Source organism: Aegilops tauschii, chromosome 3 (genome assembly GCF_002575655.3).
Source record: "Aegilops tauschii subsp. strangulata cultivar AL8/78 chromosome 3, Aet v6.0, whole genome shotgun sequence".
NCBI classification, from domain to species: domain Eukaryota; kingdom Viridiplantae; phylum Streptophyta; class Magnoliopsida; order Poales; family Poaceae; genus Aegilops; species Aegilops tauschii.
The window spans coordinates 135,262,095-135,334,183 of record NC_053037.3 but is presented as its reverse complement, the minus strand read 5'-3'; the positions used below and the strand labels follow the sequence as shown (position 1 = coordinate 135,334,183).

The following is a 72,089-nucleotide window of genomic DNA, read 5'->3' as shown; positions in this document are numbered from 1 at the left end:
GCGTGTCCATCCATGATGGATTTGAAATCCGTCATGTATATCGCGTCATAATTTGACAATCTACCTTCCATGACGGTTCTTGGTCGTCATAGATTTGCCTCAGGCCCGCCCAAGCCCAAACTAGCTTAAATAGTCTGGAGTTCAAATAAGTTTAAAGAACATTAAAGTGCCCGTGTAACAGATGAGTTCTCGTCCGAACCCCTGATACTCCGAAAGAGATTGTCAAGTTTGTACACGAAGTGCGTCCAGTTTTCGCCGTGACCCTCTCTACTCTTTTGCACATGCTATGCGGGTGAAATGATGATACCATGCCAAGTTCCAACATTTTCAGAGTTCATTTTGTAGTGATTTTCAATTTAACGGTCATTTAGCTCTCTAAACAAATCGGTAAATGACTAAAAACAGCAAATGATGTCAGAACGTGTTGGAAATTGATGACGTCGCTTTGAATGTTGCATACTGAACGCAAAAATAGCATGGAGTTCAAATAAGTTTAAAAAACATTGAAGTTCCCGTGTAACAGATGAGTTCTCGTCCGAAGCCTTGTTTATTATATCTAAGCATCTTTCCTGAAGACTCTGAGATTGAGAGAGATTGGTTGATATGGAGGTGGCTTGCAGAAGGTTTTATCCAGTGTGACAAAGAAAAAAGCAGGCTATTTGAGATCGGAGAGAGCTACTTCAATGAGCTCATGAATAGGAGCTTGATCCAGCCAGCGTAAACCAATGATGAAGGAGTGGTAAAAATTTGCCATATACATGATATGGTGCTTGACCTTATATCACTACAAGAAATCTGTTAATACGTGACAGTCCTAAGCCGACCTAGATCAGCCAAAAGCTGTCATGTGTGCCCATCCATGGTGGATTTGAAATCCGTCATGTATATCGCGTCATAATTTGACAATCTACCTTCCATGACGGTTCTTGGCCGTCATGGATTTGCCTCAGGCCCAGCCAAGCCCAAACTAGCTTAAATAGTCTGGAGTTCAAATAAGTTTAAAAAACATTAAAGTGCCCGTGTAACAGATGAGTTCTCGTCCGAAACCGTGATACTCTGAAAGAGATTGTCCAGTTTGTACACGAAGTGCGTCCAGTTTTCACCATGACCCTCTCTACTCTTTTGCACATGCTATGCGGGTGAAATGATGATACCATGCCAAGTTCCAACATTTTCAGAGGTCATTTTGTAGTGATTTTCAATTTCGCGGTCATTTAGCTCTCTAAACAAATCGGTAAATGACTGAAAAACAGCAAATGATGTCAGAACATGTTGAAATTGATACGCCGCTTTGAATGTTGCATATTGAACGCAAAAATAGTCTGGAGTTCAAATAAGTTTTAAAAACATTGAAGTGCCTGTGTAACAGATGAGTTCTCGTCCGAAACCCTCATACTCCAAAAGAGATTGTCCAGTTTGTACACGAAGTGCGTCCAGTTTTTGCCGTGACCCTCTCTACTCTTTTGCACATGCTATGCGGGTGAAATGATGATGCCATGCCAAGTTCCAACATTTTCAGAGTTCATTTTTTGGTGATTTTCAATTTCACGGTCATTTGGCTCTCTAAACAAATCGGTAAATGACTGAAAAACAGCAAATGATGTCAGAACGTGTTGGAAATTGATGACGTCGCATTGAATGCTGCATAGTGAACGCAAAAATAGTCTGGAGTTCAAATAAGTTTAAAAAACATTGAAGTGCCTGTGTAACAGATGAGTTCTTGTCCGAAGCCTTGTTTATTATATCTAAGCATCTTTCCTGAAGACTCTGAGATTGAGAGAGATCGGTTGATATGGAGGTGGCTTGCAGAAGGTTTTATCCAGTGTGACAAAGAAAAAAGCAGGCTATTTGAGATCGGAGAGAGCTACTTCAATGAGCTCATGAATAGGAGCTTGATCCAGCCAGCGAAAACCAATGATGAAGGAGTGGTAGTAACTTGCCATATACATGATATGGTGCTTGACCTTATATCACTACAAGAAATCTGTTAATACGTGACAGTCCTAAGCCGTCACAGATCAGCCAAAAACTGTCATGCGTGTCCATCCATGATGGATTTGAAATCCGTCATGTATATCGCGTCATAATTTGACAATCTACCTTCCATGACGGTTCTTGGTCGTCATAGATTTGCCTCAGGCCCGCCCAAGCCCAAACTAGCTTAAATAGTCTGGAGTTCAAATAAGTTTAAAGAACATTAAAGTGCCCGTGTAACAGATGAGTTCTCGTCCGAACCCCTGATACTCCGAAAGAGATTGTCAAGTTTGTACACGAAGTGCGTCCAGTTTTCGCCGTGACCCTCTCTACTCTTTTGCACATGCTATGCGGGTGAAATGATGATACCATGCCAAGTTCCAACATTTTCAGAGTTCATTTTGTAGTGATTTTCAATTTAACGGTCATTTAGCTCTCTAAACAAATCGGTAAATGACTAAAAAACAGCAAATGATGTCAGAACGTGTTGGAAATTGATGACGTCGCTTTGAATGTTGCATACTGAACGCAAAAATAGCATGGAGTTCAAATAAGTTTAAAAAACATTGAAGTTCCCGTGTAACAGATGAGTTCTCGTCCGAAACCCTGATACTCCGAAAGAGATTGTCCAGTTTGTACACGAAGTGCGTCCAGTTTTCGCCGTGACCCTCTCTACTCTTTTGCACATGCTATGCGGGTGAAATGATGATACCATGCCAAGTTCCAACAATTTCAGAGTTCATTTTGTAGTGATTTTCAATTTAACGGTCATTTAGCTCTCTAAACAAATCGGTAAATGACTAAAAAACAGCAAATGATGTCAGAACATGTTGGAAATTGATGACGTCGCTTTGAATGCTGCATATTGAACGCAAAAATAGTCTGGAGTTCAAATAAGTTTAAAAAACATTGAAGTGCCCGTGTAACAGATGAGTTCTCGCCCGAAGCCTTGCTTATTATATCTAAGCATCTTTCCTGAAGACTCTGAGATTGAGAGACATCGGTTGATATGGAGGTGGCTTGCAGAAGGTTTTATCCAGTGTGACAAAGAAAAAAGCAGGCTATTTGAGATCGGAGAGAGCTACTTCAATGAGCTCATGAATAGGACCTTGATCCAGCCAGCGAAAACCAATGATGAAGGATTGGTAGTAACTTGCCATATAGATGGTATGGTGCTTGACCTTATATCACTACAAGAAATCTGTTAATACGTGACAACCCTAAGCCGTCACAGATCAGCCAAAAACTGTCATGCGTGCCCATCCTTGATGGATTTGAAATCCGTCATGTATATCGCGTCATAATTTGACAATCTACCTTCCATGACGGTTCTTGGTCGTCATAGATTTGCCTCAGGCCCGCCCAAGCCCAAACTACCTTAAATACTCTGGAGTTCAAATAAGTTTAAAGAACATTAAAGTGCCCGTGTAACAAATGAGTTCTCGTCCGAAACCCTGATACTCCGAAAGAGATTGTCTAGTTTGTACACGAAGTGCGTCCAGTTTTCGCCGTAACCCTCTCTACTCTTTTGCACATGCTATGCGGGTGAAATGATGATACCATGCCAAGTTCCAACATTTTCAGAGTTCATTTTGTAGTGATTTTCAATTTCACGGTCATTTTGCTCTCTAAACAAATCGGTAAATGACTGAAAAACAGCAAATGATGTCAGAACGTGTTAGAAATTGAATACATCGCTTTGACTGCTGCATACTGAACGCAAAAATAGCAAGGAGTTCAAATAAGTTTAAAAAACATTGAAGTGCCCATGTAACAGATGAGTTCTCGTCCGAAGCCTTGTTTATTATATCTAAGCATCTTTCCTGAAGACTCTGAGATTGAGAGAGATTGGTTGATATGGAGGTGGCTTGCAGAAGGTTTTATCCAGTGTGACAAAGAAAAAAGCAGGCTATTTGAGATCGGAGAGAGCTACTTCAATGAGCTCATGAATAGGAGCTTGATCCAGCCAACGAAAACCAATGATGAAGGAGTGGTAAAAACTTGCCATATACATGATATGGTGCTTGACCTTATATCACTACACGAAATCTGTTAATACGTGACAGTCCTAAGCCGTCATAGATCTGCCAAAAGCTGTCATGCGTGCCCATCCATGGTGGATTTGAAATCCGTCATGTATATCGCGTCATAATTTGACAATCTGCCTTCCATGACGGTTCTTGGCCGTCATGGATTTGCCTCAGGCCTAGCCTGGCCCAAACTAGCTTAAATAGTCTGGAGTTCAAATAAGTTTAAAAAACATTAAAGTGCCCGTGTAACAGATGAGTTCTCGTCCGAAACCGTGATACTCTGAATGAGATTGTCCAGTTTGTACACGAAGTGCGTCCAGTTTTCACCATGACCCTCTCTACTCTTTTGCACATGCTATGCGGGTGAAATGATGATACCATGCCAAGTTCCAACATTTTCAGAGTTCATTTTGTAGTGATTTTCAATTTCACGATCATTTAGCTCTCTAAACAAATCGGTAAATGACTGAAAAACAACAAATGATGTCAGAACATGTTGGAAATTGATGACGTCGCTTTGAATGCTGCATACTGAACGCAAAAATAGACTGGAGTTCAAATAAGTTTAAAAAAATTGAAGTGCCTGTGTAACAGATGAGTTCTCGTCCGAAACCCTCATACTCCGAAAGAGATTGTCCAGTATGTACATGAAGTGCGTCCAGTTTTTGCCGTGACCCTCTCTACTCTTTTGCACATGCTATGCGGGTGAAATGATGATACCATGCCAAGTTCCAACATTTTCAGAGTTCAATTTGTAGTGATTTTTTCACGGTCATTTAGCTCTCTAAACAAATCGGTAAATGACTGAAAAACAGCAAATGATGTCAGAACATGTTGGAAATTGATGACATCGCTTTGAATGCTGCATACTGAATGCAAAAATAGTCTGGAGTTCAAATAAGTTTAAAAAACATTGAAGTGCCTGTGTAACAGATGAGTTCTCGTCCGAAACCCTCATACTCCGAAAGAGATTGTCCAGTTTGTACATGAAGTGCGTCCAGTTTTTGCCGTGACCCTCTCTACTCTTTTGCACATGCTATGCGGGTGAAATGATGATGCCATGCCAAGTTCCAACATTTTCAGAGTTCATTTTGTAGTGATTTTCAATTTCACGGTCATTTGGCTCTCTAAACAAATCGGTAAATGACTGAAAAACAGCAAATGATGTCAGAACGTGTTGGGAACGCAAAAATAGTCTGGAGTTCAAATAAGTTTAAAAAACATTAAGGTGCCTGTGTAACAGATGAGTTCTCGCCCGAAGCCTTGCTTATTATATCTAAGCATCTTTCCTGAAGACTCCGAGATTGAGAGAGATTGGTTGATATGGAGGTGGCTTGCAGAAGGTTTTATCCAGTGTGACAAAGAAAAAAGCAGGCTAATTGAGATCGGAGAGAGCTACTTCAATGAGCTCATGAATAGGAGCTTGATCCAGCCAGCGAAAACCAATGATGAAGGAGTGGTAGTAACTTTCCATATAGATGGTATGGTGCTTGACCTTATATCACTACAAGAAATCTGTTAATACGTGACAGTCCTAAGCCGTCACAGATCAGCCAAAAACTGTCATGCGTGCCCATCCATGATGGATTTGAAATCCGTCATGTATATCGCGTCATAATTTGACAATCTACCTTCCATGACGGTTCTTGGCCGTCATGGATTTGCCTCAGGCCCGGCCAAGCCCAAACTAGCTTAAATAGTCTGGAGTTCAAATAAGTTTAAAAAACATTGAAGTGCCCGTGTAACAGATGAGTTCTTGTCCGAAACCTTGATACTCCGAAAGAGACTGTCCAGTTTGTACAAGAAGTGCGTCCAGTTGTCGTCGTGACCCTCTCTACTCTTTTGCACATGCTATGCGGGTGAAATGATGATACCATGCCAAGTTCCAACATTTTCAGAGTTCATTTTGTAGTGATTTTCAATTTCACGGTCATTTAGCTCTCTAAACAAATCGGTAAATGACTGAAAAACAGCAAATGATGTCAGAACGTGTTGGAAATTGATGACGTCGCTTTGAATGTTGCATACTGAACGCAAAAATAGCATGGAGTTCAAATAAGTTTAAAAAACATTGAAGTGCCCGTGTAACAGATGAGTTCTCGTCCGAAACCCTGATACTCCGAAAGAGATTGTCCAGTTTGTACAAGAAGTGCGTCCAGTTTTCGCCGTGACCCTCTCTACTCTTATGCACATGCTATGCGGGTGAAATGATGATACCATGCCAAGTTCCAACATTTTCAGAGTTCATTGGTAGTGATTTTCAATTTCACGGTCATTTGGCTCTCTAAACAAATCGGTAAATGACTGAAAAACAGCAAATGATGTCAAAACGTGTTGGAAATTGATGACGTCGCTTTGAATGCTGCATACTGAACGCAAAAATAGTCTGGAGTTCAAATAAGTTTAAAAAACATTGAAGTGCCCGTGTAACAGATCAGTTCTCGTCCGAAACCCTGGTACTCCGAAAGAGATTGTTCAGTTTGTACACGAAGTGCGTCCAGTTTTCGCCGTGACCCTCTCTACTCTTTTGCACATGCTATGCGGGTGAAATGATGACCCCATGCCAAGTTCCAACATTTTCAGAGTTCATTTTGTAGTGATTTTCAATTTCACGGTCATTTAGCTCTCTAAACATATCGGTAAATGACTGAAAAACAGCAAATGATGTCAGAACTTGTTGGATATTGATGACGTCGCGTTGAATGCTGCATACTGAATGCAAAAATAGTCTCGAGTTCAAATAAGTTTAAAAAATATTGAAGTGCCCGTGTAACAGATGAGTTCTTGTCCGAAACCCTGATACTTTGAAAGATATTGTCCAGTTTGTACACGAATTGCGTCCAGTTTTCGCCGTGACCCTCTCTACTCTTTTGCACATGCTATGCGGGTGAAATGATGATACCATGCCAAGTTCCAACAATTTCAGAGTTCATTTTGTAGTGATTTTCAATTTCACGGTCATTTAGCTCTCTAAACAAATCGGTAAATGACTAAAAAACAGCAAATGATGTCAGAACGTGTTGGAAATTGATGACGTCGCTTTGAATGCTGCATATTGAACGCAAAAATAGTCTGGAGTTCAAATAAGTTTAAAAAACATTGAAGTGCCCGTGTAACAGATGAGTTCTCGCCCGAAGCCTTGCTTATTATATCTAAGCATCTTTCCTGAAGACTCTGAGATTGAGAGACATCGGTTGATATGGAGGTGGCTTGCAGAAGGTTTTATCCAGTGTGACAAAGAAAAAAGCAGGCTATTTGAGATCGGAGAGAGCTACTTCAATGAGCTCATGAATAGGAGCTTGATCCAGCCAGCGAAAACCAATGATGAAGGAGTGGTAGTAACTTGCCATATAGATGGTATGGTGCTTGACCTTATATCACTACAAGAAATCTGTTAATACGTGACAGTCCTAAGCCATCACAGATCAGCCAAAAACTGTCATGCGTGCCCATCCATGATGGATTTGAAATCCGTCATGTATATCGCGTCATAATTTGACAATCTACCTTCCATGACGGTTCTTGGCCGTCATGGATTTGCCTCAGGCCCGGCCAAGCCCAAACTAGCTTAAATAGTCTGGAGTTCAAATAAGTTTAAAAAACATTGAAGTGCCCGTCTAACAGATGAGTTCTCGTCCGAAACCCTGATACTCCCAAAGAGATTGTCCAGTTTGTACACGAAGTGCGTCCAGTTTTTGCCGTGACCCTCTCTACTCTTTTGCACATGCTATGCGGGTGAAATGATGATACCATGCCAAGTTCCAACATTTTTAGAGTTCATTTTGTAGTGATTTTCAATTTCACGGTCATTTAGCTCTCTAAACAAATCGGTAAATGGCTGAAAAACAGCAAATGATGTAAAACATGTTGGAAATTGATGACGTCGCTTTGAATGCTGCATCCTGAACGCAAAAATAGTCTGGAGTTCAAATAAGTTTAAAAAACATTGAAGTGCCCGTGTAACAGATGAGTTCTCGTCCGAAACCCTCATACTCCGAAATAGATTGTCCAGTTTGTACACGAAGTGCGTCCAGTTTTTGCCCTGACCCTCTCTACTCTTTTGCACATGCTATGCGGGTGAAATGATGATACCATGCCAAGTTCCAACATTTTCATAGTTCATTTTGTAGTGATTTTCAATTTCACGGTCATTTAGCTCTCTAAACAAATCGGTAAATGACTGAAAAACAGCAAATGATGTTAGAACGTGTTGGAAATTGATGACGTCCCTTTGAATGCTGCATACTGAACGCAAAAATAGTCTGGAGTTCAAATAAGTTTAAAAAACATTGAAGTGCCCGTGTAACAGATGAGTTCTCGTCCGAAACCCTGATACTCTGAAAGAGATTGTCCAGTTTGTACACGAATTGCGTCCAGTTTTCGCCGTGACCCTCTCTACTCTTTTGCACATGCTATGCGGGTGAAATGATGATACCATGCCAAGTTCCAACATTTTCAGAGTTCATTTTGTAGTGATTTTCAATTTCACGGTCATTTGGCTCTCTAAACAAATCGGTAAATGACTGAAAAAAGCAAATGATGTCTGAACGTGTTGGAAATTGATGACGTCGCATTGAATGCTGCATATTGAACGCAAAAATAGTCTAAAGTTCAAATAAGTTTAAAAAACATTGAAGTGCCTGTGTAACAGATGAGTTCTTGTCCGAAGGCTTGTTTATTATATCTAAGCATCTTTCCTGAAGACTCTGAGATTGAGAGAGATCGATTGATATGGAGGTGGCTTGCAGAAGGTTTTATCCAGTGTGACAAAGAAAAAAAGCAGGCTATTTGAGATCGGAGAGAGCTAGTTCAATGAGCTCATGAATAGGAGCATGATCCAGCCAGCGAAAACCAATGATGAAGGAGTGGTAGTAACTTGCCATATACATGATATGGTGCTTGACCTTATATCACTACAAGAAATCTGTTAATGCGTGACAGTCCTAAGCCATCACAGATCAGCCAAAAACTGTCATGCGTGCCCATCCATGATGGATTTGAAATCCATCATGTATATCGTGTCATAATTTGACAATCTACCTTCCATGACGGTTCTTGGCCGTCATAGATTTGCCTCAGGCCCGCCCAAGCCCAAACTAGCTTAAATAGTCTGGAGTTCAAATAAGTTTAAAGAACATTAAAGTGCCTGTGTAACAGATGAGTTCTCGTCCGAAACCCTGATACTCCGAAAGAGATTGTCCAGTTTGTACACGAAGTGTGTCCAGTTTTCGCCGTGACCCTCTCTACTCTTTTGCACATGCTATGCGGGTGAAATGATGATACCATGCCAAGTTCCAACATTTTCAGAGTTCATTTGTAGTGATTTTCAATTTCACGGTCATTTGGCTCTCTAAACAAATCGGTAAATGTATGAAAAACAGCAAATGATGTCAAAACGTGTTGGAAATTGATGACGTCGCTTTGAATGCTGCATACTGAACGCAAAAATAGTCTGGAGTTCAAATAAGTTTAAAAAACATTGAAGTGCCCGTGTAACAGATCAGTTCTTGTCCGAAACCCTGATACTCCGAAAGAGATTGTTCAGTTTGTACACGAAGTGCGTCCAGTTTTCGCCGTGACCCTCTCTACTCTTTTGCACATGCTATGCGGGTGAAATGATGACCCCATGCCAAGTTCCAGCATTTTCAGAGTTCATTTTGTAGTGATTTTCAATTTCACGGTCATTTAGCTCTCTAAACATATCGGTAAATGACTGAAAAACAGCAAATGATGTCAGAACTTGTTGGAAATTGATGACGTCGCTTTTGAATGCTGCATACTGAATGCAAAAATAGTCTCCAGTTCAAATAAGTTTAAAAAACATTGAAGTGCCCGTGTAACAGATGAGTTCTCGTCCGAAACCCTGATACTTTGAAAGAGATTGTCCAGTTTGTACACGAATTGCGTCCAGTTTTCGCCGTGACCCTCTCTACTCTTTTGCACATGCTATGCGGGTGAAATGATGATACCATGCCAAGTTCCAAAAATTTTAGAGTTCATTTTGTAGTGATTTTCAATTTCACGGTCATTTAGCTCTCTAAACAAATCGGTAAATGACTAAAAAACAGCAAATGATGTCAGAACGTGTTGGAAATTGATGACGTCGCTTTGAATGCTGCATATTGAACGCAAAAATATTCTGGAGTTCAAATAAGTTTAAAAAACATTGAAGTGCCCGTGTAACAGATGAGTTCTCGCCCGAAGCCTTGCTTATTATATCTAAGCATCTTTCCTGAAGACTCTGAGATTGAGAGAGATCGGTTGATATGGAGGTGGCTTGCAGAAGGTTTTATCCAGTGTGACAAAGAAGAAAGCAGGCTATTTGAGATCGGAGAGAGCTACTTCAATGAGCTCATGAATAGGAGCTTGATCCAGCCAGCGAAAACCAATGATGAAGGAGTGGTAGTAACTTGCCATATAGATCGTATGGTGCTTGACCTTATATCACTACAAGAAATCTGTTAATACATGACAGTCCTAAGCCGTCACAGATCAGCCAAAAACTTTCATGCGTGCCCATCCATGATGGATTTGAAATCCGTCATGTATATCGCGTCATAACTTGACAATCTACCTTCCATGACGGTTCTTGGCCGTCATGGATTTGCCTCAGGTCCGGCCAAGCCCAAACTAGCTTAAATAGTCTGGAGTTCAAATAAGTTTAAAAAACATTGAAGTGCCCGTCTAACAGATGAGTTCTCGTCCGAAACCCTGATACTCCGAAGGAGATTGTCCAGTTTGTACACGAAGTGCATCCAGTTTTCGCCGTGACCCTCTCTACTCTTTTGCACATGCTATGCGGGTGAAATGATGATACCATGCCAAGTTCCAACAATTTCAGAGTTCATTTTGTAGTGATTTTCAATTTAACGGTCATTTAGCTCTCTAAACAAATCGGTAAATGACTAAAAACAGCAAATGATGTCAGAACGTGTTGGAAATTGATGACGTCGCATTGAATGCTGCATATTGAACGCAAAAATATTCTAGAGTTCAAATAAGTTTAGAAAAACATTGAAGTGCCCGTGTAACAGATGAGTTCTCGCCCGAAGCCTTGCTTATTGTATCTAAGCATCTTTCCTGAAGACTCTGAGATAGAGAGAGATCGATTGATATGGAGGTGGCTTGCAGAAGGTTTTATCCACTGTGACAAAGAAAAAAGCAGGCTATTTGAGATCGGAGAGAGCTAGTTCAATGAGCTCATGAATAGGAGCTTGATCCAGCCAGCGAAAACCAATGATGAAGGAGTGGTAGTAACTTGCCATATACATGATATGGTGCTTGACCTTATATCACTACAAGAAATCTGTTAATACGTGACAGTCCTAAGCCGTCACAGATCAGCCAAAAACTGTCATGCGTGCCCATCCATGATGGATTTGAAATCCGTCATGTATATCGCGTCATAATTTGACAATCTACCTTCCATGACGGTTCTTGGCCGGCATAGATTTGCCTCAGGCCCGGCCAAGCCCAAACTAGCTTAAATAGTCTGGAGTTCAAATAAGTTTAAAGAACATTAAAGTGCCCGTGTAACAGATGAGTTCTCGTCCGAAACCCTGATACTCCGAAAAAGATTGTCCAGTTTGTACACGAAGTGTGTCCAGTTTTCGCCGTGACCCTCTCTACTCTTTTGCACATGCTATGCGGGTGAAATGATGATACCATGCCAAGTTCCAACATTTTCAGAGTTCATTTGTAGTGATTTTCAATTTCACGGTCATTTGGCTCTCTAAACAAATCGGTAAATGACTGAAAACCAGCAAATGATGTCAAAACGTGTTGGAAATTGATGACGTCGCTTTGAATGTTGCATACTGAACGCAAAAATAGTCTGGAGTTCAAATAAATTTAAAAAACATTGAAGTGCCCGTGTAACAGATCAGTTCTCGTCCGAAACCCTGATACTCCGAAAGAGATTGTTCAGTTTGTACACGAAGTGCGTCCAGTTTTCGCCGTGACCCTCTCTACTCTTTTGCACATGCTATGCGGGTGAAATGATGACCCCATGCCAAGTTCCAGCATTTTCAGAGTTCATTTTGTAGTGATTTTCAATTTCACGGTCATTTAGCTCTCTAAACATATCGGTAAATGACTGAAAAACAGCAAATGATGTCAGAACTTGTTGGAAATTGATGACGTCGCTTTGAATGCTGCATACTGAATGCAAAAATAGTCTCCAGTTCAAATAAGTTTAAAAAATATTGAAGTGCCCGTGTAACAGATGAGTTCTCGTCCGAAACCCTGATAATTTGAAAGAGATTGTCCAGTTTGTACACGAATTGCGTCCAGTTTTCGCCGTGACCCTCTCTACTCTTTTGCACATGCTATGCGGGTGAAATGATGATACCATGCCAAGTTCCAAAAATTTCAGAGTTCATTTTGTAGTGATTTTCAATTTCACAGTCATTTAGCTCTCTAAACAAATCGGTAAATGACTAAAAAACAGCAAATGATGTCAGAACGTGTTGGAAATTGATGACGTCGCTTTGAATGCTGCATATTGAACGCAAAAATAGTCTGGAGTTCAAATAAGTTTAAAAAACATTGAAGTGCCCGTGTAACAGATGAGTTCTCGCCCGAACCCTTGCTTATTATATCTAAGCATCTTTCCTGAAGACTCTGAGATTGAGAGAGATCGGTTGATATGGAGGTGGCTTGCGGAAGGTTTTATCCAGTGTGACAAAGAAGAAAGCAGGCTATTTGAGATCGGAGAGAGCTACTTCAATGAGCTCATGAATAGGAGCTTGATCCAGCCAGCGAAAACCAATGATGAAGGAGTGGTAGTAACTTGCCATATAGATGGTATGGTGCTTGACCTTATATCACTACAAGAAATCTGTTAATACGTGACAGTCCTAAGCCGTCACAGATCAGCCAAAAACTTTCATGCGTGCCCATCCATGATGGATTTGAAATCCGTCATGTATATCGCGTCATAACTTGACAATCTACCTTCCATGACGGTTCTTGGTCGTCATGGATTTGCCTCAGGCCCGGCCAAGCCCAAACTAGCTTAAATAGTCTGGAGTTCAAATAAGTTTAAAAAACATTGAAGTGCCCGTCTAACAGATAAGTTCTCGTCCGAAACCCTGATACTCCGAAGGAGGATGTCCAGTTTGTACACGAAGTGCGTCCAGTTTTCGCCGTGACCCTCTCTACTCTTTTGCACATGCTATGCGGGTGAAATGATGATACCATGCCAAGTTCCAACAATTTTAGAGTTCATTTTGTAGTGATTTTCAATTTAACGGTCATTTAGCTCTCTAAACAAATCGGTAAATGACTAAAAACAGCAAATGATGTCAGAACGTGTTGGAAATTGATGACGTCGCATTGAATGCTGCATATTGATCGCAAAAATATTCTGGAGTTCAAATAAGTTTAAAAAACATTGAAGTGCCCGTGTAACAGATGAGTTCTTGCCCGAAGCCTTGCTTATTGTATCTAAGCATCTTTCCTGAAGACTCTGAGATTGAGAGAGATTGATTGATATGGAGGTGGCTTGCAGAAGGTTTTATCCAGTGTGACAAAGAAAAAAGCAGGCTATTTGAGATCGGAGAGAGCTAGATCAATGAGCTCATGAATAGGAGCTTGATCCAGCCAGCGAAAACCAATGATGAAGGAGTGGTAGTAACTTGCCATATACATGATATGGTGCTTGACCTTATATCACTACAAGAAATCTGTTAATACGTGACAGTCCTAAGCCATCACAGATCAGCCAAAAACTGTCATGCGTGCCCATCCATGATGGATTTGAAATCCGTCATGTATATCGCGTCATAATTTGACAATCTACCTTCCATGACGGTTCTTGGCCGTCATAGATTTGCCTCAGGCCCGGCCAAGCCCAAACTAGCTTAAATAGTCTGGAGTTCAAATAAGTTTAAAGAACATTAAAGTGCCCGTGTAACAGATGAGTTCTCGTCCGAAACCCTGATACTCCGTAAGAGATTGTCCAGTTTGTACACGAAGTGCGTCCAGTTTTCGCCGTGACCCTCTCTACTCTTTTGCACATGCTATGTGGGTGAAATGATGATACCATGCCAAGTTCCAACATTTTCAGAGTTCATTTGTAGTGATTTTCAATTTCACAGTCATTTGGCTCTCTAAACAAATCGGTAAATGACTGAAAAACAGCAAATGATGTCAAAACGTGTTGGAAATTGATGACGTCGCTTTGAATGCTGCATACTGAACGCAAAAATAGTCTGGAGTTCAAATAAGTTTAAAAAACATTGAAGTGCCCGTGTAACAGATCAGTTCTCGTCCGAAACCCTGATACTCCAAAAGAGATTGTTCAGTTTGTACACGAAGTGCGTCCAGTTTTCGCCGTGACCCTCTCTACTCTTTTGCACATGCTATGCGGGTGAAATGATGACCCCATGCCAAGTTCCAGCATTTTCAGAGTTCATTTTGTAGTGATTTTCAATTTCACGGTCATTTAGCTCTCTAAACATATCGGTAAATGACTGAAAAACAGCAAATGATGTCAGAACTTGTTGGAAATTGATGACGTCGCTTTGAATGCTGCATACTGAATGCAAAAATAGTCTCCAGTTCAAATAAGTTTAAAAAACATTCAAGTGCCTGTGTAACAGATGAGTTCTTGTCTGAAGCCTTGTTTATTATATCTAAGCATCTTTCCTGAAGACTCTGAGATTGAGAGAGATCGGTTGATATGGAGGTGGCTTGCAGAAGGTTTTATCCAGTGTGACAAAGAAAAAAGCAGGCTAATTGAGATCGGAGAGAGCTACTTCAATGAGCTCATGAATAGGAGCTTGATCCAGCCAGCGAAAACCAATGATGAAGGAGTGGTAGTAACTTGCCATATACATGATATGGTGCTTGACCTTATATCACTACAAGAAATCTGTTAATACGTGACAGTCCTAAGCCGTCACAGATCAGCCAAAAACTGTCATGCGTGCCCATCCATGATGGATTTGAAATCCGTCATGTATATCGCGTCATAATTTGACAATCTACCTTCCATGACGGTTCTTGGCCGTCATGGATTTGCCTCAGGCCCGGCCAAGCCCAAACTAGCTTAAATAGTCGGAGTTCAAATAAGTTTAAAAAATATTGAAGTGCCCGTGTAACAGATGAGTTCTTGTCCGAAACACTGATACTCCGAAAGAGACTGTCCAGTTTGTACAAGAAGTGCGTCCAGTTTTCGTCGTGACCCTCTCTACTCTTTTGCACATGCTATGCGGGTGAAATGATGATACCATGCCAAGTTCCAACATTTTCAGAGTTCATTTTGTAGTGATTTTCAATGTCACGGTCATTTAGCTCTCTAAACAAATCGGTAAATGACTGAAAAACAGCAAATGATGTCAGAACGTGTTGGAAATTGAAGACGTCGCTTTGAATGCTGCATACTGAACGCAAAAGTAGCATGGAGTTCAAATAAGTTTAAAAAACATTGAAGTGCCCGTGTAACAGATGAGTTCTCGTCCGAAACCCTGATACTCCGAAAGAGATTGTCCAGTTTGTACACGAAGTGCGTCCAGTTTTCGCCGTGACCCTCTCTACTCTTTTGCACATGCTATGCGGGTGAAATGATGATACCATGCCAAGTTCCAACAATTTCAGAGTTCATTTTGTAGTGATTTTCATTTTAACGGTCATTTAGCTCTCTAAACAAATCGGTAAATGACTAAAAAACAGCAAATGATGTCAGAACGTGTTGGAAATTGATGACGTCGCTTTGAATGCTGCATATTGAACGCAAAAATAGTCTGGAGTTCAAATAAGTTTAAAAAACATTGAAGTGCCCGTGTAACAGATGAGTTCTCGCCCGATGCCTTGTTTATGTCTAAGCATCTTTCCTGAAGACTCTGAGATTGAGAGAGATCGGTTGATATGGAGGTGGCTTGCAGAAGGTTTTATCCAGTGTGACAAAGAAAAAAGCAGGCTATTTGACATCGGAGAGAGCTACTTCAATGAGCTCATGAATAGGAGCTTGATCCAGCCAGCGAAAACCAATGATGAAGGAGTGGTAGTAACTTGCCATATAGATGGTATGGTGCTTGACCTTATATCACTACAAGAAATCTGTTAATACGTGACAGTCCTAAGCCGTCACAGATCAGCCAAAAACTGTCATGCGTGCCCATCCATGATGGATTTGAAATCCGTCATGTATATCGCGTCATAATTTGACAATCAACCTTCCATGACGGTTCTTGGTCGTCATAGATTTGCCTCAGGCCCGCCCAAGCCCAAACTAGCTTAAATAGTCTGGAGTTCAAATAAATTTAAAGAACATTAAAGTGCCCGTGTAACAGATGAGTTCTCGTCCGAAACCCTGATACTCCGAAAGAGATTGTCTAGTTTGTACACGAAGTGCGTCCAGTTTTCGCCGTGACCCTCTCTACTCTTTTGCACATGCTATGCGGGTGAAATGATGATACCATGCCAAGTTCCAACATTTTCAGAGTTCATTTTGTAGTGATTTTCAATTTCACGGTCATTTAGCTCTCTAAACAAATCGGTAAATGACTGAAAAACAGCAAATGATGTCAGAACATGTTGGAAATTGATGATGTCGCTTTGAATGCTGCATACTGAACGCAAAAATAGTCTGGAGTTCAAATAAGTTTGAAAAACATTGAAGTGCCTGTGTAACAGATGAGTTCTCGTCCGAAACCCTCATACTCCGAAAGAGATTGTCCAGTTTGTACGTGAAGTGCGTCCAGTTTTTGCCGTGACCCTCTCTACTCTTTTGCACATGTTATGCAGGTGAAATCATGATGCCATGCCAAGTTCCAACATTTTCAGAGTTCATTTTGTAGTGATTTTCAATTTCACGGTCATTTGGCTCTCTAAACAAATCGGTAAATGACTGAAAAACAGCAAATGATGTCAGAACGTGTTGGAAATTGATGACGTCGCATTGAATGTTGCATATTGAACGCAAAAATAGTCTGGAGTTCAAATAAGTTTAAAAAACATTCAAGTGCCTGTGTAACAGATGAGTTCTTGTCCGAAGCCTTGTTTATTATATCTAAGCATCTTTCCTGAAGACTGTGAGATTGAGAGAGATCGGTTGATATGGAGGTGGCTTGCAGAAGGTTTTATCCAGTGTGACAAAGAAAAAAGCAGGCTAATTGAGATCGGAGAGAGCTACTTCAATGAGCTCATGAATAGGAGCTTGATCCAGCGAGCGAAAACCAGTGATGAAGGAGTGGTAGTAACTTGCCATATACATGATATGGTGCTTGACCTTATATCACTACAAGAAATCTGTTAATACGTGACAGTCCTAAGCCATCACAGATCAGCAAAAAACTGTCATGCGTGCCCATCCATGATGGATTTGAAATCCGTCATGTATATCGCGTCATAATTTGACAATCTACCTTCCATGACGGTTCTTGGCCGTCATGGATTTGCCTCAGGCCCGGCCAAGCCCAAACTAGCTTAAATAGTCTGGAGTTCAAATAAGTTTAAAAAACATTGAAGTGCCCGTGTAACAGATGAGTTCTTGTCCGAAACCCTGATACTCCGAAAGAGACTGTCTAGTTTGTCCAAGAAGTGCGTGCAGTTTTTGTCGTGACCCTCTCTACTCTTTTGCACATGCTATGCGGGTGAAATGATGATACCATGCCAAGTTCCAACATTTTCAGAGTTCATTTTGTAGTGATTTTCAATTTCACGGTCATTTAGCTCTCTAAACAAATCGGTAAATGACTGAAAAACAGCAAATGATGTGAGAACGTGTTGGAAATTGATGACGTCGCTTTGAATGCTGCATACTGAACGCAAAAATAGCATGGAGTTCAAATAAGTTTAAAAAACATTGAAGTGCCCGTGTAACAGATGAGTTCTCGTCCGAAACCCTGATACTCCGAAAGAGATTGTCCAGTTTGTACACGAAGTGCGTCCAGTTTTCGCCGTGACCCTCTCTACTCTTTTGCACATGCTATGCGGGTGAAATGATGATACCATGGCAAGTTCCAACATTTTCAGAGTTCATTTGTAGTGATTTTCAATTTCACGGTGATTTGGCTCTCTAAACAAATCGGTAAATGACTGAAAAACAGCAAATGATGTCAAAACGTGTTGGAAATTGATGACGTCGCTTTGAATGCTGCATACTGAACGCAAAAGTAGTCTGGAGTTCAAATAAGTTTAAAAAACATTGAAGTGCCCGTGTAACACATCAGTTCTCGTCTGAAACCCTGATACTCCGAAAGAGATTGTTCAGTTTGTATACGAAGTGCGTCCAGTTTTCGCCGTGACCGTCTCTACTCTTTTGCACATGCTATGCGGGTGAAATGATGACCCCATGCCAAGTTCCAACATTTTCAGAGTTCATTTTGTAGTGATTTTCAATTTCACGGTCATTTAGCTCTCTAAACATATCGGTAAATGACTGAAAAACAGCAAATGATGTCAGAACTTGTTGGAAATTGATGACGTCGCTTTAAATGCTGCGTACTGAATGCAAAAATAGTCTCCAGTTCAAATAAGTTTAAAACATTGAAGTGCCCGTGTAACAGATGAGTTCTCGTCCGAAACCCTGATACTTTGAAAAAGATTGTCCAGTTTGTACACGAATTGCGTCCAGTTTTCGCCGTGACCCTCTCTACTCTTTTGCACATGCTATGCAGGTGAAATGATGATACCATGCCAAGTTCCAACAATTTCAGAGTTCATTTTGTAGTGATTTTCAATTTAACGGTCATTTAGCTCTCTAAAGAAATCGGTAAATGACTAAAAAACAGCAAATGATGTCAGAACGTGTTGGAAATTGATGACGTCGCTTTGAATGCTGCATATTGAACGCAAAAATAGTCTGGAGTTCAAATCAGTTTAAAAACATTGAAGTGCCCGTGTAACAGATGAGTTCTCGCCCAAAGCCTTGCTTATTATATCTAAGCATCTTTGCTGAAGACTCTGAGATTGAGAGAGATTGGTTGATATGGAGGTGGCTTGCAGAAGGTTTTATCCAGTGTGACAAAGAAAAAAGCAGGCTAATTGAGATCGGAGAGAGCTACTTCAATGAGCTCATGAATAGGAGCTTGATCCAGCCAGCGAAAACCAATGATGAAGGAGTGGTAGTAACTTGCCATATAGATGGTATGGTGCTTGACCTTATATCACTACAAGAAATCTGTTAATACGTGACAGTCCTAGGCCGTCACAGATCAGCCAAAAACTGTCATGCGTGCCCATCCATGATGGATTTGAAATCCGTCATGTATATCGCGTCATAATTTGACAATCTACCTTCCATGACGGTTCTTGGCCGTCATGGATTTGCCTCAGGCCCGGCCAAGCCCAAACTAGCTTAAATAGTCTGGAGTTCAAATAAGTTTAAAAAACATTGAAGTGCCCGTGTAACAGATGAGTTCTTGTCCGAAACCCTGATACTCCGAAAGAGACTGTCCAGTTTGTACAAGAAGTGCGTCCAGTTTTCGTCGTGACCCTCTCTACTCTTTTGCACATGCTATGCGGGTGAAATGATGATACCATGCCAAGTTCCAACATTTTCAGAGTTCATTTTGTAGTGATTTTCAATTTCACGGTCATTTAGCTCTCTAAACAAATCGGTAAATGGCTGAAAAACAGCAAATGATGTCAGAACGTGTTGGAAATTGATGACGTCGCTTTGAATGCTGCATACTGAACGCAAAAATAGCATGGAGTTCAAATAAGTTTAAAAAACATTGAAGTGCCCGTGTAACAGATGAGTTCTCGTCCGAAACCCTCATACACCGAAAGAGATTGTCCAGTTTGTACACGAAGTGCGTCCAGTTTTTGCCCTGGCCCTCTCTACTCTTTTGCACATGCTATGCGGGTGAAATGATGATACCATGCCAAGTTCCAACAATTTCAGAGTTCATTTTGTAGTGATTTTCATTTTAACGGTCATTTAGCTCTCTAAACAAATCGGTAAATGACTAAAAAACAGCAAATGATGTCAGAACGTGTTGGAAATTGATGACGTCGCTTTAAATACTACATACTGAACGAAAAAATAGTCTAGAGTTCAAATAAGTTTAAAAAACATTGAAGTGCCCGTGTAACAGATGAGTTCTCGCCCGAAGCCTTGCTTATTATATCTAAGCATCTTTCCTGAAGACTCTGAGATTGAGAGAGATCGGTTGATATGGAGGTGGCTTGCAGAAGGTTTTATCCAGTGTGACAAAGAAGAAAGCAGGCTATTTGAGATCGGAGAGAGCTACTTCAATGAGCTCATGAATAGGAGCTTGATCCAGCCAGCGAAAACCAATGATGAAGGAGTGGTAGTAACTTGCCATATAGATCGTATGGTGCTTGACCTTATATCACTACAAGAAATCTGTTAATACATGACAGTCCTAAGCCGTCACAGATCAGCCAAAAACTTTCATGCGTGCCCATCCATGATGGATTTGAAATCCGTCATGTATATCGCGTCATAATTTGACAATCTACCTTCCATGACGGTTCTTGGCCGTCATAGATTTGCCTCAGGCCCGGCCAAGCCCAAACTAGCTTAAATAGTCTGGAGTTCAAATAAGTTTAAAGAACATTAAAGTGCCCGTGTAACAGATGAGTTCTCGTCTGAAACCCTGATACTCCGAAAGAGATTGTCTAGTTTGTACACGAAGTGCGTCCAGTTTTCGCCGTGACCCTCTCTACTCTTTTGCACATGCTATGCGGGTGAAATGATGATACCATGCCAAGTTCCAACATTTTCAGAGTTCATTTTGTAGTGATTTTCAATTTCGCGGTCATTTAGCTCTCTAAACAAATCGGTAAATGACTGAAAAACAGCAAATGATGTCAGAACATGTTGGAAATTGATGACGTCGCTTTGAATGCTGCATACTGAACGCGAAAATAGTCTGGAGTTCAAATAAGTTTAAAAAACATTGAAGTGCCCGTGTAACAGATGAGTTCTCGTCCGAAGCCTTGTTTATTATATCTAAGCATCTTTCCTGAAGACTCTGAGATTGAGAGAGATTGGTTGATATGGAGGTGGCTTGCAGAAGGTTTTATCCAGTGTGACAAAGAAAAAAGCAGGCTATTTGAGATCGGAGAGAGCTACTTCAATGAGCTCATGAATAGGAGCTTGATCCAGCCAGCGAAAACCAATGATGAAGGAGTGGTAGTAACTTGCCATATAGATGGTATGGTGCTTGACCTTATATCACTACAAGAAGTCTGTTAATATGTGACAGTCCTAAGCCGTCACAGATCAGCCAAAAACTGTCATGCGTGCCCATCCATGATGGATTTGAAATCCGTCATGTATATCGCGTCATAATTTGACAATCTACCTTCCATGACGGTTCTTGGTCGTCATAGATTTGCCTCAGGCCCGCCCAAGCCCAAACTAGCTTAAATAGTCTGGAGTTCAAATAAGTTTAAAGAACATTAAAGTGCCCGTGTAACAGATGAGTTCTCGTCTGAAACCCTGATACTCCGAAAGAGATTGTCTAGTTTGTACACGAAGTGCGTCCAGTTTTCGCCGTGACCCTCTCTACTCTTTTGCACATGCTATGCGGGTGAAATGATGATACCATGCCAAGTTCCAACATTTTCAGAGTTCATTTTGTAGTGATTTTCAATTTCGCGGTCATTTAGCTCTCTAAACAAATCGGTAAATGACTGAAAAACAGCAAATGATGTCAGAACATGTTGGAAATTGATGACGTCGCTTTGAATGCTGCATACTGAACGCAAAAATAGTCTGGAGTTCAAATAAGTTTAAAAAACATTGAAGTGCCTGTGTAACAGATGAGTTCTCGTCCGAAACCCTCATACTCCGAAAGAGATTGTCCAGTTTGTACATGAAGTGCGTCCAGTTTTTGCCGTGACCCTCTCTACTCTTTTGCACATGCTATGCGGGTGAAATCATGATGCCATGCCAAGTTCCAACATTTTCAGAGTTCATTTTGTAGTGATTTTCAATTTCACGGTCATTTGGCTCTCTAAACAAATCGGTAAATGACTGAAAAACAGCAAATGATGTCAGAACGTGTTGGAAATTGATGACGTCGCATTGAATGTTGCATATTGAACGCAAAAATAGTCTGGAGTTCAAATAAGTTTAAAAAACATTCAAGTGCCTGTGTAACAGATGAGTTCTTGTCCGAAGCCTTGTTTATTATATCTAAGCATCTTTCCTGAAGACTCTGAGATTGAGAGAGATCGGTTGATATGGAGGTGGCTTGCAGAAGGTTTTATCCAGTGTGACAAAGAAAAAAGCAGGCTAATTGAGATCGGAGAGAGCTAGTTCAATGAGCTCATGAATAGGAGCTTGATCCAGCGAGCGAAAACCAATGATGAAGGAGTGGTAGTAACTTGCCATATACATGATATGGTGCTTGACCTTATATCACTACAAGAAATCTGTTAATACGTGACAGTCCTAAGCCGTCACAGATCAGCCAAAAACTGTCATGCGTGCCCATCCATGATGGATTTGAAATCCGTCATGTATATCGCGTCATAATTTGACAATCTACCTTCCATGACGGTTCTTGGCCGTCATGGATTTGCCTCAGGCCCGGCCAAGCCCAAACTAGCTTAAATAGTCTGGAGTTCAAATAAGTTTAAAGAACATTAAAGTGCCCGTGTAACAGATGAGTTCTCGTCCGAAACCCTGATACTCCGAAAGAGACTGTCTAGTTTGTACACGAAGTGCGTCCAGTTTTCGCCGTGACCCTCTCTACTCTTTTGCACATGCTATGCGGGTGAAATGATGATACCATGCCAAGTTCCAACATTTTCAGAGTTCATTTTGTAGTGATTTTCAATTTCACGGTCATTTAGCTCTCTAAACAAATCGGTAAATGACTGAAAAACAGCAAATGATGTCAGAACGTGTTGGAAATTGATGACGTCGCTTTGAATGCTGCATACTGAACGCAAAAATAGCATGGAGTTCAAATAAGTTTAAAAAACATTGAAGTGCCCATGTAACAGATGAGTTCTCGTCCGAAACCCTGATACTCCGAAAGAGATTGTCCAGTTTGTACACGAAGTGCGTCCAGTTTTCGCCGTGACCCTCTCTACTCTTTTGCACATGCTATGCGGGTGAAATGATGATACCATGCCAAGTTCCAACATTTTCAGAGTTCATTTGTAGTGATTTTCAATTTCACGGTCATTTGGCTCTCTAAACAAATCGGTAAATGACTGAAAAACAGGAAATGATGTCAAAACGTGTTGGAAATTGATGACGTCGCTTTGAATGCTGCATACTGAACGCAAAAATAGTCTGGAGTTCAAATAAGTTTAAAAAACATTGAAGTGCCCGTGTAACACATCAGTTCTCGTCTGAAACCCTGATACTCCGAAAGAGATTGTTCAGTTTGTACACGAAGTGCGTCCAGTTTTCGCCGTGACCCTCTCTACTCTTTTGCACATGCTATGCGGGTGAAATGATGACCCCATGCCAAGTTCCAACATTTTTAGAGTTCATTTTGTAGTGATTTTCAATTTCACGGTCATTTAGCTCTCTAAACATATCGGTAAATGACTGAAAAACAACAAATGATGTCAGAACTTGTTGGAAATTGATGACGTCGCTTTGAATGCTGCATACTGAATGCAAAAATAGTCTCCAGTTCAAATAAGTTTAAAAACATTGAAGTGCCCGTGTAACAGATGAGTTCTCGTCCGAAACCCTGATACTTTGAAAGAGATTGTCCAGTTTGTACACGAATTGCGTCCAGTTTTCGCCGTGACCCTCTCTACTCTTTTGCACATGCTATGCGGGTGAAATGATGATACCATGCCAAGTTCCAACATTTTCAGAGTTCATTTTGTAGTGATTTTCAATTTCACGGTCATTTGGCTCTCTAAACAAATCGGTAAATGACTGAAAAACAGCAATGATGTCAAAACGTGTTGGAAATTGATGACGTCGCTTTGAATGTTGCATACTGAACACAAATATAGTCTGGAGTTCAAATAAGTTTAAAAAACATTGAAGTGCCCGTGTAACAGATGAGTTCTCATCCGAAGCCTTGTTTATTATATCTAAGCATCTTTCCTGAAGACTCTGAGATTGAGAGAGATTGGTTGATATGGAGGTGGCTTGCAGAAGGTTTTATCCAGTGTGACAAAGAAAAAAGCAGGCTATTTGAGATCGGAGAGAGCTACTTCAATGAGCTCATGAATAGGAGCTTGATCCAGCCAGCGAAAACCGATGATGAAGGAGTGGTAGTAACTTGCCATATAGATGGTATGGTGCTTGACCTTATATCACTACAAGAAGTCTGTTAATATGTGACAGTCCTAAGCCGTCACAGATCAGCCAAAAACAGTCATGCGTGCCCATCCATGATGGATTTGAAATCCGTCATGTATATCGCGTCATAATTTGACAATCTACCTTCCATGACGGTTCTTGGTCGTCATAGATTTGCCTCACGCCCGCCCAAGCCCAAACTAGCTTAAATAGTCTGGAGTTCAAATAAGTTTAAAGAACATTAAAGTGCCCGTGTAACAGATGAGTTCTCGTCCGAAACCCTGATACTCCGAAAGAGATTGTCTAGTTTGTACACGAAGTGCGTCCAGTTTTCGCCGTGACCCTCTCTACTCTTTTGCACATGCTATGCGGGTGAAATGATGATACCATGCCAAGTTCCAACATTTTCAGAGTTCATTTTGTAGTGATTTTCAATTTCACGGTCATTTAGCTCTCTAAACAAATCGGTAACTGACTGAAAAACAGCAAATGATGTCAGAACATGTTGGAAATTGATGACGTCGCTTTGAATGCTGCATACTGAACGCAAAAATAGTCTGGAGTTCAAATAAGTTTAAAAAACATTGAAGTGCCTGTGTAACAGATGAGTTCTCGTCCGAAACCCTCATACTCCGAAAGAGATTGTCCAGTTTGTACATGAAGTGCGTCCAGTTTTTGCCGTGACCCTCTCTACTCTTTTGCACATGCTATGCGGGTGAAATCATGATGCCATGCCAATTTCCAACATTTTCAGAGTTCATTTTGTAGTGATTTTCAATTTCACGGTCATTTGGCTCTCTATACAAATCGGTAAATGACTGAAAACAGCAAATGATGTCAGAACGTGTTGGAAATTGATGACGTCGCATTGAATGTTGCATATTGAACGCAAAAATAGTCTGGAGTTCAAATAAGTTTAAAAAACATTCAAGTGCCTGTGTAACAGATGAGTTCTTGTCCGAAGCCTTGTTTATTATATCTAAGCATCTTTCCTGAAGACTCTGAGATTGAGAGAGATCGGTTGATATGGAGGTGGCTTGCAGAAGGTTTTATCCAGTGTGACAAAGAAAAAAGCAGGCTAATTGAGATCGGAGAGAGCTACTTCAATGAGCTCATGAATAGGAGCTTGATCCAGCGAGCGAAAACCAATGATGAAGGAGTGGTAGTAACTTGCCATATACATGATATGGTGCTTGACCTTATATCACTACAAGAAATCTGTTAATACGTGACAGTCCTACGCCATCACAGATCAGCCAAAAACTGTCATGCGTGCCCATCCATGATGGATTTGAAATCCGTCATGTATATCGCGTCATAATTTGACAATCTACCTTCCATGACGGTTCTTGGCCGTCATGGATTTGCCTCAGGCCCGGCCAAGCCCAAACTAGCTTAAATAGTTTGGAGTTCAAATAAGTTTCAAAAACATTGAAGTGCCCGTGTAACAGATGAGTTCTTGTCCGAAACCCTGATACTCCGAAAGAGACTGTCCAGTTTGTACAAGAAGTGCGTCCAGTTTTCGTCGTGACCCTCTCTACTCTTTTGCACATGCTATGCGGGTGAAATGATGATACCATGCCAAGTTCCAACATTTTCAGAGTTCATTTTGTAGTGATTTTCAATTTCACGGTCATTTAGCTCTCCAAACAAATCGGTAAATGACTGAAAAACAGCAAATGATGTCAGAACGTGTTGGAAATTGATGACGTCGCTTTGAATGCTGCATACTGAACGCAAAAATAGCATGGAGTTCAAATAAGTTTAAAAAACATTGAAGTGCCCATGTAACAGATGAGTTCTCGTCCGAAACCCTGATACTCCGAAAGAGATTGTCCAGTTTGTACACGAAGTGCGTCCAGTTTTCGCCGTGACCCTCTCTACTCTTTTGCACATGCTATGCGGGTGAAATGATGATACCATGCCAAGTTCCAACATTTTCAGAGTTCATTTGTAGTGATTTTCAATTTCACGGTCATTTGGCTCTCTAAACAAATCGGTAAATGACTGAAAAACAGGAAATGATGTCAAAACGTGTTGGAAATTGATGACGTCGCTTTGAATGCTGCATACTGAACGCAAAAATAGTCTGGAGTTCAAATAAGTTTAAAAAACATTGAAGTGCCCGTGTAACACATCAGTTCTCGTCTGAAACCCTGATACTCCGAAAGAGATTGTTCAGTTTGTACACGAAGTGCGTCCAGTTTTCGCCGTGACCCTCTCTACTCTTTTGCACATGCTATGCGGGTGAAATGATGACCCCATGCCAAGTTCCAACATTTTTAGAGTTCATTTTGTAGTGATTTTCAATTTCACGGTCATTTAGCTCTCTAAACATATCGGTAAATGACTGAAAAACAACAAATGATGTCAGAACTTGTTGGAAATTGATGACGTCGCTTTGAATGCTGCATACTGAATGCAAAAATAGTCTCCAGTTCAAATAAGTTTAAAAACATTGAAGTGCCCGTGTAACAGATGAGTTCTCGTCCGAAACCCTGATACTTTGAAAGAGATTGTCCAGTTTGTACACGAATTGCGTCCAGTTTTCGCCGTGACCCTCTGTACTCTTTTGCACATGCTATGCGGGTGAAATGATGATACCATGCCAAGTTCCAACATTTTCAGAGTTCATTTTGTAGTGATTTTCAATTTCACGGTCATTTGGCTCTCTAAACAAATCGGTAAATGACTGAAAAACAGCAATGATGTCAGAACGTGTTGGAAATTGATGACGTCGCTTTGAATGTTGCATACTGAACACAAATATAGTCTGGAGTTCAAATAAGTTTAAAAAACATTGAAGTGCCCGTGTAACAGATGAGTTCTCGTCCGAAGCCTTGTTTATTATATCTAAGCATCTTTCCTGAAGACTCTGAGATTGAGAGAGATTGGTTGATATGGAGGTGGCTTGCAGAAGGTTTTATCCAGTGTGACAAAGAAAAAAGCAGGCTATTTGAGATCGGAGAGAGCTACTTCAATGAGCTCATGAATAGGAGCTTGATCCAGCCAGCGAAAACCAATGATGAAGGAGTGGTAGTAACTTGCCATATAGATGGTATGGTGCTTGACCTTATATCACTACAAGAAGTCTGTTAATATGTGACAGTCCTAAGCCGTCACAGATCAGCCAAAAACTGTCATGCGTGCCCATCCATGATGGATTTGAAATCCGTCATGTATATCGCGTCATAATTTGACAATCTACCTTCCATGACGGTTCTTGGTCGTCATAGATTTGCCTCAGGCCCGCCCAAGCCCAAACTAGCTTAAATAGTCTGGAGTTCAAATAAGTTTAAAGAACATTAAAGTGCCCGTGTAACAGATGAGTTCTCGTCCGAAACCCTGATACTCCGAAAGAGATTGTCTAGTTTGTACACGAAGTGCGTCCAGTTTTCGCCGTGACCCTCTCTACTCTTTTGCACATGCTATGCGGGTGAAATGATGATACCATGCCAAGTTCCAACATTTTCAGAGTTCATTTTGTAGTGATTTTCAATTTCACGGTCATTTAGCTCTCTAAACAAATCGGTAAATGACTGAAAAACAGCAAATGATGTCAGAACGTGTTGGAAATTGATGACGTCGCTTTGAATGCTGCATACTGAACGCAAAAATAGCATGGAGTTCAAATAAGTTTAAAAAACATTGAAGTGCCCATGTAACAGATGAGTTCTCGTCCGAAACCCTGATACTCCGAAAGAGATTGTCCAGTTTGTACATGAAGTGCGTCCAGTTTTCGCCGTGACCCTCTCTACTCTTTTGCACATGCTATGCGGGTGAAATGATGATACCATGCCAAGTTCCAACATTTTCAGAGTTCATTTGTAGTGATTTTCAATTTCACGGTCATTTGGCTCTCTAAACAAATCGGTAAATGACTGAAAAACAGGAAATGATGTCAAAACGTGTTGGAAATTGATGACGTCGCTTTGAATGCTGCATACTGAACGCAAAAATAGTCTGGAGTTCAAATAAGTTTAAAAAACATTGAAGTGCCCGTGTAACACATCAGTTCTCGTCTGAAACCCTGATACTCCGAAAGAGATTGTTCAGTTTGTACACGAAGTGCGTCCAGTTTTCGCCGTGACCCTCTCTACTCTTTTGCACATGCTATGCGGGTGAAATGATGACCCCATGCCAAGTTCCAACATTTTTAGAGTTCATTTTGTAGTGATTTTCAATTTCACGGTCATTTAGCTCTCTAAACATATCGGTAAATGACTGAAAAACAACAAATGATGTCAGAACTTGTTGGAAATTGATGACGTCGCTTTGAATGCTGCATACTGAATGCAAAAATAGTCTCCAGTTCAAATAAGTTTAAAAACATTGAAGTGCCCGTGTAATAGATGAGTTCTCGTCCGAAACCCTGATACTTTGAAAGAGATTGTCCAGTTTGTACACGAATTGCGTCCAGTTTTCGCCGTGACCCTCTCTACTCTTTTGCACATGCTATGCGGGTGAAATGATGATACCATGCCAAGTTCCAACATTTTCAGAGTTCATTTTGTAGTGATTTTCAATTTCACGGTCATTTGGCTCTCTAAACAAATCGGTAAATGACTGAAAAACAGCAATGATGTCAGAACATGTTGGAAATTGATGACGTCGCTTTGAATGTTGCATACTGAACACAAATATAGTCTGGAGTTCAAATAAGTTTAAAAAACATTGAAGTGCCCGTGTAACAGATGAGTTCTCGTCCGAAGCCTTGTTTATTATATCTAAGCATCTTTCCTGAAGACTCTGAGATTGAGAGAGATTGGTTGATATGGAGGTGGCTTGCAGAAGGTTTTATCCAGTGTGACAAAGAAAAAAGCAGGCTAATTGAGATCGGAGAGAGCTAGTTCAATGAGCTCATGAATAGGAGCTTGATCCAGCAAGCGAAAACCAATGATGAAGGAGTGGTAGTAACTTGCCATATACATGATATGGTGCTTGACCTTATATCACTACAAGAAATCTGTTAATACGTGACAGTCCTAAGCCGTCACAGATCAGCCAAAAACTGTCATGCGTGCCCATCCATGATGGATTTGAAATCCGTCATGTATATCGCGTCATAATTTGACAATCTACCTTCCATGACGGTTCTTGGTCGTCATAGATTTGCCTCAGGCCCGCCCAAGCCCAAACTAGCTTAAATAGTCTGGAGTTCAAATAAGTTTAAAGAACATTAAAGTGCCCGTGTAACAGATGAGTTCTCGTCCGAAACCCTGATACTCCGAAAGAGATTGTCTAGTTTGTACACGAAGTGCGTCCAGTTTTCGCCGTGACCCTCTCTACTCTTTTGCACATGCTATGCGGGTGAAATGATGATACCATGCCAAGTGCCAACATTTTCAGAGTTCATTTTGTAGTGATTTTCAATTTCACGGTCATTTAGCTCTCTAAACAAATCGGTAAATGACTGAAAAACAGCAAATGATGTCAGAACGTGTTGGAAATTGATGACGTCGCTTTGAATGCTGCATACTGAACGCAAAAATAGCATGGAGTTCAAATAAGTTTAAAAAACATTGAAGTGCCCATGTAACAGATGAGTTCTCGTCCGAAACCCTGATACTCCGAAAGAGATTGTCCAGTCTGTACATGAAGTGCGTCCAGTTTTCGCCGTGACCCTCTCTACTCTTTTGCACATGCTATGCGGGTGAAATGATGATACCATGCCAAGTTCCAACATTTTCAGAGTTCATTTGTAGTGATTTTCAATTTCACGGTCATTTGGCTCTCTAAACAAATCGGTAAATGACTGAAAAACAGGAAATGATGTCAAAACGTGTTGGAAATTGATGACGTCGCTTTGAATGCTGCATACTGAACGCAAAAATAGTCTGGAGTTCAAATAAGTTTAAAAAACATTGAAGTGCCCGTGTAACACATCAGTTCTCGTCTGAAACCCTGATACTCCGAAAGAGATTGTTCAGTTTGTACACGAAGTGCGTCCAGTTTTCGCCGTGACCCTCTCTACTCTTTTGCACATGCTATGCGGGTGAAATGATGACCCCATGCCAAGTTCCAACATTTTTAGAGTTCATTTTGTAGTGATTTTCAATTTCACGGTCATTTAGCTCTCTAAACATATCGGTAAATGACTGAAAAACAACAAATGATGTCAGAACTTGTTGGAAATTGATGACGTCGCTTTGAATGCTGCATACTGAATGCAAAAATAGTCTCCAGTTCAAATAAGTTTAAAAACATTGAAGTGCCCGTGTAATAGATGAGTTCTCGTCCGAAACCCTGATACTTTGAAAGAGATTGTCCAGTTTGTACACGAATTGCGTCCAGTTTTCGCCGTGACCCTCTCTACTCTTTTGCACATGCTATGCGGGTGAAATGATGATACCATGCCAAGTTCCAACATTTTCAGAGTTCATTTTGTAGTGATTTTCAATTTCACGGTCATTTGGCTCTCTAAACAAATCGGTAAATGACTGAAAAACAGCAATGATGTCAGAACATGTTGGAAATTGATGACGTCGCTTTGAATGTTGCATACTGAACACAAATATAGTCTGGAGTTCAAATAAGTTTAAAAAACATTGAAGTGCCCGTGTAACAGATGAGTTCTCGTCCGAAGCCTTGTTTATTATATCTAAGCATCTTTCCTGAAGACTCTGAGATTGAGAGAGATTGGTTGATATGGAGGTGGCTTGCAGAAGGTTTTATCCAGTGTGACAAAGAAAAAAGCAGGCTATTTGAGATCGGAGAGAGCTACTTCAATGAGCTCATGAATAGGAGCTTGATCCAGCCAGCGAAAACCAATGATGAAGGAGTGGTAGTAACTTGCCATATAGATGGTATGGTGCTTGACCTTATATCACTACAAGAAGTCTGTTAATATGTGACAGTCCTAAGCCGTCACAGATCAGCCAAAAACTGTCATGCGTGCCCATCCATGATGGATTTGAAATCCGTCATGTATATCGCGTCATAATTTGACAATCTACCTTCCATGACGGTTCTTGGTCGTCATAGATTTGCCTCAAGCCCGCCCAAGCCCAAACTAGCTTAAATAGTCTGGAGTTCAAATAAGTTTAAAGAACATTAAAGTGCCCGTGTAACAGATGAGTTCTCGTCCGAAACCCTGATACTCCGAAAGAGATTGTCTAGTTTGTACACGAAGTGCGTCCAGTTTTCGCCGTGACCCTCTCTACTCTTTTGCACATGCTATGCGGGTGAAATGATGATACCATGCCAAGTTCCAACATTTTCAGAGTTCATTTTGTAGTGATTTTCAATTTCACGGTCATTTAGCTCTCTAAACAAATCGGTAAATGACTGAAAAACAGCAAATGATGTCAGAACGTGTTGGAAATTGATGACGTCGCTTTGAATGCTGCATACTGAACGCAAAAATAGCATGGAGTTCAAATAAGTTTAAAAAACATTGAAGTGCCCATGTAACAGATGAGTTCTCGTCCGAAACCCTGATACTCCGAAAGAGATTGTCCAGTTTGTACACAAAGTGCGTCCAGTTTTCGCCGTGACCCTCTCTACTCTTTTGCACATGCTATGCGGGTGAAATGATGATACCATGCCAAGTTCCAACATTTTCAGAGTTCATTTGTAGTGATTTTCAATTTCACGGTCATTTGGCTCTCTAAACAAATCGGTAAATGACTGAAAAACAGGAAATGATGTCAAAACGTGTTGGAAATTGATGACGTCGCTTTGAATGCTGCATACTGAACGCAAAAATAGTCTGGAGTTCAAATAAGTTTAAAAAACATTGAAGTGCCCGTGTAACACATCAGTTCTCGTCTGAAACCCTGATACTCCGAAAGAGATTGTTCAGTTTGTACACGAAGTGCGTCCAGTTTTCGCTGTGACCCTCTCTACTCTTTTGCACATGCTATGCGGGTGAAATGATGACCCCATGCCAAGTTCCAACATTTTTAGAGTTCATTTTGTAGTGATTTTCAATTTCACGGTCATTTAGCTCTCTAAACATATCGGTAAATGACTGAAAAACAACAAATGATGTCAGAACTTGTTGGAAATTGATGACGTCGCTTTTAATGCTGCATACTGAATGCAAAAATAGTCTCCAGTTCAAATAAGTTTAAAAACATTGAAGTGCCCGTGTAACAGATGAGTTCTCGTCCGAAACCCGGATACTTTGAAAGAGATTATCCAGTTTGTACACGAATTGCGTCCAGTTTTCGCCGTGACCCTCTCTACTCTTTTGCACATGCTATGCGGGTGAAATGATGATACCATGCCAAGTTCCAACATTTTCAGAGTTCATTTTGTAGTGATTTTCAATTTCACGGTCATTTGGCTCTCTAAACAAATCGGTAAATGACTGAAAAACAGCAATGATGTCAGAACGTGTTGGAAATTGATGACGTCGCTTTGAATGTTGCATACTGAACACAAATATAGTCTGGAGTTCAAATAAGTTTAAAAAACATTGAAGTGCCCGTGTAACAGATGAGTTCTCGTCCGAAGCCTTGTTTATTATATCTAAGCATCTTTCCTGAAGACTCTGAGATTGAGAGAGATTGGTTGATATGGAGGTGGCTTGCAGAAGGTTTTATCCAGTGTGACAAAGAAAAAAGCAGGCTATTTGAGATCGGAGAGAGCTACTTCAATGAGCTCATGAATAGGAGCTTGATCCAGCCAGCGAAAACCAATGATGAAGGAGTGGTAGTAACTTGCCATATAGATGGTATGGTGCTTGACCTTATATCACTACAAGAAGTCTGTTAATATGTGACAGTCCTAAGCCGTCACAGATCAGCCAAAAACTGTCATGCGTGCCCATCCATGATGGATTTGAAATCCGTCATGTATATCGCGTCATAATTTGACAATCTACCTTCCATGACGGTTCTTGGTCGTCATAGATTTGCCTCAGGCCCGCCCAAGCCCAAACTAGCTTAAATAGTCTGGAGTTCAAATAAGTTTAAAGAACATTAAAGTGCCCGTGTAACAGATGAGTTCTCGTCCGAAACCCTGATACTCCGAAAGAGATTGTCTAGTTTGTACACGAAGTGCGTCCAGTTTTTGCCGTGACCCTCTCTACTCTTTTGCACATGCTATGCGGGTGAAATGATGATACCATGCCAAGTTCCAACATTTTCAGAGTTCATTTTGTAGTGATTTTCAATTTCACGGTCATTTGGCTCTCTAAACAAATCGGTAAATGACTGAAAAACAGGAAATGATGTCAGAACATGTTGGAAATTGATGACGTCGCTTTGAATGCTGCATACTGAACGCAAAAATAGTCTGGAGTTCAAATAAGTTTAAAAAACGTTGAAGTGCCTGTGTAACAGATGAGTTCTCGTCCGAAACCCTCATACTCCGAAAGAGATTGTCCAGTTTGTACATGAAGTGCGTCCAGTTTTTGCCGTGACCCTCTCTACTCTTTTGCACATGCTATGCGGGTGAAATCATGATGCCATGCCAAGTTCCAACATTTTCAGAGTTCATTTTGTAGTGATTTTCAATTTCACGGTCATTTGGCTCTCTAAACAAATCGGTAAATGACTGAAAAACAGCAAATGATGTCAGAACGTGTTGGAAATTGATGACGTCGCATTGAATGTTGCATATTGAACGCAAAAATAGTCTGGAGTTCAAATAAGTTTAAAAAACATTCAAGTGCCTGTGTAACAGATGAGTTCTTGTCCGAAGCCTTGTTTATTATATCTAAGCATCTTTCCTGAAGACTCTGAGATTGAGAGAGATCGGTTGATATGGAGGTGGCTTGCAGAAGGTTTTATCCAGTGTGACAAAGAAAAAAGCAGGCTAATTGAGATCGGAGAGAGCTACTTCAATGAGCTCATGAATAGGAGCTTGATCCAGCGAGCGAAAACCAATGATGAAGGAGTGGTAGTAACTTGCCATATACATGATATGGTGCTTGACCTTATATCACTACAAGAAATCTGTTAATACGTGATAGTCCTAAGCCGTCACAGATCAGCCAAAAACTGTCATGCGTGCCCATCCATGATGGATTTGAAATCCGTCATGTATATCGCGTCATAATTTGACAATCTACCTTCCATGACGGTTCTTTGCCGTCATGGATTTGCCTCAGGCCCGGCCAAGCCCAAACTAGCTTAAATAGTTTGGAGTTCAAATAAGTTTAAAAAACATTGAAGTGCCCGTGTAACAGATGAGTTCTTGTCCGAAACCCTGATACTCCGAAAGAGACTGTCCTGTTTGTACAAGAAGTGCGTCCAGTTTTCGTCGTGACCCTCTCTACTCTTTTGCACATGCTATGCGGGTGAAATGATGATACCATGCCAAGTTCCAACATTTTCAGAGTTCATTTTGTAGTGATTTTCAATTTCACGGTCATTTAGCTCTCTAAACAAATCGGTAAATGACTGAAAAACAGCAAATGATGTCAGAACGTGTTGGAAATTGATGACGTCGCTTTGAATGCTGCATACTGAACGCAAAAATAGCATGGAGTTCAAATAAGTTTAAAAAACATTGAAGTGCCCATGTAACAGATGAGTTCTCGTCCGAAACCCTGATACTCCGAAAGAGATTGTCCAGTTTGTACACGAAGTGCGTCCAGTTTTCGCCGTGACCCTCTCTACTCTTTTGCACATGCTATGCGGGTGAAATGATGATACCATGCCAAGTTCCAACATTTTCAGAGTTCATTTGTAGTGATTTTCAATTTCACGGTCATTTGGCTCTCTAAACAAATCGGTAAATGACTGAAAAACAGGAAATGATGTCAAAACGTGTTGGAAATTGATGACGTCGCTTTGAATGCTGCATACTGAACGCAAAAATAGTCTGGAGTTCAAATAAGTTTAAAAAACATTGAAGTGCCCGTGTAACACATCAGTTCTCGTCTGAAACCCTGATACTCCGAAAGAGATTGTTCAGTTTGTACACGAAGTGCGTCCAGTTTTCGCCGTGACCCTCTCTACTCTTTTGCACATGCTATGCGGGTGAAATGATGACCCCATGCCAAGTTCCAACATTTTTAGAGTTCATTTTGTAGTGATTTTCAATTTCACGGTCATTTAGCTCTCTAAACATATCGGTAAATGACTGAAAAACAACAAATGATGTCAGAACTTGTTGGAAATTGATGACGTCGCTTTGAATGCTGCATACTGAATGTAAAAATAGTCTCCAGTTCAAATAAGTTTAAAAACATTGAAGTGCCCGTGTAACAGATGAGTTCTCGTCCGAAACCCTGATACTTTGAAAGAGATTGTCCAGTTTGTACACGAATTGCGTCCAGTTTTCGCCGTGACCCTCTCTACTCTTTTGCACATGCTATGCAGGTGAAATGATGATACCATGCCAAGTTCCAACATTTTCAGAGTTCATTTTGTAGTGATTTTCAATTTCACGGTCATTTGGCTCTCTAAACAAATCGGTAAATGACTGAAAAACAGCAATGATGTTAGAACGTGTTGGAAATTGATGACGTCGCTTTGAATGTTGCATACTGAACACAAATATAGTCTGGAGTTCAAATAAGTTTAAAAAACATTGAAGTGCCCGTGTAACAGATGAGTTCTCGTCCGAAGCCTTGTTTATTATATCTAAGCATCTTTCCTGAAGACTCTGAGATTGAGAGAGATTGGTTGATATGGAGGTGGCTTGCAGAAGGTTTTATCCAGTGTGACAAAGAAAAAAGCAGGCTATTTGAGATCGGAGAGAGCTACTTCAATGAGCTCATGAATAGGAGCTTGATCCAGCCAGCGAAAACCAATGATGAAGGAGTGGTAGTAACTTGCCATATAGATGGTGTGGTGCTTGACCTTATATCACTACAAGAAATCTGTTAATACGTGACAGTCCTAAGCCGTCACAGATCAGCCAAAAACTGTCATGCGTGCCCATCCATGATGGATTTGAAATCTGTCATGTATATCGCGTCATAATTTCACAATCTACCTTCCATGACGGTTCTTGGCCGTCATGATTTGCCTCAGGCTCGGCCAAGCCCAAACAAGCTTAAATAGTCTGGAGTTCAAATAAGTTTAAAAAACATTGAAGTGCCCGTCTAACAGATGAGTTCTCGTCCGAAACCTTGATACTCCGAAGGAGATTGTCCAGTTTGTACACGAAGTGCGTCCAGTTTTCGCCGTGACCCTCTCTACTATTTTGCACATGCTATGCGGGTGAAATGATGATACCATGCCAAGTTCCAACATTTTTAGAGTTCATTTTGTAGTGATTTTCAATTTCACGGTCATTTAGCTCTCTAAACAAATCGGTAAATGGCTGAAAAACAGCAAATGATGTCAGAACGTGTTGGAAATTGATGACGTCGCTTTGAATGCTGCATACTGAACGCAAAAATAGTCTGGAGTTCAAATAAGTTTAAAAACATTGAAGTGCCCGTGTAACAGATGAGTTCTCGTCCGAAACCCTCATACTCCGAAAGAGATTGTCCAGTTTGTACACGAAGTGGGTCCAGTTTTTGCCCTGGCCCTCTCTACTCTTTTGCGCATGCTATGCGGGTGAAATGATGATACCATGCCAAGTTCCAACATTTTCAGAGTTCATTTTGTAGTGATTTTCAATTTCACGGTCATTTAGCTCTCTAAACAAATCAGTAAATGATTGAAAAACAGCAAATGATGTCAGAACGTGTTGGAAATTGATGGTGTCGCTTTGAATACTACATACTGAACGCAAAAATAGTCTAGAGTTCAAATAAGTTTAAAAAACATTGAAGTGCCCGTGTAACAGATGAGTTCTCGTCCGAAGCCCTGATACTCCGAAAGAGATTGTCTAGTTTGTACACGAAGTGCGTCCAGTTTTTGCCGTGACCCTCTCTACTCTTTTGCACATGCTATGCGGGTGAAATGATGATACCATGCCAAGTTCCAACATTTTCAGAGTTCATTTGTAGTGATTTTCAATTTCACGGTCATTTAGTTCTCTAAACAAATCGGTAAATGACTGAAAAACAGCAAATGATGTCAGAACGTGTTGAAATTGATGACGTCGCTTTGAATGCATCATACTGAACGCAAAAATATTCTGGAGTTCAAATAAGTTTAAAAAACATTGATTATCACAAAAATACATTGATTATCAATGATCTTTTTGTGTACAATCTGAATTCTCAATATGAGTCCTCAACGGTTTAGAAACCGGTGAAGACTCATATTGTGACCACAATTCTACACATAGAGTTCAATGAAGACCAAGTGCTTGTGATAGTTTGAGAAGTAACATATTTAAGGTGGTAAAAATCTTGCTAGGGGAGCGAGGTGGGACTAAAAACAGCCTGCCACAACCTCTTTACTACCGGTTCATGCCACGAACCGGTACTAAAGGGGCTGGCCGGGCCCCAGCCTCTTTAGTACCGGTTCGTGGCATGAACCGGTACTAAAGGTTCGCACTGAACCGTTACTAAAGATCTCCTCCGGCCTAGCCGTTTGAACCGGCACTAATGGACACATTAGTGTCGGCTCAAATGCAAACCGGGACTAATGTGATTCACATTTGACCCTTTTTCTACTAGTGCGCCGCTCGGATCCGCGGTGTATCCCCGCCACGCGGAAGCGCACGTGCTGGGCTACGTCTCCGGCGAGCACGCGGTCCGCGATCAGCCACGCCGGCCCGAACGACAGGCTCGCCCAGTCCCTCCTACAGCCACATGCAAGCGAATGCATTGCAGCACCGATCGAGTCAGGCTGGCACAGCAAAAAAGACTTTCGGATAGAGAACGCAACGGAAGGCAGAAGGAGATCTTACCAGTCAGATTCACCGTCGGGGACATGCACCGTCGACTCTGTCGCGGCGCACGAACCATCACCGACGCAGGCGCGCTTCGCGCGTCGGCGGCGAGGCCCGTTCGACGATGGCGATGCCATATGTCTGGTTGGATCGCCGCACCAGGACTGGTATGGAAATGTGGGATTGAGATGAGTATATATTGAGCGATAAAGTTTGAACGTTTTGGCAATGGATAGATGGAAACAAATCGCTCAAATCACGGTAGCTGAACAGGATTACCGTTACCAACGCCAAACACGAAGAGAGCTGACATGGACCTCTGATGGGCTGCAAAAGCCCGTAAACTGAAATGGATGGGTTGACCTTATCTTTCGCAACAGTGCGCAACGCACACCCCGAGCGACAACTGGGGCTGGCCTATACAAGGTCAAGCGCCTAATTGTTTTTAGCATTTTGGCCGGTTCTGGGAAGCTTCTAGAAGCCTTCCACCCGTTTTCTGTTCTTTTTATGTTTTTCTCTCTTTTTTCTTTTTTTACCTTTTCATTTTATTTTATATTTAATTTTTACTTTTTATTTTATTTTTCATTGTAAATTTTCATATATTTTTTTCAAATTCGTGAACTTTTAAAAAGTCAAAAATATATATATAATTCACAAATTTATTTTTATTTTTTGCGAACATTTTCTAATTGATGATTTTTTCAAATTCTTGAATAGTTTCTTTTCAATAAAAATTGAACATTTCAAATTCATGAATAATTTTTCAGTTTCATGATTTTTTTGCAAATTCTAGATTTTTTTAGATCCACAACTTTTTTGCAAAATTTCATGAACAATCGTCATTTCTTCATATGAACTCAGAATTTAAAGTTCTTGGGCTCATTGGATTCGTATGAACGACGCCGATCCATTTCTAGTTTTAGCTCTTAATTTGGAGCACTTTGGAAAAATAATTTTTTTTCCACCTCCGAAATGGCCAAGTCTGGGCCCTGGATGTCCACTGTTTGAACTTATTTCATCATGCTAAGTGCTTGGGAAGTCCATATCACCTACAAGACACACAAAGACTAAGAAAACTAATAAAAAACAACTAAGAATAAATATTATGCAATGCTCATGGTGAAAAGGACAAAAAATGGAAATCATGCGTATGGACATCTAATTGGCTCAATGGAACATGCTATGACTCGATATACAGAGATAATGTGCCAGAAATGAGCTCTAAAGATGCATAAAATATGGGGCCATCAGATACCCTCGGTGCCTATATAAACCAGGGGGTTAGTCCGTAGAGACACAACTACAATCACCTCCATTAGGGTTTAGTACACAACATACAATCTCAAGGTAGATCAACTTGTACTCGATACTTCATCATCAATATAATCAAGCAGGACGTGGGTTTTACCTCTTCGAGTCCGAACCTAGGTAAAACATCGTGCCCTTTGTCTCCTATTCACCATCGATCCTAGATCCACAGCTCGGGACCCCCTACCCGAGATCCGCCAATTTCAGTACCGACAAATAGTAATTTCTTCACCCTCCGTATCGCTATGTTCTTGAGGGAGATACCTCTAGTGAAAGCTATGGCCCTCGGGTACATTTAAATCATATTACTAAAACCCTAAATATTTTGCTGCAATTTATTCACTTTTATTTTACTTTGCAATTTATATATCTCCTACTATCAGTTTAATCCTTGCAATTAATGAGTGCAAGGGGATTGACAACCCTCCTGCCCGCGTTGGATGCAAGTATTCGCTCTTGTGTGTGTAGGTACTGCTAAAGGTCGTTTGTGTGATCTCCTATTGGTTCGATAAACCTCGGTTCTTTACTAAGGAAAATACTTTCTGATACTTTATTACTTCACCCTTTCTCTTTAGGGAAATCCCAACGCATTTAACAAGTGTAGCCAACATCACCGATGGCTTCCCGGAGAGCTGACAGACGAGCTGGCCGCGGCAGTCTCCGGTTGCGCAGGATCCACGGCCATTCGCGTCGAAGGCGCACCCCATCCACAACCAAATCTTAAGGGTAGAATCGTATACATAGCTTTGTAAGACACTCAAGGGTAGAACAAATCAACCATATACATAGCTTAACTAATACTCCCTCCGTCCCAAAATAAGTGTCTCAACTTTATACTAACTCTAGTACAAATTTGTACTAAGCTCAAGACACTTATTTTGAGACCGAGGGAGTATAACTTGACATATTGAACAAATATATTGTGGTGAAGGTTGGGGACCTATGCTCCCCCCCAATAATATAATATAAGGTGGGGGAGCGGACCAAGCCCCGATAATTCATATTCATTCATTTTTTTAACAAAGAAAGGCACATGAAGTGACACAATTTCATTCAGCTCAATAGCACCGTACAACATGAATTACAAAGCCCTGAAAATTGAAATTGGAGAGAAGAGAAACGATAGGGTGTCTCATGTTCATGTGAGCTGAAGCAAAGCAACTAATCTCAGGTTCTAAAACCGATCTAAGAACCTGGTGAGCAACAATATGAGCAATCCCATTGATTTCTCTAGATATGTGGAATACTTGAGAACTGAGATCTCTAGAGAAGAAGAAGAAATCAGCCAAAGTTTTCCTGATAGTCCAAGGGGTGGAGGCTTCGGAAATAGTCATGTTCGCTGCAACCAAATTCAAATATAAGCAATCTATGAGAAAAGTGGGTAGAGCAATCTGGAGACATTGCGTGACTTGTGCAGCAAAAAGGAGGGCAAGTGCTACTGCTTGAAGGGGTGAATTGGTGATTACTGTGGAGGCTTGAGTCTGCACATTTACTTCAATTTGGTCCTAAAAAACAGAGAAAAACACCAACACCAGTACCTGCAGCTCCTTGAGGTAGACCTGAAATATTTTACATCTGAAAGCCGCATTAGAATAAACTTTAGGCCCTGTAACAAAAAGATCATATTTGGCAGTGTGTCCCTGCATAGGAAATTGATTGCATGGTACCAAAGAATGAGCTTGATGCCGAATCTGATTCTGATCCAAGTTTTTATTAGTATCGCATTGTTCATTAGATAAAGCCCTAGCAACAATATTAACATGATGAGGCAGAGGTTTTTTTCTATCAAAAAGACAGTCATTCCTTGCTTTCCAAATGCATCACATAAAGTTAAAAAAGTTAGAAATGGAGGCATGGGGATGATTCATATTAAGCAAAGCAAGAATAATATGGTGCATATTAGAGTGATCATGAACTAGAACATCAGAATTAATATACCAAGGATAATCAAACCAAGCGACCCTAGCAAAATCACATAGAAAGAAAAGATGAATCTCATTTTCTTGATGGCCACATCACAGTAGAATTGAGAGATATTAGTAGAAAAACAACAAACTCTCAAACATGTGGGAAGAGCTTTTCGAAGAAGCCTCCAAGCGAAAGTTTGCACCCGGGGAACGATGAGCTTTTTCTTCCAAACCATTCTTAGAAGACTTTTGACCTATAGTGAAACCTGATAATGACCATTTCTTGGATTGTTGTGAATATCCTGCAAACACAATTTATAAGTCGATTTGGAAGTACAAAATCCATTAGGAGTTAGATCCCAACAAAGAATGTCAAGGAAGTTATCATGAATAATAGTTGTTTGAGTAATAGTAGAGGCCAAGGGCTTTTGAAAGAGATGGTGAATTAGAGCGTTGTTCCAAACTTTCTGGCCTGGGACAAAAGATCTTTAACCAAAGCAGGGTAATTGAATCCAGGAGGTTGAATAATGAGTTGTGCATGAACAGAAACCCAGGAAGTACACCAAGGAGTACCCCAAAGAGAAATATTTCCTTGGGTAATTTGCTAAACAAAATGGGCTTTTAATTTGGGAAGTATTTTAAGAATAGAGGACCAAAAGGCTGATTTTGGAGTGTTGGGAGTGGCAATCCAAATAGAAGAATCCTAATAGTATTTGGATTTAAGCACAAGATATAACTAAGAATTGGGGGCTTTAGCAAGTCTCCAGGCAGCATCAAGAATAAGTCCTTTGTTAACGGCTTGCAAATTTCTTATACCTAACCCTCCTTGTTTGGAGTTGCATATATCCTTCCAAGCTCTGAGGTAAAGGCTCCTATTCAGTTGTTTTCTCTAATTCATGTCCACCAAAAATTCATAATAATAGCAGTGAGTTTAGCAATGAACTTTTTGGTGAATAAAATGGTAGCCATATAATAACAGGACTGGCAGGAAAAACAGATCTGATGAGCTCAAGTCTAGCTACATGAAAGAGCGTATTAGCCTTATAAGCCGAAAGTTTATTCATAAATTTATCAAGCACAAAATTATAAGCTACAACTCTACTCTTAGCAGGGAGAATGGGAGGGTGTCCCAAATGAGTGAAGTTACTATCCATGATAGAAACGGGAAAGAATGACAGATTTAGTCCAATTTGGAATTTGACATGAAAGAGCACAAAAATGATGAATAATTTGAGCCATAGAACTAGCTTCCTGAACAGTGGCTTTCCCAAAAACAAGGAGTATGCAAATTGAAGAAAATGAATAGGAGGCCAATTTCGTCCAAGTAAAATTCCCTTAAGATGGTTAGCTGACAAAGCATCGTCGAGAGCCAGAGACAATTCATTGGTAGCAAGAAAAAACAGGTAAGGAGACAAAGGACAACCTTGACAAATCCCTCTTGTGTCTTTTAAATTCATGAGAAGGCTGAGAATCAAAGAGTTTTCCAATGTGTGATCTTCCTGATGCAGAGGGAGCATTTGAATTTGATTAATTTTGCTTTCCAACTCCTGCATTTATTCCTAAATAGGCCTTTTCATTTTGCACCACCTTTTCAAAGATCCTGCAAGGGAAGATGTTTTTGCCAAAAAAGAAGAAGTTCCAACATTACTCCATGCCGATTTAGCAAAAGCACTGAAATCTTCCTCAAGCAGCCACTAGTTTTGAAATTTGAAAATTTGTTTAGGCTTAGAGAAATTATCATCAGTGGATATGAGAATTGGAGCATGATCATTCATCATGGTTGACAGAGTTGCTATCCCGAATTCCCTATTTGTCATTTATTGCCGAAAACTATCAGCGCTTAGCGCAGGGACTGAGTGATGCATTTGAGCTGGCCCATTTCTGTAGATAGCGTGGGAACTATCCCATCTAGTTTTGGGAACCTTCTAGAAGGTTCCTAAAATGGTTTTTCGTTCTTTTTCGGGTTTTCGTTTGGTTTTCGTCTTTTCTCTTGTTTTTTCTTGTTTTTTGTTTCTTTCTCTTCTTTCTTTCTTTCTTTTTCTTTTCTATTTATTTTACATTTTTTTTGTTTCTTTCTGATTTAAAAAAATGTTTATGCTTTCTAAAATGTTTGGAATTTTTCAAAAAAATTAAAAATATTCGGGATTTTCAAGATGATCGTGTTTTTTTAAAAATTATTCATGACTTCGAAAAATGTTCATAAATTTAAAAAATATTCGTATTTATAAAAATTTGATAAAAATAAAATTGTCATGTTTTCAAAGTTTGTTCGTAAATTCAAAAAAAGTTTGTTTTTCTATAAAGCTATTCAGAATATTGGAAAATGTTCCTTCTTTCAGTTTTGCGCATAAAGTAAAAAAATGTGTTCGCCTATATGAAAAATGTTCGAGAATTTCAACCAAATGTTCGTGCTTTTGATTTTTCTTCTCAGAATTTAGAAACATGTTCCCATTATCTAATTTTTTTCTCAAAATAAAAAAAAAAGATCGGGATTTTCAAAATTAGTTTTTGTTAAAAATGTTCAGGCTTTTCAAAAAATGAAATTTCAAAATTTGTTCGAGTTGTTCAATAAATTGTTGGATTTTCAAACATTCACTTTTTAAATTTTGTTCACAATTTCCAAGGAATATTCGAAAAAAATTATAAAACTGTTCTTAACCGTACACACTCCTCTTTGGCCACCAACTCTTGTCATCTTGATCTTTCAAAAAAAACTCTTGTCGGCTATACAGGTTAGCTACTCTCCTTAATTAGTTACAAGCCTGGAGATCGAAACCCGTCGGGGGGGGGGGGGGGGGGGGGGCAAATTCACTGTTTTGGCCCTTTAAGCGAAGATTAGCATGATCTGATCTTACTTCGTAATTATTTCATGATATGACATTTTTTGATTATGCCAACATCTATAGCGTTTTGGTTGCACGGAAGACGGCACTATTCCTGGCGTTTTCTTTGACCCACACTCGTCCAGTCCACACTGACGTGGCAATCCGAAAACGGCATGATGCTTCGCCATCGGCGTTGGTGTTGGCATTTTGGTGAAAGGCCATGGGCATTGGCGCTGCTCCCGCCACTTAAGTGCATTCTTTAGTTATCACAATGGCCGTAGTGCACGGAAATTCGCAGGGGCGCATAAGTGCGAGAGCATTTACCTGCTAAGCCTTGTCGTCCGCTCCATTTGCCTCGTGATTTTTTAAGTAGTTGAATCGCGCATGAGGGCACAGTAAAAAGAAAATCCGTTAAAAAGCTTTAAGTTTGAACGATGAAACTTACGCTGCGTTTGGACGTTTGCATTCGGGCCTAGTATTGGGTATTGGCATTTGTGTGGGCTGAATATCCCGAATACCACCGTTTGGTTGTTCTTGGCATTCAGCTATGGCATTCGGGCTCGATATCGAGCGACCCGTCTCAAAGGCAAAAGGCTCCTCGCCCAATTCAGAGCCTATGTGCTCGACATCGCTGAGTATTCGGGATAGCGCGTACCTGTTCGCGACCAAAAGGACCGTCATTCCTCCAATCCCCGCTAGAGACAGGAGGTCTCGCCCGCCGTGCACGGCGGCGACGGCCGACGCAGGTAGGCCATCCCGTCGTCCTCTTGTAGAGCGGCCATCGCCACCCCCCCCCCATCCCCGCCTCGCCACACTTCCTTTTCCTTTTGTCCCGCCCCATTCTCATCTCTCTTCTGTGCATCCTGGGCGGGGGATCCTGTTCACGCGATGGCGATCCTGCAGCTGCTCGCCGGCTGCTCGGGCCGTGTCCCGACCCTCGACCGCCGGCTACCCCAGTCCTGTTTCGGACCTCGACCGCCCACTACCCGGACACCTCCGTTGCGCCGCCGCTTTTCAGGTGCTGCAAGGACGGCACCTCGCTCGAAGTCTTCTTCCTGGACTGGGGCTGCCCGGAGGTCAACATTCGCCCCTCAGGGCCGCTCATGAAGGAGGTAGCGGTCCCTCTCAGTTTCTCTTTGGTGACCTTCACCCCGATTTGACCATCCAAACATCATTTGGCATTCAGTCTCAATGTCAAGTCTGTTTCGAATACCTAAACATCCAAACAAAAATATCGGCATTCAATCTCAATACCAATATCCTGTGATATTGATATTCAAACCAATGCAATGCCAAGCTTTGAATGCAAACATCCAAACATATTACGGTTTTTGCATATAAAAATGCAAAGTTTTAACAAGTTTCAGGGATATAATTTTAAGAATTTTTTCTGTTGGTCGTAGGCACATAATAATTGATTTTTATCGGTCGCTCGTACTAAGTTTCAACAGAATATTTAAAAGTCATCAAAACATATTCAAAATGGATCTTATTTCAAAGCACTGGTCACGATAAACACGAATATGAAATCAGAACTTAATTTAATTTTTTCACTTTAAAGATATAGAACTTTAAAAATCAAAAGCCAAAATAAAAACTGGCACCATAAACCTGAGTGCCCCCGCACTTGCATGAAATCCTTGTCGCAGTACTGTATGCTAGCTAGCTAGCGAATCGAAGGATCGGCTGAAAACCTGTGCAGTAAATTAGCTTAAGCTAGTGTCGTACTCCATGCATGTATGGCCCATACTTTGCGTCTATGCTCACCACTGTTCACTGGAGTGAGAAAAGAATACATCGTACCACACCATACAATAATAACGGTGTATATTTAACCGAGAGCTAACTTGGGCACATTTTCTATTTAGTTTTTGCATATTGTCATATCTCCGTTTGAATGCCACATCTGCTATTTTGGTTGCTTTAAAATTCATTTCTTGGAACAATAACTTCTTTTGTTATGCTCATTATCTGCAAAAATTAGTGATTGAGAGCTAACTTGGCATAATAGCCTAACTCCACATTGGTCCATTGACACCATATATATCATGTATGCTATAACAATTATCCATGTCAATTTTGATGCAGAAATATGATCATATGCACTGGGAACATGGCCTTATTTGTAGAAATAACTTTCATCTACATATTTATTTATTTCAAAAATATTCTCTTTTTGTAAGAAAGGATTTCTCTGTGTGGATTTGTAGAGATCTTCGGTTGACCGTGCACTATGCTGCATTTGATGCTCAGCTATATTTGTAAAATATCTCTCTTTTCAACGTGAACTGTAAGAGCATCTCCAGCCGTTGGCCCCTCAGGACGCATAAAAATCGCCCCTGGGGGCGAGCCGGCGATACAATCGGCGCTGGGGGCGGTTTTGCGCCTAGTCGTCGCCCTCAGGCGCCGATGTTGGCCCACTTTTCAGCCCCCTTTCGGCGAATAAAGGGCCCATATGGGCGAGAATAGGCCCATATTCGGCGTGGTTCGCCGTGGCTCGGCGTTCAATTATCAACATAAATATTTTTTATCACATATTTCATCACAGAAAAATCAAGTACTTCAACAAAATAGTACAACAACAAATAGTTCAATACAAATTATATAGTTCAACAAATAAAAACTCATATTTCATCACACGTCGCGCCCGTCGTCGCCCTTGAGCCTCCATAGGTGCTCTATCAAATCCTGCTGCAGTTGATGATGCACCTGTGGGTCTCGGATCTCCTGACGCATACTGAGGTAGGCAGTCCAGGTTGCCGATAGCTGGTAATCAACTTCGGCTAGAGGACCCTGCCTGTAGTATGGTTCAGTGTCAAACACTAGGTCTTCTTGCTCGCTCTCGATGATCATGTTGTGCAAGATGACACAGCAAGTCATAATCTCCCACATTTGATCTTTCGACCAGGTCTGAGCGGGGTACCGAACAACAGCAAATCGAGATTGGAGCACACCAAATGCCCGCTCGACATCCTTCCTGCAAGCCTCCTGGATCTTCGCAAACCAGGCGTTCTTGCCTCCTGGCACAGGGTTTGAGATCGTCTTCAAAAATGTCGACCATCTCGGATAGATGCCATCAGCTAGATAGTACCCCTTGTTGTAGTGCCGCCCATTGATCTCGAAGTTCACCGGAGGAGAATGACCTTCAACAAGCTTGACAAAGACAGGAGAGCACTGCAGCATGTTGATGTCATTGTGAGTTCCTGGCATACCAAAGGAGGAGTGCCAAATCCAGAGGTCCTGTGTGGCCACCGCCTCAAGTACCATACTGCAACCGCCTTTGGCGCCTTTGTACATCCCCTCCCAAGAAACTGGGCAATTCTTCCATTTCCAATGCATGCAGTCGATACTTCCAAGCATCCCAGGAAATCCTCTTGCTGCATTCTGTGCTAGGATCCGAGCAGTGTCTTCCGCATTGGGTGTTCTCAAGTATTGCGGTCCAAACACTACCACCACTGCCCGACAGAACTTGTAGAAACACTCTATGCTGGTGGACTCGGCCATGCGCCCATAGTCGAGTGAATCACCGGGAGCTCCGTATGCAAGCATCCTCATCGCTGTCGTGCACTTCTGGATCGAGGTGAATCCAAGTTTGCCGGTGCAATCCATCTTGCACTTGAAGTAGTTGTCGAACTCTCGGATGGAATTCACAATCCTGAGGAAGAGCTTTCGGCTCATCCGATAACGGCGCCGAAATGTTTTGTCGCCGTGAAGTGGAGCATCGGCGAAGTAGTCGGAGTAGAGCATGCAGTAGCCATCGAGACGATGCCGATTCTTTGCTTTCACCCGCCCCGGCGCCGAGCCACCTCGCCGCGGCTTTTCATTGCTCGCTAGCAGCTGGGCGAGGGCGGCGAGCACCATCAGATGCTCTTCTTCCTGGATGTCGGCCTCGGCTTCCTCCTCCAGCAGCGTGGCGAGCGCTTCCTCGTCATTCGAGTCCATCGCCGAGGCAGGCAAATCGCCGAACACCTTGCGCCCGGTGGGCGTGCACCCATCGCTAAACTGCCCCTCGGCGGTTGGAGGGGCTGCCGCGGCGAACCTCTCCTATTTTTCCGGCGGGGAATGGCTATCTAGCGGTGAAGGGCGGCGAGCGGCGCCGGGATATAGCTAGTGGCGGCCGAGGGCGCGGGGGGTGGGAGGCGAGTCGGGGAAGAAAATCTTGACTTTTCACCTGACGGTGTGGGCCAGCCGCGCTTTTCCCTTGCGCCGGAGCCCCGATCGCCCCCCAGTGCGCCGGGTTAGGCCTGCGGCCGCCGGGCAGAAAAAAGGGCCGAACCGGCGCTTTTCGTCGTCCCGGGGCGCGACTGGGGCTTTTTTTGGCGCCGGCGCCGAAAATGTGGCCTGGGGGGCTGTTGGGGGCGCGGCTGGAGATGCTCTAAGGCTTCTCAGACTACACTGATGTAGGGTGAACAATCAACATGGCACACTTTATTCTTTGGTATTGAAACTGAGCTACCCTGATACTAAATGTATCCTCATAATTGCGTCTTGTGGGAGCTATTAACTAGTACTCATGCTCTTTTTAGTTACGAGAAGAAGTGGCATAAATATATCTGATTTTGATCTTATTTTCAACGTAATGAATAAACTGGTTCTTAGCTACGATGAGCCTAATAGTCACCATGTGCTATCTAATGAGGCTGATTATGACAGGAGAGATTATTTATCGCTTCAGAATTAAGGTATTTTAAGGGACCAAAACTTCCTTCATGCACCCAATGACTTGGCTTAGGCTTCCTTGTAAAAATGTATCAAAATTTTAGAAGGTGCTCGTTATGTAAGTTAGGATGGTGTTGATGCATATTACCTAAGCAATGTGCATATCACCTCCATATCTTTTTATGTTCCCCGACCGTTTATATGCGACCCATTTGACTGCTGGACAGGCTTGTCATCTACAGAAATGTAAGCTACGAAGTTCAAGTACCTAGCAATATCATCTACAGAAGATGTACGCAAGGAGGTTCAAGGAAGAGTAGCATGCTGAAAACTAACCTGTGATGACACTCGCTATAAAGGTACTAAATGTAACTTTTTTGCCAGGTTTGTTGGACGCCACCGAGCGCACTACATGCACTACTTGGATGTGTAGACCTACAAGAAAAATGCACATGAGCTGATGTGTAAGATTTCCTGTCATATCAATGAAGTAATGTGCTTTCATTTGCTTCTTTTTTTATTCAAAGTGAACATGTCCAGATATAGAAATGGTTTTGGCTTGTTGAAAATAGTCAGCATATGCCCAACTAACTGCTTGGTTCCATGCTTATGTTTTATAGTATTCCTTTGTTATCTAAGTTCACTATGTGACTTGTGCAAAAGTCCTTGTTATGACCTCCTCGAATAAATCGGACGACTCTATTTTGACGTGGTCTGCACACTCTGCTATATGTAATTTAAAATATATATGTTTATCAGTTCTTGACATTTTACAGTTTTAATAGACGGGCGCGGCAACACACGTCTACAATGATCTCGTAATACATTTCAAGCAGTATATAGTACATACAAGAACACAGAACAACCACCAGTATGGAAGGTATGGCAGTACATCTTCAAGCAAGCCGCGCGCGCCGCTCAAGGAGACCACGGCTTAGCAACCACATGCAGCGCCGTCTTGAGTCGCACAGATATCCCAAACAGCTCGCTCAAGTCCAGCTTCGACGCTGCCCCGCCGGCCGCCAGCGGCGGCTCCCAGTCGAAATGGTACAGCAGGCCCGCCAGCGCTAGCTCCATCGACGGCACGGCGAACCCGACCCCGGGGCACCCTCTCCTCCCGGCACCGAACGGCACCGCCCTGAAGTCGTCATGCCCCGCCCCATATTCCGCCGGGTCATCCACGAACCGCTCCGGCACGAACTCCTCGGCGCGCTCCCACGTCGCCGGGTCCCGGCCGATGGCCCAGGCGTTGATCACCACGCGCGTCCGCGCCGGGACGCGGTAGCCCAGCAGCTCCGTGTCCTCGAGTGTCTCCCGGGGCAAGAGGAGCGGCAGGGGCGCGTGCAGCCGGAGTGTCTCCCTGATCACGGCCCTCAGGTAGCGCAGCGTGCCGAGGTGGTCCTCCGTGACGTGGCCGGCGCCATTGACGGCCGCGCGGATCTCGTCCTGGAGCTTCTGCATCACGCGCGGGTGGTTGATGAGCTCCGCCATGGTCCACTCCATTGTCGTGTAGGTTGTGTCTGTCGCGGCGGCGAACATATCCTGTATAATCATGCATGCCCAACAGGGTCAGGTTGTAGTACTTCGGCAGTTTTATATGTCAGATTTGCTAGCTATTCCTCGATCCAATGAAATTCAGTTTAGTTGCACATAAGCGAGCTCAAAGTCACCCAAATTATTATTTTACTTTCGGCCATTAATTGTACTCGAGCAATGCTATATCCACGTAATAGTTTACGACTTTACATAAATTTACGAACTATCTAACGTGGGAGTATTTGATTGGATTAAAGGCCAGAGTGAGGCCCACTCCATCTGAAAATCGGGGGGGGGGGGGGGGGGGGGGGGGGGGGGGGATTAGTCGAAAGTTTTTGTAGCAGCTATGTAGCCGTTTGTAGGTTTAGGATTAGGATTTTCGATTCTACTCCTTCCGGTCAAAAAACAAAGTGTTATGGAAGCCCCGACACGTTGTTAGGGAGTATTATTTTTGTCGTACCCAAATTTAGTTCGTGCACGGTCACCGACTTGACATTTCGGGCGGAGTGCCGACTACTAAGTGCTAAGCACTATTGACGTACTCCCTCCGTTTCTTTTTAGTGCGCATATAAGGTTTGGTCAAAGTCAAGCTTTGTAGAGTTTGACTAACTTTATATTAAAAAATAGAAACATTCACAATATGAAATCAATATTATCAAATGCATCATGAAACGTATTTTCATACTATATAGTTTTAGTATTGTAGATGTCATATTTTTTTATATAAATTTGGTCAAACTTTGTGTAGTTTGACTTTGACCAAATCTTATATGTGGAGTAAAAAGAAACGGAAGGAGTATTAGAATGGAAAAAATGACGCCAAAAGCTGTAGGGTAGTCGATAAGCAGTATTGGCGTCGTACGGCACGCCATTTGGTGCAGATACCCACCCCTAGGTGGAGGTGGACGACAAGCATGCAGCCTCTTTCCCTCGTCACCCCACGTCGAGTGAATAGCATAAAACTATCACAATTCGCGTTAGGGTTCCAAAAAACTGTGACGCCCGGATAATTAAGCTACGGTAAACCTCTATTAATGGTGCCATGTCATCACATTACCGTTGCCAATCCTCACTTGATCCAAATCACTGTTCGTATTCAAATTCAACTTTAAAGTCAAAAATTCAAATTTGTTAAACATGCATAGTAAAATGTTCAAAGTGTGGAAAATTCCATAACTAATTATGGTTGTGAACCAACATCTTTGCAAAGTGGTTTAATGCCTTTAACTAATTAAAACAGGGGCTAAAAATATTTATTACATGCTTTTAAATAGCAAACAAATATAAACCTATTTTATTAAAGTGTGAAACTTCTTGCGACAGAGGGGTAATTTAAAACACTAATTTAAGTGTTGGTCTCATATTTTTATAAAACTAAAATCTACTAGTAATAAAATAAAACAAAAAAGAAAAATAAATAAAAGAAACTGGAAAAGAATAAAAATAAAAAGAGGAGAAACCCCCCTACCCTCGTGGGCCTCGTGGCCCAGCTGGCCATTCAGCCGGCCGGCCAGGCCTGCCCACACGGCCTCCTCCTTCTCCCCCGTTCTCTGTTCAAGCGACCGAGGCGCGCCCGCCGTCGCCGCCGAACCCGCCTCGCCGACCACGCCGCTACAGGCCGTCGGGGTGGATAAGATCTCCACCGTGGCCTCCCCTCTCGTCATCTTCATCCATTCGCCCCCGCGTGCCTCTCCCTCTCTCGTTCCCCACCTCACCGAAACGCTCGCCGCCGTCGCCGCTCGATTCCGTGGCCACCGTGCCTCCCGCGCCTCGATCTGGAGCTCACCGTCTTCCTCGTCATCGTCTACGTCGCCTACGCCATCGGGACCGAGCCGAGCGCCTCTACCCCGACCGGAACGAGCTCGTCTTCAACCTTCGGATCGCCGGCGTTCGTCGCCGATTCCGGCTACCTCGCGCCCTCCCCGAGCTCACTGCCACTCCCTATGGCTCCGCTGTGAGCTCCCGCTTCTCATCCCCCTCTCCGTTAGCTCGCCCACGTCTCGTAGCCGCCGATGCCACCGACGACCGAACACTCCGCCGCTCGCGCTTGTCGCCGGCGTAGCCACGGTGACCCTTGGGTCACGTGCGTGCCACCATCGCGCTCACCGCACCGCGTAGGCCTCGTCTAGCCGCTTGGTTTGCCCGCAAACGCACCCAGCCCCGGTCCCGATGACGACCGAAGTCCAGCGTCCGCCTCGCCGCTCGCCGTCAATGTTCCAGACCACCGCAGCCTCTGCCACCACCCCAGATCGCCTCGCCGTCGTCTTCTCGTTCGAACGAGTCCAGCCGCGTCCGATTTGAGCCACCGTAGCGCAAATCCGGCGGCCTCCCGTGCGCGCCGCCGTGCGTTTTGGACGCCGGCGTTGCTCCGGCCGCCGTGCTGACCTGGCGCCAACGTGGCCCTATGGGGGCCACCCCAGTGAGGCTGCCAGGGGGCCTCGGCGCCCAGTTGACCACGTTGACTCTGGTCAACGCAGTTACTGTGCACTGACATGTGGGCCCCGTCTGTTAATTAGGCTAACTAAACGTTTTTATAAATAAAATTAACTTGTTAGACTAATTAGCCACTGACATGTGGGGCCCAGCTGCTAATTAACCCCCATGTTCAATTAAAATAACCCACTGCTAGCCCTCTGCCTATGACATGCGGGACCCACTGGCCAGTTTGACCAGTCAGCGGGTCTGTTGACCTGCTGATGTCATGTTGACACTCTGCTGACGTCATAATTCCTTTTCTGTTAATATTAATAATTCCAGAAAGTAATTTAATCTTTAAAAATTCATAGAAAATAAACCGTAACTCAGATGGAAATGTTTTCTACATGAAAGTTGCTCAGAAAAATCCAACGAATCTGAATACGCGGTCCGTTCATTTGTCACATGCCTCTAGCATGCTGAACATGGAACTTTCCCCCTCCGGTCATCTGTTTGGCACAGGTCCGGAACCAGGAAAACATTCCCGGTTGAATTCCCCCCTTCACCTATTCGTGTAGACATACGTTAGGTCACACCCGACACGTCGTATTACCACGTTATGCTTTGTGATGCTATGTTTGCTTTATATTTACTGTTTCTTCCCCCTCTTCTCTCCGGTAGACCCCGAGACCGATGCCGCCCCTGTGATCGACTATGTCGACGATGACCCCTCCTTGCCAGAGCAACCAGGCAAGCCCCCCCCCCTTGATCAACAGATATCGCCTATTCTTCTCTATACTGCTTGCATTAGAGTAGTGTAGCATGTTACTGCTTTCCGTTAATCCTATCCTGATGCATAACCTGTCATTGTTGCTATAGTTGTTCCCCTTACCTGCTATCCTACTGCTTAGCATAGGATGCTAGTGTTCCATCAGTGGCCCTACATTCTTGTCCGTCTGCCATGCTATACTACTGGTCGTGATCACTGCGGGAGGTGATCACGGGTATATACTATATACTTTATACATGACATATGTGGTGACTAAAGTCGGGTCGGCTCGTTGAGTACCCGCAAGTGATTCTGGTGAGGGGGCTGAAAGGACAGGTGGCTCCATCCCGGTAGAGGTGGGCCTGGGTTCCTGACGGCCCCCGACTGTTACTTTATGGCGGAGCGACAGGGCAGGTTGAGACCACCTAGGAGAGGGGTGGCCCTGGCCCTGGTCGGCGTTCGCGGATACTTAACATGCTTAACGAGATCTTGGTATTTGATCTGAGTCTGGCCATTTGGTCTATACGCACTAACCAGCTACGCGGGAACAGTTATGGGCACTCGACGTTGTGGTATCAGCCGAAGCCTTCGTGACGTCAGCGACTGAGTGGCGCGCGCCGGATTGGACTGGAACGCCACTAGGCTAGGTCTGCTTCCGGCCGCGTTCCCCTGCGCCATAGGATTTAGACCGGCATGCTGACCTCTCTGTTGTGCCTAGGTGGGGCTGCGACGTGTTGATCTTACGAGGCCGGGCATGACCCAGAAAAGTGTGTCCGGCCAAATGGGATCGAGCGTGTTGGGTTATGTGGTGCACCCCTGCAGGGAAGTTTATCTATTCGAATAGCCGAGTCCCTCGGTAAAAGGACGACCCGGAGTTGTACCTTGACCTTATGACAACTAGAACCGAATACTTAATAAAATACACCCTTCCAAGTGCCAGATACAACCCGGTGATCGCTCTCTAACAAGGCGGCGAGGAGGGGATCGCCGGGTAGGATTATGCTATGCGATGCTACTTGGAGGACTTCAAAACTACTCTCTTCAACATGCTGCAAGATGGAGGCTACCAGAAGCGTAGTCTTCGATAGGATTAGCTATCCCCCTCTGATTCTGGCATTCTGCAGTTCAGTCCACTGATATGGCCCTTTACACATGTACCCATGCATATGTAGTGTAGCTCCTTGCTTGCGAGTACTTTGGATGAGTACTCATGGTTTCTTCTCTCCCTCTTTTCCCCCTTTCCTTTCTTCCTGGTTGTCGCAACCAGATGCTGGAGTCCAGGAGCCAGACGCCACCGTCGACGATGACTCCTACGACACTGGAGGTGCCTACTACTATGTGCAGTCCGCTGACGACGACCAGGAGTAGTTAGGAGGATCCCAGGCAGGAGGCCTGCGCCTCCTTCGATCTGTATCCCAGTTTGTGCTAGCCTTCTTAAAGCAAACTTGTTTAACTTATGTCTGTACTCAGATATTGTTGCTTCCGCTGACTCGTCTATGATCGAGCACCTGTATTCGAGCCCTCGAGGCCCCTGGCTTGTATTATGATGCTTGTATGACTTATTTATGTTTTAGAGTTGTGTTGTGATATCTTTCCGTGAGTCCCTGATCTTGATCGTACACATTTGCGTGCATGATTAGTGTACGGTCAAGTCGGGGGCGTCACAAAAACTACCACATTTTTGTTTGTGATTGATAACTACCAAAATCGATGTCGGTTGTTTCAAAAAGCCCAAATCGCCTGCTGCTAAGAATTTAAACCGGACTATGATAGGTCGGACCCACACCTAACCAAACCGTCAGTTTAACTGATTGTTTGACCGTTAACTGATTTGTGGAGTCCACATGTCAGTGTCTCGTTTGCAAAAAATTGGTAAACTCCCTGTTCTTAAAGCAATTAGCTCCCTGAGGTGAGGGCGCTCGCCCACGCCCACCCTGAGGAACGGCGTCGGCCAGGTTGGAGGAACAGGCGGCGCAGGGAGCAGCTCGACACGCCGGGATCCATGGAGGCGCCGGCTCGAGGTGGTGGCGGTGTGGCCGGCCTCGGCGCAGATGTGGACCTCCACGCGGGCGACGGGCTCGATCCATGGCGGCGTCGGCTCGAGGTGGTGGCGGTGTGGCCGGCTTCTTCGTGGAGGCGGCCAGCGGAGGTGGTCGGCCTCTCTGCCGAGGTGGGCAGGGGAGGTGGCCGGCCTCTCCGCGGCGGCGGGCATCGGAGGTGGGCAGTGCGCCCCTCCATGACGCGTGGCGGCGCCCCTCTGGCCGGAGCATGGCCTCCCTGTAACACCCCGAGAATCATGCTACAGTAACTCTCTGAGATTAGGCTAATCATGTTGCTAAACAGGGCTTGATCACAATTGCATCACATTTCTTTTCAAACTCCTAGTTCAAACTTAATTAAAATCAAAGTGGAAAATAAAAGTTTTCAAAAATTTAAACAAAAATGTTCGGTGGGTGCCAAATAATACACTGGTAATTATGGTGGAGAAAACACATTTTTATAAAATACCTAAATACTTTTAAATGAAATAAAACAGAAAAGAAAATAAACAAATAAAAGAAAACAGAAAACAGAACAGACAAAGAAAAAGAAAAAAAAGAGAGAGAAGGCCCTCCCCCCCACTGGACCCCTGGCCCAACTGGGCCGACCTCCGGCCCAGCCGGCCTAGCCCATCTCCCACTCCCCCTCGCCCCCTTCCCTGTTCCCCTGACCGGGGTCGGAACAGGGGCCGTCCCCGCCGCACCCCCTCGCCGGCGACGGGGAGGATAAGGACGCCAGCCCCCCGCCTCCTCGGGCCTCTCTCCCACTCACCCCGCTCACCTCTCGGCCCCTGCGCCTCCCTCTTCCCTCCCAGATCCGCGCCACTCTCTTCTTCCCCACGCCCGACGCGCTCGCCGCCGTTCCCGTCGTTCACACGGCCACCGTGCCCCAATCGCCACCTCGCCGTGTCATACGCCGTCGCCGCCCTCGACTACACCACCTCCGCCTCTCCGTTGAAGCTCGGAGCCACTGCAACGGCCTCCCCGAGCTCGTCTTCAACTTCGGACGCCGGCGACCCCCTTCTTCCCCGGCGCCGACCTGCTGCTCCTAAGCTCTCACCGGCCTCCGTGTGCCGCGCGGTGAGCCTCTCTCCCCCTCCTCCCCTGTCCTTTCTCTCTCGCGCGCCCCCTAGCTTCTTCCCCGCGCGCGCCCGAACGCCGCGCCGCGGAGCTGGTCGCCGGCGGGTCTCCGGTGACCTTTTGGTCACGGGCTCAAGCCCGCAGCACTCCCCACCGCACGTAGATGCTCCCCAGCTCCTCCGCTTGCCCGATCTCGCGCCGAACCAACGTTGCCGTTGCTCGCCCGAAGCACCTCGCCGCCAGCGAGCTCGAAGCGCTCGCCCCCGCCCATTCCAGCCCCTCCGGCCACCACCGTTGGACGCGCGGCGCCGAGCCGCGTCGAACGCGCCCCGCCACGACCCCGCAGACCCCCTGTGCGTGAAACCCGCGCCCCTCCCGAGCCGCGCCGCCCCGTTTGGCTCGTCGGAGTCGCTCCGGCGCCGGCCGCCGACGTGGCTGGCCTGGCCCCCCCCCAGTGCCACTGCCAGTGGGCCCGTGGGCCCCGTTGACTGGGTCCACCCAGTCAACGTGCTGACTGGGCAGGCCCAGCCACTGACATGCGGGCCCCGCCGCAAAAAAAAAGAAAAAAAAAGAAAAGGAAAATGTTTTATAAATAAAAATAATTAATTAATCTAATCACTCACTGACAGGTGGGCCCAGTAGTTAATTAACTAAAAATTAATTAGTTTAATCTTCTGTTAACCCACTGTCTATGACAGGTGGGTCCCCCGTGTCAGTTTTGACCAGTCAACCGGACTGTTGACCGCTGACGTCACTCATACGTCATGCTGACGTCATATCCCTTTTCTGTTAATTAAATAATTCCAGAAATTCAAATAATCTTTGAAAATCCATATCTTTTAAACCGTAACTCGGATGAAAATGTTTTCTATATGAAAGTTGCTCAGAACGACGAGACGAATCCGAATACGCAGTCCGTTCGTCCACCACACCTCCCTAACCTATCGAACTAGCAACTTTCCCCCTCCGGTCCGTCTGTCCGAAAACGCGAAACATCGGGAATACCTCCCGGATGTTCCCCCTTCACCGGTACCACCTACTGTCGCGTTAGGGCACACCTAGCACCGCTCATTGTCATGTCACGCATCGTCATGCTTGTGTTTGCATTGTATTTACTGTTTCTTCCCCCTCTTCTCTCCGTAGACTACGAGACCGCCCCTGCTGCTGCCCAGTTCGACTACGGAGTCGACGACCCCTCCTACTTGCCAGAGCAACCAGGCAAGCCCCCCCCCTTGATCACCAGATATCGCCTACTCTTCTCTATTCTGCTTGCATTAGAGTAGTGTAGCATGTTACTGTTTTCCGATATCCTATCCTGATGCATAGCCTATCCTTGCTACTACTGTTGATACCTGTACCTGCAATCCTACATGCTTAGTATAGGATGCTAGATTTCCATCAGTGGCCCTACATTCTTGTCCGTCTGCTGTGCTATACTATCGGGCCGTGATCACCTGGGCGGTGATCACGGGTATATACTTATATACTTTATACATGACACATGTGATGACTAAAGTCGGGTCGGCTCGTAGGAGTACCCGCAAGTGGATCTTTGTGGCGGAGCGACAGGGCAGGTTGAGACCACCCAGGTGAGAGGTGGGCCTGGCCCTGGTCGGCGTTCGCGGTTACTTAACACGCTTAACGAGATCTTGGTATTTGATCTGAGTCTGGCCATTTGGTCTATACGCACTAGCCATCTACGCGGGAGTAGTTATGGGTATCCCGGCGTCGTGGTATCAGCCGAAGCCTTCTTGACGTCAGCGACTGAGTGGCGCGCGCCGGATTGGACTGGAACGCCACTAGGCTAGGTCTGCTTCCGGCCGCGTACGCAACGTGCAGGTGCGCATAGGGCGATGGGCCCAGACCCCTGCGCGCTTAGGATTAGACCGGCGTGCTGACCGCTCTGTTGTGCTTAGGTGGGGCTGCGACGCGTTGATCTTACGAGGCCGGGCATGACCCAGAAAAGTGTGTCCGGCCAAATGGGATCGAGCGTGTTGGGTTATGTGGTGCACCCCTGCAGGGAAGTTTATCTATTCGAATAGCCGTGTCCCTCGGTAAAAGGACGACCCGGAGTTGTACCTTGACCTTATGACAACTAGAACTGGATACTGAATAAAATACACCCTTCCAAGTGCCAGATACAACCCGGTGATCGCTCTCTAACAGGGCGACGAGGAGGGGATCGCCGGGTAGGATTATGCTATGCGATGCTACTTGGAGGACTTCAATCTACTCTCTTCTACATGCTGCAAGATGGAGATGACCAGAAGCGTAGTCTTCGACAGGACTAGCTATCCCCCTTTTATTCTGGCATTCTGCAGTTCAGTCCACTGATATGGCCCTTTACACATGTACCCATGCATATGTAGTGTAGCTCCTTGCTTGCGAGTACTTTGGATGAGTACTCATGGTTTCTTCTCTCCCTCTTTTCCCCCTTTCCTTTCTTCCTGGTTGTCGCAACCAGATGCTGGAGTCCAGGAGCCAGACGCCACCGTCGACGATGACTCCTACGACACTGGAGGTGCCTACTACTATGTGCAGTCCGCTGACGACGACCAGGAGTAGTTAGGAGGATCCCAGGCAGGAGGCCTGCGCCTCGTTCGATCTGTATCCCAGTTTGTGCTAGCCTTCTTAAGGCAAACTTGTTTAACTTATGTCTGTACTCAGATATTGTTGCTTCCGCTGACTCGTCTGTGATCGAGCAATTGTATTCGAGCCCTCGAGGCCCCTGGCTTGTATTATGATGCTTGTATGACTTATTTATGTTGTAGAGTTGTGTTGTGATATCTTCCCGTGAGTCCCTGACCTTGATCGTACACATTTGCGTGCATGATTAGTGTACGGTCAAATCGGGGGCGTCACAAGTTGGTATCAGAGCCGACTGCCTGTAGGAATCCCCCTTTCCACACTCCTTGGCCGAAGTCGAGTCTAGACATTACAAAACTTTTACAAACATGGCTGTGTGTCTTACGGGCCCACGTCGCCATTGGGTGGTACTAGGATCTTTTACTCCTCGACCTTTACTCTGGGACTCTGAACTCTCTTCTACTCGGGTTAAACGAATTTACTAACTCTAACACTAGGATCCCGTGACAGCATTCACCCCAAAGTTGGATAAGCCATAGTTGTTTCTTAGAGTAGTATTATGAACAATTCACCCACTGTCATTTGACTCCTTTGAAACGTCTTTGCTTTCAGATGGAACCCACGAGGCAGGTCGTTCGCCACACGACGGCCATTGGTGCCTCGGGATCACCTGCGGTGCTAGCTGAGATGATGACCTATCTGGGTTATCGCTGGCACCCTGAGTACACCGTCTACGAGGAGTACCAGGACTTTAACCAGGAGCAGTACCGTGCCATCGTCCACCTCTACTCTCGGGAGTATGACTCCACTACTGTGCTTCACACCGCACATGGAGTTGGTGTGACCATCGATATGGCTGTCCACGATGCTGCCTATGCTGCTCTGACACGTCTTCGTGGAGAGTATCGGGAGTTGGACACCTCCCCTTTCAGGCACATTGCTATCGCATCCGATGATGGTGCGGAGGGATACTATACTGCTGCCTACTCCACTGTCACCCGAGAGCCCTTCTACCATCAGAACCTGGTTCTGCATGCTGATGGGCTGGATCGAGCTAACCGAGCTCTTCGCCACGAGATGTACACCACCCGTCAGCACCTTTACCGTGCTCTGACGCTGCTGCACCCCTTTGTCCGATCTGGACAGGTACCGCGTACTGCGATCTACCCAGCCAGGACCGTGATGCCCCACGGTGTCGGTTGGCCAGAGGTGGGAGGCTACTCCCCCGCACTTGGTCCTCTTCTGCCACCTGAGCGTCGGGCTCTACACCTGAGTATCCGCGGCCCCCAGTCTGCTGACGTGGAGGGCTATCCGTTGCCTCACTACCAGCTGTCGGGCTACGATTACCTCCACAGTACCTCTTGGGACTGATGTAGGCTTGCTAGTAGTATTAGTTGCAGTCGCCGCGAGCCTGTATGCCGCCTATGATGTATTAGTCTATGTACTGAACTCTGTGTACTGAACTCTGTGCATGACCCCTTTTGTAAGCTATGCCGACTACTATGTAGTAGCTATCGTGCTCCTTTCGTTATGCATGTTTCATCATGAATGATTCTTGTCTTAGCACATATTCTCAATGCTGATCTACCCCGGTTATATATTAGCAGGATGGTTAGACCAGGTGGTCGTGGTCGTGGTGGCGATGCCCCACCACCACCTGAGTACATGGCTGGTATGATCCAACAGTTTGAACTGAACCGCCAATTCATGGAAAATATGATGGCCCAGTTTCCTCGCCCCAATATGAACCAGCAGCCAGCTCAAGTGACTCTTCAAGATTTCATACGCCTCAACCCAACCATCTACCGCAGCTCAACTCAGCCTCTGGATGCTGATGACTGGCTCCGTGACATCACCTATGAGATGGAGTCTGCTGATGTAGCCCCTGCCAGCTATGTCACCTTTGCTTCCTTCTTCTTGAAGGGACCCGCAGCTCAATGGTGGGACAGCCACAGGCGTACTCTGCCAGCTGGAACAATCATCACATGGCCAGACTTCCAAGCTGCTTTCCGTGCCCGCTTCATTCCTCAGGGAGTCATGGACCGGAAGAAGTGTGAGTTCCGCAACCTCACCCAAGGCAACAAAACTGTCGAAGCTTATCAGCGGGAGTTTCTGGACTTGTCCCGCTATGCTGAAGAAGACATTGCAACTGATGCACGCAGACAGGAGAAGTTCCGTGATGGCCTTCAAGCTGACATCAAGCTCGCACTTCTAGTGCATGACTTTGCTGATTTCTCCACCTTGGTGAACAAGGCCATCAATGTCGAAACTGGTCTGCAGGAATACCAGAGCTCTCACAGGCGCAACCGTGACACGGGCTCATCTTCGGGCTCGCCCGCACAGAAGCGTAAGATATGGATCCCGAACAGCATGTACCGTCCAAATGCATCTGCCCCAAGGCAGACCTATGCTGCACCTCGTCTGCCTCCACCACCATCTAGGCAGTCAAGACTTCCAGCTCCACCATCCCAAGCTCCTGTTCCCACTCCGAATAATGGCTTGTGCTTCAGGTGTGGTCAACCAGGACACCGTGCTAGAGAATGCAACCAGAACCAGAATCAACTGGCCCTTCCAGCAACTGGCCGTGGTAACAATCAGCCCCGCAACAACAATGCTAAGTCTTATGGTCGTGCTCATGCCAACCACGTTGATCTCAACGAGGCTCAAGACCAGCCTGCTACTGTGATGGGTCCACTCCTCGTAAATTCAGTACCAGCATCTGTTTTATTTGATACAGGTGCATCGCATTCATTCATGTCAGAAGATTTTGCATACAAGCACGACGTTAAATGTGAGGAGATGAACACTTTGGTACTGGTCAAAAACCCCGTGGGACAGTGTCAAACCTCCTTGGTTGGCATTGATGTCCCCGTGGAAATCGAAGGGCTGGAATTCTATGCCTCTCCCATTATCCTGAAGTCGTCTAACATCGACCTCATTTTGGGTATGGATTGGTTGAAAGCGCATACTGCTTCTATAGTTTGCGCCACTAAAACCGTCCATCTGCTACACCCTTCAGATGAAATAGTTGCTTACCAAGCTCATCTGGTGCAAAATGCCGAGGCAAGGCTCTATGCATTGAACGCTGCACCACTCGAGGGCATTGAGAACATTCCCGTCGTGCGTGAATTCCTCGACGTCTTCCCTGAAGAACTTCCAGGGATTCCCCCTGCTAGAGCTGTCGAATTCATCATCGACTTGAAACCAGGCACCACTCCTATAGCCAAGCGACCCTACAAAATGCCGCCGCATGAACTCCTTGAGCTTAAGGAGGAAATCGACAAATCTCTTCGCAAAGGATTTATTCGCCCAAGTTGCTCTCCTTGGGGAGCACCTTCTCTCTTTGTCAAGAAGAAGGATGGGACAAACCGGTTAGTTCAAGACTACCGTCCTATAAACCAAGCTACCATTCAGAATAAGTACCCTCTTCCTCGGATCAATGATCTGTATGATCAACTGGCGGGTTCGTCAGTGTTCTCTAAGCTCGACTTGAGGTTGGGCTACCACCAGATCCGTGTTCGAGAAGAGGATATCCCAAAGACCGCCTTCGTGACTCGCTATGGTTCATACGAGTACACCGTCATGTCTTTCGGTTTAACCAATGCTCCAGCCACCTTCTCTCGTCTGATGAACTATATATTCATGGATTACCTCGACAAGTTCGTCGTGGTTTATCTGGATGATATCCTGGTATTTTCCAAGAACGAAGAAGAACATGCCGAACATCTTCGACTTGTGCTGGAGAAGCTACGAGAACATCAACTATATGCCAAGTTCTCCAAATGTGAATTCTGGCTACCGGAAGTAACCTATCTTGGGCATGTCATCTCTAAGGATGGTATTGCCGTCAACCCCGAGCGAGTTCAGGCTATTCTTGATTGGACTCCTCCCAAGAACGTTAAGCAAGTCAGAAGTTTTCTCGGTCTCGCCAGCTATTGCCGTCGATTCGTCGAGAACTTCTCTAAGATCGCCAGGCCTCTGACTAACCTGTTGCATAAGGGTGTCAAGTTCCAATGGACAGACAAATGTTAGGAAAGTTTCCAGGCACTCAAAGACAAGTTGACTTCTGCTCCAGTTCTAGCTCCACCTGATACTAAGAAGGACTTTATCATTTACTGCGACGCTTCCCGTCAAGGATTAGGCTGTGTCCTAATGCAAGACCGCAAAGTGATTGCTTATGCCTCTCGGCAATTGCGCCCTCACGAAGAGAACTACCCAGTTCACGACCTCGAACTTGCTGTTGTCATTCATGCGCTGAAGCAGTGGCGACATTACCTTCTCGGTAATCGTTGCGAGATCTTCACTGACCACCAAAGTCTGAAATATCTGTTTACTCAGCCAGATCTGAACCTCCGTCAACAGAGATGGATGGAGCTTGTTGCAGACTTTGACTTGGGTATTTCCTATACGCCAGGCAAGGCTAATGTAATGGCTGATGCCTTGAGCCGCAAGTCTTACTGCAACCACCTCCAGGTTCATAAAGTTCGGCCCTCGCTTGTTGAAGAATTCAGGAAGCTGAACCTCCATATTGTTCCTCCGGGTGCACTCGCTCCCCCTCCTAAGGAGTTTGGCAAGGTGAACCTCCACGTTGTTACCCAGGGTTCCCTCAATACCCTGGTTGCTAAACCAGATCTCGAGGACAGCATCAAAAGGCTACAGAAGTATGACTCCGAAGCCCACAAGATTAAGCGCTACCTCGCAGAAGGAAAGCCCTCATTCTTCACTATTGCTGAAGATGGCACATTATACTTCAAGGGCCGCCTAGTGGTGCCATGTGCAGAGAAAAACCTGGATATGACACAGGAAGTTATGAAAGAAGCTCATGATACACCTCTGTGTATCCATCCTGGTAGTACAAAGATGTACCAAGACATCCGTCAGAGATTCTGGTGGCCTAATATGAAGCAAGCCATTGCTCGTTATGTTGCTGAGTGTGACGTTTGCCGTCGTATCAAAGCAGAACATCAAAGGCCTGCTGGAACTCTGCAACCTATCTCTATTCCTGAATGGAAATGGGACCATGTTGAGATGGACTTCGTCACTGGATTTCCCAAATCACAGAAAGGTAATGATGCTATTCTTGTCGTCATTGACCGGCTTTCCAAAGTTGCACATTTTCTGGCAGTCAAAGAAACGATCACTGCTAGCCAGTTGGCAACGCTCTATATGTCCAGGATTGTTTCACTCCACGGTATTCCATTGGTTATCAGCTCAGACCGTGGCAGCTTATTCACTTCAAGATTCTGGGCAAGTTTCCAAGAAGCTATGGGAACTCATCTGTCATTCAGTACTGCGTTTCATCCTCAATCGCAAGGGCAAGTTGAACGCGTCAACCAAGTTCTCGAAGACATGCTTCGAGCTTGTGTTATTTCCTTCGGCAAGAAATGGGAGGAATCTCTCCCGTATGCTGAGTTCTCTTATAATAATAGCTATCAAGCTAGTCTGAAGATGGCCCCCTTCGAAGTGTTATATGGACGAAAGTGCCGAACCCCTCTGAACTGGTCAGAAACTGGGGAACGTCCACTCTTCGGTCCGGATATTATCCAAGGTGCCGAAGAACAAGTCCGCATTATTCGTGAGAATCTCAAGACTGCTCAGTCACGTCAGAAGAGTCAGTATGACCGTCATCATAAAGACATGGTCTATCAACCTGGCGAAAAGGCTTATCTTCGAGTCACACCTATGAAGGGTGCTCACCGCTTCGGGATCAAGGGCAAACTAGCTCCTCGCTATATTGGCCCATTCACTATTCTCGAAAGGCGTGGAGAAGTGGCATACCAACTGGAGCTACCGCCGAACCTTTCTCAGGTTCACGATGTGTTCCATGTGTCACAGCTCCGCCGTTGCTTCAAGGACCCAATCCGAGCTGTGGATCATGAAGTGCTCGAATTGCAGCAAGACCTCTCCTATAAGGAGCATCCGGTCCGCATTCTCGACCAAGCTGAACGCCGCACACGTCAGAAGGCGATCAAGTTCCTCAAAGTCCAGTGGTCGCACCATTCTGAAGATGAGGCCACTTGGGAACGAGAGGATCGTCTGCGCGAAGAATACCCCGCACTGTTTCCTTCTACCTCCTAAATCTCGGGACGAGATTTCTTGTAGTGGAGGAGATTTGTAACACCCCGAGAATCATGCTACAGTAACTCTCTGAGATTAGGCTAATCATGTTGCTAAACAGGGCTTGATCACAATTGCATCACATTTCTTTTCAAACTCCTAGTTCAAACTTCAATTAAAATCAAAGTGGAAAATAAAAGTTTTCAAAAATTTAAACAAAAATGTTCGGTGGGTGCCAAATAATACACTGGTAATTATGGTGGAGAAAACACATTTTTATAAAATACCTAAATACTTTTAAATGAAATAAAACAGAAAAGAAAATAAACAAATAAAAGAAAACAGAAAACAGAACAGACAAAGAAAAAGAAAAAAAAAGAGAGAGAAGGCCCTCCCCCCCACTGGACCCCTGGCCCAACTGGGCCGACCCCCGGCCCAGCCGGCCTAGCCCATCTCCCACTCCCCCTCGCCCCCTTCCCTGTTCCCCCGACCGGGGTCGGAACAGGGGCCGTCCCCGCCGCACCCCCTCGCCGGCGACGGGGAGGATAAGGACGCCAGCCCCCCGCCTCCTCGGGCCTCTCTCCCACTCACCCCGCTCACCTCTCGGCCCCTGCGCCTCCCTCTTCCCCCCCCAGATCCGCGCCGCTCTCTTCTTCCCCACGCCCGACGCGCTCGCCGCCGTTCCCGTCATTCACACGGCCACCATGCCCCAATCGCCACCTCGCCGTGTCATACGCCGTCGCCGCCCTCGACTACACCACCTCCGCCTCTCCGTTGAAGCTCGGAGCCACTGCAACGGCCTCCCCGAGCTCGTCTTCAACTTCGGACGCCGGCGACCCCCTTCTTCCCCGGCGCCGACCTGCTGCTCCTAAGCTCTCACCGGCCTCCGTGTGCCGCGCGGTGAGCCTCTCTCCCCCTCCTCCCCTGTCCTTTCTCTCTCGCGCGCCCCCTAGCTTCTTCCCCGCTCGCGCCCGAACGCCGCGCCGCGGAGCTGGTCGCCGGCGGGTCTCCGGTGACCTTTTGGTCACGGGCTCAAGCCCGTAGCACTCCCCACCGCACGTAGATGCTCCCCAGCTCCTCTGCTTGCCCGATCTCGCGCCGAACCAACGTTGCCGTTGCTCGCCCGAGGCACCTCGCCGCCGGCGAGCTCGAAGCGCTCGCCCCCGCCCGTTCCAGCCCCTCCGGCCACCACCGTTGGACGCGCGGCGCCGAGCCGCGTCGAACGCGCCCCGCCACGACCCCGCAGACCCCCTGTGCGTGAAACCCGCGCCCCTCCCGAGCCGCGCCGCCGCGTTTGGCTCGTCGGAGTCGCTCCGGCCGCCGACGTGGCTGGCCTGCCCCCCCCAGTGCCACTGCCAGTGGGCCCGTGGGCCCCGTTGACTGGGTCCACCCAGTCAACGTGCTGACTGGGCAGGCCCAGCCACTGACATGCGGGCCCCGCCGCAAAAAAAAAAGAAAAAAAAAGAAAAGGAAAATGTTTTATAAATAAAAATAATTAATTAATCTAATCACTCACTGACAGGTGGGCCCAGTAGTTAATTAACTAAAAATTAATTAGTTTAATCTTCTGTTAACCCACTGTCTATGACAGGTGGGTCCCCCGTGTCAGTTTTGACCAGTCAACCGGACTGTTGACCGCTGACGTCACTCATACGTCATGCTGACGTCATAGCCCTTTTCTGTTAATTAAATAATTCCAGAAATTCAAATAATCTTTGAAAATCCATATCTTTTAAACCGTAACTCGGATGAAAATGTTTTCTATATGAAAGTTGCTCAGAACGACGAGACGAATCCGAATGCGCAGTCCGTTCATCCACCACACCTCCCTAACCTATTGAACTAGCAACTTTCCCCCTCCGGTCCGTCTGTCCGAAAACGCGAAACATCGGGAATACCTCCCGGATGTTCCCCCCCTTCACCGGTACCACCTACTGTCGCGTTAGGGCACACCTAGCACCGCTCATTGTCATGTCACGCATCGTCATGCTTGTGTTTGCATTGTATTTACTGTTTCTTCCCCCTCTTCTCTCCGGTAGACTACGAGACCGCCCCTGCTGCTGCCCAGTTCGACTACGGAGTCGACGACCCCTCCTACTTGCCAGAGCAACCAGGCAAGCCCCCCCCCCTTGATCACCAGATATCGCCTACTCTTCTCTATTCTGCTTGCATTAGAGTAGTGTAGCATGTTACTGTTTTCCGATATCCTATCCTGATGCATAGCCTATCCTTGCTACTACTGTTGATACCTGTACCTGCAATCCTACATGCTTAGTATAGGATGCTAGATTTCCATCAGTGGCCCTACATTCTTGTCCGTCTGCTGTGCTATACTATCGGGCCGTGATCACCTGGGCGGTGATCACGGGTATATACTTATATACTTTATACATGACACATGTGATGACTAAAGTCGGGTCGGCTCGTAGGAGTACCCGCAAGTGGATCTTTGTGGCGGAGCGACAGGGCAGGTTGAGACCACCCAGGTGAGAGGTGGGCCTGGCCCTGGTCGGCGTTCGCGGTTACTTAACACGCTTAACGAGATCTTGGTATTTGATCTGAGTCTGGCCATTTGGTCTATACGCACTAGCCATCTACGCGGGAGTAGTTATGGGTATCCCGGCGTCGTGGTATCAGCCGAAGCCTTCTTGACGTCAGCGACTGAGTGGCGCGCGCCGGATTGGACTGGAACGCCACTAGGCTAGGTCTGCTTCCGGCCGCGTACGCAACGTGCAGGTGCGCATAGGGCGATGGGCCCAGACCCCTGCGCGCTTAGGATTAGACCGGCGTGCTGACCGCTCTGTTGTGCTTAGGTGGGGCTGCGACGCGTTGATCTTACGAGGCCGGGCATGACCCAGAAAAGTGTGTCCGGCCAAATGGGATCGAGCGTGTTGGGTTATGTGGTGCACCCCTGCAGGGAAGTTTATCTATTCGAATAGCCGTGTCCCTCGGTAAAAGGACGACCCGGAGTTGTACCTTGACCTTATGACAACTAGAACTGGATACTGAATAAAATACACCCTTCCAAGTGCCAGATACAACCCGGTGATCGCTCTCTAACAGGGCGACGAGGAGGGGATCGCCGGGTAGGATTATGCTATGCGATGCTACTTGGAGGACTTCAATCTACTCTCTTCTACATGCTGCAAGATGGAGATGACCAGAAGCGTAGTCTTCGACAGGACTAGCTATCCCCCTTTTATTCTGGCATTCTGCAGTTCAGTCCACTGATATGCCCCTTTACACATATACCCATGCATATGTAGTATAGCTCCTTGCTTGCGAGTACTTTGGATGAGTACTCACGGTTGCTTCTCTCCCTCTTTTCCCCCTTTTCTTTTCTATCTGGTTGTCACAACCAGATGCTGGAGTCCAGGAGCCAGACGCCACCGTCGACGATGACTCCTACGACACTGGAGGTGCCTACTACTACGTGTAGGCCGCTGACGACGACCAAGAGTAGTTAGGAGGATCCCAGGCAGGAGGCCTGCGCCTCGTTCGATCTGTATCCCAGTTTGTGCTAGCCTTCTTAAGGCAAACTTGTTTAACTTATGTCTGTACTCAGATATTGTTGCTTCCGCTGACTCGTCTGTGATCGAGCAATTGTATTCGAGCCCTCGAGGCCCCTGGCTTGTATTATGATGCTTGTATGACTTATTTATGTTGTAGAGTTGTGTTGTGATATCTTCCCGTGAGTCCCTGACCTTGATCGTACACATTTGCGTGCATGATTAGTGTACGGTCAAATCGGGGGCGTCACACTCCCGCACGATGGTGGAGAGCCGGAGCGGGTGAGGAGGTAGCAGCCCTCGGCGGCGCTGCCTGTGCCAGATCTCGCCGGCCCCGCAGGTTCCAAGCGGTGACTTGGTGCGCGGCGGCGACATGGCCAGGGAGGAGCGTGGGGATGGCCGACGGGATTTTGTGGGCGGGATTGCTTTTTGATTGAGGGACCCGATTGCTTTTTCTAAATGGTTATAGGGGCTATTCTGTAAAAATAAGGGCATATTTTTATATTTGTAAAAGAACCCAGGGTTGAAGAAGAAATTTACACGAGAATTTTTTTATTAGAGAAACAAACGGTCAAACGGACGGTTTGTTTAGGTGCGGGCCCGATCTGTCATAAACCGGTTTAATTTCTTAGCAACGGAAGATTTGGGTTTTTTGAAACAGTCGACGCTGATTCTGGTAGTTATCAGTCACAAACAAAAATGTGGTAGTCTTTTAAAACCTTAACGCGAATTGTGGTAGTTTTATGCTATTCACTCCCCAGCGTCGACAATGGAGTGGAAGGGAAGATGGTCAGGATCAGCGCTCCCTATACCTCTGAGAGCAAGTACAATAGGTCCTAATCAGCAGGCTATAAGCCATTCCACATCATCAATATCCTAGCTGTAAGAGAGAGAAGGGAAGAAAGAGAAGGAACCGGGCGCTTCACTCGTTGCCGGCTCTAGCTCTAGAAACAAGAAAAAGTAACCCACATGCAGCCGTGTGCAAGGTAAAAAGCTGGGCGTTCCTTCCTCTCTCCCAATCAGGTGAGCTTCCTTGTCTCCATCCACATGCAAACGTTGATTATTATAGTCATTCTAATAGCCGATGTATAGTCAGACTAGCCACAATGGATAGTAACATAGAGTAGTAACATGCTCATGTTACTACTTTATGTTACTACCTCTATAGTGGGGAGTAACATATGTGTGGTAACATGCAACACTTTATTTATTATGCTATAGACTCATCTTGTCTTGATATGTGTGATATTACTCATACTAGTAGTAACTAGCTATGTTACTACATGCCTCTCTTCCTTCATTTATTACTTGCCACATCATCTATTTTATCTAGATATATGTGATTACTACCTATGTTACTCCCATTGTGGATAGTCTCAATCTATTATACAAGTGGGCTTTAATGAAGGCTGTATGTGACATGGCCTTCGCATATAGCCAACGGACGGCTCTCTTATTAACCATGCTCTGAACAGTTTGCACATCAATCGACTTGTATTTGGATGAGAGCTAATTAATCAGCAAACCCGGTTCTTCCTACGTCCACATCCAGCGTGGAGCTGATCGTTGCAAACTTGTGCTATAGCACATGTTTGTTAATTAATAATAAAAAAGTAGCGCTTGCTAATCTCTGAATGCCGGAGAGGGTGAAGGCCGGTAAATGGGCGGGGCAAGTCGGCGGCGCGCGGAAGGACCGAGAAGAAGAACACAGTGGCAGCGTGATCCTGACCATTGGATGATGATCGGACGCCCCAGAAAATTGACTACCGCTGTATTCTTTTTCCAAAATAGGTGCTCCCGTACAAAATACACGCACGAACAACGTACGTACCAGCATAATGGCCTTGATGCTGACCACGTCGAACCGGACTCCGCCGGCCTCCTCTCCCGTCTCGCTCACGTCCAACAGCACGTCCACGAAGTCCCGCTGATCGTCCAGGCCGTCTCCCACCACCGGCCCGCCGGCCAGACGCCGCTTGCGGTGGTCCGCGATGACCCGCTCGAGCAACCCGTCGAGCGCCTCGAACGTGCGCGTGGCCCGGGCATTCAGCCCCGTCAGCGTGTCCACCCATGCCAGCCACGGCACGAACTCCCCCACCGTGGGCGTCCCCAGCAGCTCCTCGAAGTCGTCCAGCACCTTCCTCAGCTTCTCGCCCCCGTCGTCGCCGTCGATCCCGTACTCCCCGTCGCCGAACGCGGCCCGCTTGATGACGGCGTTGGAGTAGGAGGTGAGCATGTCGCTGAGGTTCAGCACGCCCGGCGGGTGAAGCGAGCGGCGGCGGACGCCGTCGAGCAGGGCGGCGACCTCTTGCTCCCGGACGCGGCGGAAGGACAGGATGCGGCGGTGGTTGAGGAGGTGGACCACGCAGACGCGGCGCGCCTGGCGCCAGTACTCGCCGTAGGGCGCCAGCACCATGTCGCGGCCGTAGAGGAGCCTCTCGGCCATGCGTATCTGGGCGCGGCTCGCGAAGGCCAGGTCGCGGGTCTTCATGGCCTCCTGCGCCGCGGCGGCCGAGGAGGCCACGACGGTGGGCACGCGGCCGAGGTGCAGGAGCATGACCGGGCCGTGCGCCTCCGCCAGCGACCGGAGTTTCCGGTGCGGCAGGGACCCAAGAAGGGGCAGGTGGCCGAGGACGGGAAACCCCGGCGGCGACGGAGGCAGCCGCTGGCCGCCATCGGCGCAGGACGGAGAGAGCTTCTTCCTGGCAGAGAAGAGGAACAAGGAGGAGAAGATTGGCACCAGCAGGGCGAGGAGGAGGAGGAGGAATGGCGATGAGCGCAGGAGAGCGGAGAGTGACGAGACGTCCATGGCTCAGCCTGTGTAGTGTAGCGACGCAAGCGCACCTGCACCCTCTCTGGCTCTGTTTATTATGTAGTTGGTGATGCGAGTCCTATATTTTTGTTTTCTGTAGAATCCTCCAAGATAGACTACGTTAGATATAGACTGGATCGTCTTCATATGTTCACCTGTACCGCACGCTAAATGCAGACACGTAAGACGTTGCTGCTGCTCGGCAACGGCAACGATATATTGGATAGTTTTATATATCAGGGTGGCGGTCCTTTTGTCATTTGGCACGTGCTGCCGCTGGTGCTGACACTGACTGAAACGGCGGATCATCCCGCAATAATTCAAATAAAACAGCAGTATAGTCATATGTCTGCCTATTTAAATGGCGTATATATCTTAATTTCCCACCGCAGATTTCAGCAAAAGATATGAACACAAACGACAACGTTGAAACGTGAAAGTCAGCATGATCTTTTCAGCGAAATGGCAAATTGTCAAATGAACACCAGTGTTGGCCCATGTGACCGATCGGCAACGCTCTTGACCTATATACTGCTCACCCCCGCAAGATCGACGCGCCTCGGACCGGTGCGAGAGGGTAGATGGCCCTCTCCGACAACACTTGGGTGCACGAGAGATTTGCGGCGAGGTCCGGTGGTTCCTTCTCGAGACGTGAGCTCGCTCTTCCTGACAATCGCGGGGGTGGATG

At 44.8% G+C, this 72,089-nt stretch overlaps 1 protein-coding gene across 1 annotated transcript; it reads right to left on the bottom strand.

The window, feature by feature from the left end:
- Positions 1-49,325: 49,325 nt before the first annotated feature.
- On the bottom strand, positions 49,326-71,479 carry LOC109757170 (cytochrome P450 736A117). The gene is made up of 2 exons (XM_040403653.3): positions 70,421-71,479; positions 49,326-50,140 (listed from the first exon to the last, which is right to left on the bottom strand). The coding sequence occupies exons 1-2, from the start codon at positions 71,396-71,398 to the stop codon at positions 49,517-49,519; spliced, it is 1,602 nt and encodes a 533-aa protein (XP_040259587.1). The 5' UTR covers positions 71,399-71,479; the 3' UTR covers positions 49,326-49,516.
- Between the last annotated feature and the right edge of the window lie 610 nt (positions 71,480-72,089).

What these genes read in the sequence shown, in the direction of transcription:
- LOC109757170 (XM_040403653.3), bottom strand. Translation starts at nt 71,398, where the DNA reads ATGGACGTCTCGTCACTCTCCGCTCTCCTGCGCTCATCGCCATTCCTC. An exon ending in GCATCAAGGCCATTATGCTG is followed by an intron (nt 50,141 to 70,420) that starts GTACGTACGTTG and finishes ATGATTATACAG; the next exon opens with GATATGTTCGCCGCCGCGAC.